The 60,258-nt window shown below is 35.8% G+C and overlaps 6 protein-coding genes across 11 annotated transcripts in view; all 6 read left to right on the top strand.

Moving 5' to 3' along the window:
- LOC18614376 (zinc finger protein ZAT1) overlaps nt 1–768 on the top strand; it is a 1,978-nt gene extending 1,210 nt beyond the window's left edge. Inside the window, exon 1 of the mRNA XM_007052112.2 lies at nt 1–768. This exon is cut by the window's left edge and continues 1,210 nt beyond it. Within this exon, the coding sequence (XP_007052174.1) occupies nt 1–608 (608 nt within the window). The 3' untranslated portion in view covers nt 609–768.
- LOC18614375 (zinc finger protein ZAT9) lies at nt 6,764–8,405 on the top strand. Its single transcript, XM_018119209.1, has one exon. The coding sequence runs from the start codon at nt 6,961–6,963 to the stop codon at nt 8,056–8,058; it is 1,098 nt and encodes a 365-aa protein (XP_017974698.1). The 5' UTR covers nt 6,764–6,960; the 3' UTR covers nt 8,059–8,405.
- LOC18614374 (protein transport protein SEC16B homolog) lies at nt 17,431–24,780 on the top strand. Of its 2 annotated transcripts, XM_018129947.1 has the most exons (14): nt 17,436–17,560; nt 17,763–19,598; nt 19,707–20,024; nt 20,436–20,564; nt 20,676–20,798; nt 20,953–21,120; nt 21,244–21,366; nt 21,479–21,613; nt 21,910–22,037; nt 22,127–22,235; nt 22,305–22,847; nt 23,031–23,174; nt 23,274–23,566; nt 23,787–24,780. In XM_018129947.1, exons 2-14 carry the CDS (start codon nt 17,910–17,912, stop codon nt 24,298–24,300), a joined length of 4,416 nt encoding a protein of 1,471 aa, XP_017985436.1. In that variant the 5' UTR covers nt 17,436–17,560; nt 17,763–17,909; the 3' UTR covers nt 24,301–24,780. The 2 variants fall into 2 exon arrangements, with proteins under 2 accessions (XP_017985437.1, XP_017985436.1); XM_018129948.1 differs by lacking the exon at nt 23,787–24,780 and having other exon boundaries at nt 17,431–17,560; nt 23,062–23,174; nt 23,274–23,370.
- On the top strand, nt 25,184–30,283 carry LOC18614373. The gene is made up of 2 exons (XM_007052109.2): nt 25,184–25,813; nt 28,604–30,283. The coding sequence occupies exons 1-2, from the start codon at nt 25,184–25,186 to the stop codon at nt 30,173–30,175; spliced, it is 2,202 nt and encodes a 733-aa protein (XP_007052171.2). The 3' UTR covers nt 30,176–30,283.
- Nucleotides 30,563–32,270, top strand: LOC18614372 (putative pre-16S rRNA nuclease). The gene is made up of 6 exons (XM_007052108.2): nt 30,563–30,986; nt 31,090–31,149; nt 31,237–31,349; nt 31,505–31,573; nt 31,700–31,751; nt 31,881–32,270. The coding sequence occupies exons 1-6, from the start codon at nt 30,699–30,701 to the stop codon at nt 31,998–32,000; spliced, it is 702 nt and encodes a 233-aa protein (XP_007052170.2). The 5' UTR covers nt 30,563–30,698; the 3' UTR covers nt 32,001–32,270.
- Nucleotides 33,188–43,578, top strand: LOC18614370. 5 transcript variants are annotated; one of them, XM_007052096.2, is made up of 18 exons: nt 33,188–34,265; nt 34,811–35,350; nt 35,450–35,566; nt 35,651–37,633; nt 37,716–37,832; nt 38,033–38,215; nt 38,296–38,358; nt 38,910–38,981; nt 39,075–39,338; nt 39,847–39,966; nt 40,812–40,871; nt 41,463–41,503; nt 41,630–41,707; nt 41,791–41,875; nt 42,441–42,604; nt 42,701–42,814; nt 42,891–43,052; nt 43,175–43,578. In XM_007052096.2, the coding sequence occupies exons 1-15, from the start codon at nt 33,381–33,383 to the stop codon at nt 42,564–42,566; spliced, it is 4,734 nt and encodes a 1,577-aa protein (XP_007052158.2). In that variant the 5' UTR covers nt 33,188–33,380; the 3' UTR covers nt 42,567–42,604; nt 42,701–42,814; nt 42,891–43,052; nt 43,175–43,578. The 5 variants fall into 5 exon arrangements, with proteins under 5 accessions (XP_007052158.2, XP_017984651.1, XP_017984648.1 ...); XM_018129162.1 differs by having other exon boundaries at nt 43,152–43,578; XM_018129159.1 differs by having other exon boundaries at nt 43,133–43,578.

The following is a 60,258-nucleotide window of genomic DNA, read 5'->3' as shown; positions in this document are numbered from 1 at the left end:
CTTCAACTTTGCAATTTGATCAAGGAACTAGTGCTCCATTGGCCTCTACATCGAAAAGAAAATCAAAAGTACATGAATGTTCAATCTGTCACCGGGTTTTTTCATCAGGGCAAGCATTGGGAGGGCATAAAAGATGTCATTGGATCACTTCAAATTCACCTGACACTTCCTCTTTGGCTAAGTTTCATCAGTTTCAAGGTCACATGGAGCCGATTCAGCAAACACCAAAGTTCATCGACAATTCTGAGCCGCTCGATCTTAAGCTCGATCTCAATCTCCCTGCTCCAGCTGATGATCTTGTACGACGGAACCACGCTAATCCATCCAGCTTTGATGTTTCAACAGAAATCTATTTGCAGCCTTGGATAGGCGTTGATGCCAAAGAAAAGGAAGAGAATCATCAACACCAACTGCAAGTTGACAATGATAACAAAAATGACAAGAACAATAATTGTAATAGTTCTATGCAAAATGCAGATGACGAAGCAGACAGTAAGGTGAAGTTAGCAAAACTAAGCGAACTAAAGGACATCAATATGAGTGGAGGTTCATCGCCATGGCTGCAAGTTGGGATTGGTTCAACTACTCATGTTGGCTCTGACCCTTAAATTTTTTTTTATTGCATTATGAGATTTTTCCTCATTTTTATTTACTATCAATCGTTTGTAGACTTTTTGTATTTATATATAACTGTAATTACAAAATCAAACATGTTATTGCTGGCATGTTTCGGCATTAGGGGTGAAAATGAAATGCACAGAAACTGCTTTTTGATGCCTTGTCAGTATTTTATTACAAGTAATTTTTGTCAACTTTTTCATTATTCTCTTTTGGGTTCTGTCTCTGCATGGTATGTACAGAGAGTCTTCAAGCTTTCTTCGTTTGCAACTTTCAGGTTTTGGGCCTGATATGAACTTGTACCAGAACAAACCTCTGCTCTTCATCAATGGACTTTCAGACTAAAAATAAATTGCCATGTTCTAGATACAATTGATGAGTTCTGATTTTAAGTTGATGCACTATTTTACTACTTGTGTACTTAATTTCTGAAAACTTTTTGCTTTGCCACTCTTTGCTCAAAGTGGAGGGGGGGCAGGAGGAACCTCAACTCGCTCTAAGAGAGACACTTGTCGGGCAGAAAAGAGTTGGTCCTGGCAAGTTCGACGGTCCACCACGATTTTAATCTCAAATAAAACATGGCCAGTCGTTTACCTTGCTTTAATTGGCCTAGACTACATACGGGGTCAGCATAAATACCTGCCAAGTTTTCGAGCTTGGACTAGCGAGCTATAGAGCAGGAAGCATGACTGACATTATGGGCAGAGTTGTTGCGGTATTGTAATATCCATGATAAAACTCCATTTTCAAAAATATATTTCACCAAACGACCTCTGATAGGGTTTGAGTTCAATCAAATAGGAAAGAGTAGAAGCCCGCAGGCCTTAGCCCAATGGTCACCCACCATTGAGAGCCGAGACTTGAATATGTATTCCTAACTTTTCAAGTAGGTTAGGGGAGAAGTAAGTGAACTATCTACACCGAAACCACAAGTTCACTAAAATCGAATTTGACTCTGGAGTTCAATACACGATCGAACCAACAAAAGAAACTAGTGGCCGTTAAAGTTTAATGGCAAATTTGTATGTTTTCAACTTGCTAGAGCCTGAGATTATTTTAAATTGATTAAGTGGTTTGAGTAGAACACTACTCAAGTGAACTATGAAGTTTGATTATACATATATCAGGAATTATTGGAGTTCTGAATTTAATTTAGTTTAGATAGAATTAATCGAGGGGGAAAAAATAATTCAGCTACATGTGAAGGTAAAGTAGAATACTTGAAAAAATAAAACATCATGAAGGGGGGAAATGGTGAATATATAACACGTTATTACATCCTATATATATACTGTAAGGGGGAAAGGGTGATCTTTTTTTTTTTTTGAAGGGCAGAAAGGGTGATCTTTAACCCCCATGAAAATATGAAAATGGTCCAAAGGAAATTGTTGGTCCATACTCCCAGTGCATATATATACATATATATAAAATAGAGATTAATTAGTTCAATTATCTCCCATTGCTTACTCTTTTATATATTATAAGATCAATGTATGTATCACTGTATAAGAAGAATTTGGACAGAAAATCAAATGTATATTATATATATTGGTAGCTATAAATGTGACCTAGTGATAAAGATGGTTATGGATATCCTTTAACCGGGTTTTGACTCGATCATATAAGATATAGGCATCTCATATTTGACTTATATTTGGGTTTGGGATGAAATTCGAGTAGCAAATTTACTTAGTGATTAGGTAAATCACCTTTTAGAAGGGAGAGAAGACTGGTGGTTGGAATTCTAATACCCATATTCTCATCTTTTAATTAAATTTTTTGAAAATATCTTTGCATTAATCTAAGGGTCTATTTCCTCTCCAACACCAAAGATATAAAAAAAACTAATGTATGAGAGAATAATACTAGACTAGATTAGCAACAATAGGCTTGACTTTGCTCAAAATTTTTGGTTCTAGCACCTTTTATTATTAACCTAACAACTTCTTTACTAGTTCTACGCAGCTGAACGAGGGCAAGTTGAACTTAGAACCACTTGGTGAAAAATATCCAAAAATGCTACAGCAACGGACCCTGCAGTCATGAGAATCACCATTAAAAGTTGGAGAATATAATTTATGGTCTATATGTATAATTAAGTTTGAAATCGTTCTTTCTTGGGCTACATCATTAACCTTGAATCATGAGAGGGGAAGGAGTAGTCAATGATTCTTGTTTGGTGCTTTTCCATCTTTAGAGACAAATGCAAAAGGAAAGCTTTGTTGTAGCCTTCTTATCTTCAAGTGGAATCTTCCTACAAAGTGCCTGCCATTACTTGTTTGACTTTGGAAGTTGCCCACTTCATCAACTAGCAAGCAAATGCAATTAGAAAAATCTTAAATTGGGTGGTTTGCTTCCAATGTGGCTACTCCTTTTGGACTACAGATTATATACATGTGACTCATGAAAGGCAATACAAACAGTAAAATTAATTGATTACATTATGGAGATAATGAAACATGTGTAACATAATTAACTTCAAGCCTTTTTTCTTCCTTTTCGTTTACGGGTAGTTATTTTCATATATAATCGTAAATACAATAAATTATTACAATCGGAATAGATCAAATCTTTATAAGAAAATCAATTCATACATGTTAAATTAAAGATATTTTTGATACATAACTATAATAAAGATCTCGTTATTTACTATTAATTGATTTTAAATTAAATGATCATTTTAAAAATGTAATGTGGTATTAGAACAGCTATTATTTTTATCCATTGATCTCACGATATTCATATTACGTGATAGATTCGTTGTCTTTATCTTGAAGAAGAAATATAGAGTCTTTATTGGTACATTAATTCTCTACGGGGTCTAATAGGGAGGATGAGATTGGAGCCAAAGGAAGAGAATTAACGCGGTTGGGGTTGCGCTGTGGCCCCTGGATTGAGACTTAACCGACGACAAATGCGCCAAGAGTGATAATTACGGAACCTTATTTTGTTTAAGTTGTTATGAAATCCGTGGCCTGTGACTACAATATTCCCCGCCGACAAGTAAAACATAAACTCACGAGTTACAGCAAAACAGCGTCATTTTGATAATCAGTATTCCGAAAATTCTTAATTGTTTAATGTGATCATGGAGAACAAACTTTTACTTGCTTATAATCAACGAGGGATTTCCAGTGTTTCCAACTCAGAATTTCACGTGACAAAGTCTAGTACTAGCTTAAACAAAAGACTAGGGTCGCCTTGTTTCCCTGCAAAAACTTTCCTTCAGAAATCTGATTCACTCTTCGGACGAAACTTCCCCCGTATGATACCAGCAATGGAATGCGTCCAAAGTTGCAGCCATTTATTTTTCTTTTTCTTTTTTTTTTTTAATTGATTTCCATGATTATTATTCAGTGGGTCTGGAATTCAACTGGGTCACAGGCTTCACAACAAACCGCGTAGCGCACCCAAACTCCAACTAGCTAGGATTTTGTTCACACCTGAAACAAACAATGGCAGAAACTTCCCTTCATGGGACCCTTTCGAATACTTCCTTCGCCGCTAAAGACCTTGCTTTTGTCTGAAACAAATTTTGGGGGAGGGATTCAGACCCGGCATAACGTTTTTCCCAAAACTTGTTCGAAACCTCTGGAGAACTGAGGGAAAAATTAAGAAGGCAAACCAGAAAATGAAAGAATGTATGTATTTTTAATTGAACAGAGGAGTTGTTACATCACCATTTATATACGAGCCGGCAACCAAAGGAAACGCAACTTTGCCAACTAATTACCTCTAGGAGAAGTAAAAGAGTAATTACAGTACATGAGATAACTACTTAATAGTAAAAGTAAGAGATCTAAAACTAATATAAATAAAACACTTGTACTATTCGACATTCAACCTCAACTGTCCTCGCTCTTAAACATTCAAGCTTCACCCTTTCATCCTTCCCTATTGCTTAATAGAACTAGTTCTTGAAACAGTGTATTAGACCAGAACAAGTATGATGATTAAGCAATTTTCCATTCATCAATCGGTCAAGGGGTTTGACATACTAGAGGAAACGAGAATTCATAGAGATTGCAAAACAAAAGAGAATTGAAGATGAAGTTCAGTAGCTAAAACCAATGAAAACAGAGATGTAAGAGGTTGTCTTGGACATGCAAGCTTTTGGGTCATTGTAGTAAAAGTTCATCCTGAAGAAACAAAAGAACACACGCCATCCCTTTTACGATTTTGTCCGAACCAAGCATGGAAGTTGCTCACCATCTGCAAAAAAGAACACTCGAACTGCCTTAGCTAGAAAAAGCATGACCGACCAAATTACAACAAAGTGTCTTGTTCTTGTCATTTTAAATCTAACCAAGAAAGACATCGACACATACCAGAGCAGCCTGGCAATTGCATTATCTTCATACTAAAAGTAATTCCCCAGTAATTTCAACAGGCATTTAGAAATATTAAAGAAAATATCTCTGTAACATGTTTGTTTACAGCTTGAACTCGAGCGCTTTTACCATAGCTTGTTTTAAGTTACAGTTTTGCAATTCAACTATAACAGTACCAAATTAAGGCTGAATCATCTGTCAAAGTTACTTTCATGCTCTGCAGTAACTTGTTTCACATCATTCCCCAATGTCCAATGGAAATCATTTCGATTGTCAATGATTATAAGATCCGAAATTGATCCTCGTGATATCATGACATGAGAGATAGCAGTTATGGTTGATGACTGTGATGTGTCATATTGATGCATCCAAGCTATGAATTGAAGCAAGGTTGCTATACTGCTAGTGGAAAAAAAGAAAAGAAAAAAGCAGGCTCTGCCCTGTTCGATCATTTCACCCCCGTCTTCCCTGTTGGGCCAAAAACCCTTGATGAGGATGTACGGGGAGGGCATATCAAAGAGTACTTTAAAAGCTCACTGTGCTGCCAGTATTGTCATCCTCACCGCTGGGCATGCGATACAATGTGGTCTTCTTTACGCCAGCTTCAGTTCCTGTCCATGTTGAATTGGTCTGAAGAGACACGATCTTAATGTGCCCCAAAGTGCTTTTTTCCATGTGAAAAGAAATACGACCATTTCCTTCTTGCCTAAGCTATAGCTTTAATCCAAATTTATTCCAAAAATTGTCGTACATTCACTAATTTGAACTTGTTCAAGTATTTAAATTGAACTTCCATTGTTTAAATTTCATTGGCTTTAGCTTTTTAGACGACCCAATGGCAAATTCTTTCTCGTGATACCCCACAAAGACCAAAACAGATTTGATCAAAAGGCGTAGATGCTTCCAGCCCAACTCTCTTTCAAAGTAAAGAAACGAAAATTTCCACCAAATAATGTGTAAAAATTTGGTATTTTGTCCACATGAATGAATGGGTTGGGGCGGGGGGGGTGGCACTAGGACTAGGACTGGGTCTACCAAACCCTAACAAAACGGCATTTGCTACCCCCCCATAGAAAACTCCTTCCTCAATGGGAGGTTAGTTTCCTGCCCATTTCCCCACCCTTCATTCCCATCAGACGTTTCAACAAAAAGATCCAAAATTAAAGGAAAGTAAACCCCAACAAAAGTTGACATTATACTGGATTTTTATTTTACTTTACTTCATGATCTACATCATGGCAAAAAAAAAGGGGCAGTAGCCGGTCCAGCCGGCATGCTAAAGCTACCAACACTCTGACAGTTGGCCCAAATCTCACCGGCAAAAAGGTGTAACTGATACTTAAGGGTTTTAATTGCAGTAAAAAAAATAAAAACTACAATTACGGTAATATGACACGTGGACAAGACTTCATTTGTTTTCCTGTGCTTGTCATTTTGTTCTGTGTCACAGCTAAGGGGATTTCTTCGTACAGGACATCCTTGGGGGGTTTTTTCTATAGTCTGCTTCGTCGTTACAACAAACCCCAGCAGTTTTCTTGACTTGTACAAGCAAAAGACACCGGTTTATCCTGGTAACCTCCTGTTAATTCCTGAAATGCCCTTGAAGAAGGGGCAAGTTGGGAAAGTTCGGATTAAGGAAAGGAGAGGGAATAAATACAGAAACGGGCAAGTCTCGCATGTTACATGTCGCTCTTTGTTCCTTCATGCATACGCCTTTTATTAAATTTTAATTTATTGAAATTTGCCGTTTTAAGGGGAAAATAAATTACCCTTTTAATCAGAAAATCCATTTGTTAGTTTTATTCTAATTTTTCTTTTTTGTATCTTTGTATATATCTCTTGGTGGAGGAATGCTTGTCACCTACTCCTTTTTTAGTTTTTCACTCTCTTTCTATGTTTCTTTAAAACTCTATCCCCACAAGGCAAAGACAGAGTGCAGAGCTCACAGCCTTTGAGGTAAAGATTCAGCTGTGTCTTTGGAGGGGTGTTGGGTCGTCTTGGATTTTTGGCAATGGAGAAATATAAGTGTAAATTGTGCTTGAAAAGCTTTGTAAATGGAAAAGCTTTGGGTGGTCATATGAGGTCTCACATGTTGCATTTTCCGGTTCCTCCCAAAGTTGAAGAACAGGAACGACTGGAAGTAGCCCAGAATCAACCAAGCGAAGAGTCTGAGGCAGCTTCGGCTTCATTTTCGTCATCCGAGGAAGAAGGAGAAGAAAAAGGGCAGTTTTATGGGCTTAGGGAGAATCCAAAGAGAAGTGTCCGCTTGGTGGATCCTGAGTTTGTTGACGCTGGTTCTGTTGTTCTTCAAGACAGAGAAAGCGAGACGGAGTCGCATAAGAACCCAACTCGGAGACGATCTAAACGGACTCGGAAGATACTGGAGCATCATCAATATCATCACCAGCAACAAGAAAGTCAAGAGCTGCAAGAAGAAACAATAAAGAAGCTTAAAGATAACAATAACCAACTGAGCAAGACCGAGTCTTGGGCTGAGCCTGAACCGGTGAGTTCGATCTCTGATACAACGACTGAAGAAGATGTCGCTTTCTGTCTTATGATGCTTTCAAGGGACCAATGGAAAAGCAAAGTACATCAAGATGATGATGAGGAAGAAGCAACAGAAATAGAAAAGTCTATGGAAGAAACAGATGAATCAGAAGAGTACTTCAAAATAAGCAAGGTAAACAGAACAACTCGAGGTAAGTACAGGTGTGAAACGTGCAACAAAGTTTTTAAATCGTACCAAGCACTGGGTGGACACAGAGCGAGTCACAAGAAGATCAAAGCTTACTCGCCAGCAACTCATGAAACAGAGTTAGAAGCAGAAAATGTGGGTGCTTGCTCTGTGACAGAAAAGAAAATTCATGAATGCCCTGTTTGTTTTAGAGTGTTCTCATCTGGACAAGCTCTTGGAGGCCATAAAAGATCTCATGTAACTGGTCAAGTAGTAGCAACTACCGAAAGTACTCCTGTTAAAAGCTCCAAAAAGTTGGTAGATAATCTGATAGATCTTAATCTTCCTGCTCCAATGGATGACGATGATGTTAGCCAAATTGAACTCTCTGCGGTTTCGGATGCTGAATTTGTGGTTTGCAACAATGTTTGATCCAAAGGTAAAAAAATTTTGGTAGCTTTTGCCTACATCTGGGATCTAAAGATTTTTGCTAGTTTACTATTTTTCCAAATTTAAGCTATAAGGTTTTCTGGTTAGTCATAGACCATTCTACTCTGTTCTAACTGTAATTCCTTTTTTTTTTTTTTTTTGAATTGTCTTTAAGTTTTGTTTGTAACAACTGATCAATTAGAACCTCCAAGAAAGCCCAGTTAAACATGCTTTTTTGTTCATTTCACTGTTGGATTAGGATTTCTGGGTTCCTCGATATTTTGTTGATGAAGAAACAGGCATTGTTGTTAATGGGTTCTGTTCAATCAAAGTTTCCTACTTTTCTAGCTGATTGTTCTTACTTCAAACCACTGGTCTTGTTCTTTTCCTCAATGCAAGGAAAGTCCTTCTCAAAAGAAGGTTCTCGTAAAAAACCAACACACTGTTTATTTTGTCCGCTACTGGCATTTGTACAGATTCATCAAGAATTCTCTGTTAGCAGTTATCTGCTTCTGTTCCATGTCCTCTTTCCTTTCCTTTCACAGCATTTTGATGCTGCTTCTTTTGCTCTGTTTTCTGTCTGAAACTGTTTCATGCTTTACCTACAAATCTGCTAAACCAGTAGATTAGGACCAGAGGTCACATTTAATGACTTTAATAGCCTTGAAGCTGAACCTGATTTACAATAAATACATTTCCATATGTCGGAAAGGGGAACCCTGAAAAAGATGAAAAAAAAAATCCAAAAAGCAAAATCCCCTGTTTTAATCAGAGAATAACGTGTCTGGCATAGCTTGGCCAAAACCAAAGTATCCCTCTGACTCAGGATCAGTGAAAAAGTATCTAGAAACTTCAGTCCACCTCCAATAAATTTTGCAATAAATGAATATTAATAACTATTACACTTTTTTTGGGCAGTCTCTTCCTTTTCCTTGTTGCTATTTTCAGGATGCCCTTTTCCATTTAATTGATTCTTATTTTTGCACTAGTTCTAGGGTGAGGGCAAGTGGGGTGCTCATGCCTCCCAAGTAATTCCCAGGTAGTTAGAACTGCTTTATCAAATGCAAAATAAACAATCCCAAGCCGCTTAAATGGCTGAGCAAGCTGCCTCTTGATTTAATTTTGAACAGTGGGACATGGTTGAAAACGTGCTGTCTTCCAGGGCAGCTCTACTCCAACAGATTGTGGTGAATCTGGCAGATGACAGCAGGAATCATAGCCATAGGAAAAATGTCAGATTAGCGTGCAATCGGTTCTGATGACTTGACACATAGGAAGAGCATGACTCTGCTTGTTTTTTTGCATTTATATGAGATCAAAATTTTCCAAGTACTTCTAACCCTTTTCTCCTTCAAGAAAGCTTTAGTTTAGGTTAAGTGAATGTGATGAACTTAGGTTAAATTAATAATGTTGGCGTATTAAATAATTGCAGATTTATGGTGAAAGACTTTTTTAATTTAATTGCTAAGTGATATCACTATCAAATATTGAATGCAAAATTAATGTATAAACAATATAAAATTCCGGGTTCCAAATGAAACTTTTATCTTAATCTATATAAAAATTAAAAAGGAACAAATATTTAAAGAGAGAAACACTATAAAGAGTGTAATTACGTAAACTTTTAGTCGAAATGAAAACTTTATTATTATTTTCAAATGAAGGAAAAGGATTGACTTTCAACTCCCAATATAGGGGTATGCCTTCCACCACAAATTGCATGAAGCTTAAGCATGGAAAGAATCGTATTTTGTGGCTGGTGGAGCTACCCAAAGAGCCAAAAAAACCTTCTTATTTGGCGCTGGGTATTTCTACCTGGTATGTTGTTTGATTGTATTAATTAAGGATTCCAAGCTTTCATACTTTTCCAAGTTGTGGCTTTTTTATTATATAATCTCGATTACATTAGCCGCCTTAATTCTACTAATCTCGATTACATTAGCCGCCTTAATTCTACTAATCTCGAGAATATATAGTAAGCTAAAGTAAACGACTCCTTGGTCAGAAAGTTTAATCAATTTTTCTTTTCAGTTGAAATAGTAAGATTAATATTTGGTCATTCAATCAATATTATCATTGGTCAAGTCCCACATTGTCATATTGAAGAAATAATAGAAGACTTCGGCCTTATCAGGGTCAATTCATAAAATGCAACATGTTGAAAATTTCAATCTATATTATCATCTTTTACTCCGATGCTTTTATTGTAAAATCTGCGATTACAATTTTTTAGAAGAAAAACTTTGCTTTAGAGATTATGATTATTAAATTATAAAAATACTCTCATAAAGCTAATTAAGAGGATGCTTAGGGTTATTTTACAAGTGGGAAATAGAATCAAAGGAAATGAAGGGCTGTTCAATGGATCAGATTGATTCTTTCAGACTACATAGCATCTTCCCAAACACTTAACATATCCTACTTTTTATTTAATTATATCCGAAAATTCCATCAACGCAAAGTCAAAATAAAATCCAGAAAAGGGTAATTCTAGATCAAGTCAATATTTTCATACCAAGTGTTCTTTTAGAGCAGGCCACGTATGATTCCCATGTACTTGATTCATCTTTATAGGCACTGCCTAATTACCCTTGAGAAAAGAAAAATTATACACCAACAAAGAAAAGGTAAAGGGCGGAAGGGGGAGAAACTAAATGACTTGCAAAATCAATAAGGGAATATGCTCATGCCTTGTTTGATGTCTTCCATTATTTTCCTCTCTCTCTTCTTTCTTTTTTTTTTTTTTTTTACCTTTCTCTTTTGACCAAATGGACATTTAGGGATCAAATTAGTTAATATAAGGCAAGTGGGTTTTATTTTTTTTTAAATTAGGGGATTGCCACCCTTTTCCTTGGAGTTTTCACAACCATCCATGCACCCAAGAAAAAACGAAAAGAAAACCCTTTGTTTCAATGATGTACTACTACTTATTCTTCAACTATTTTAAGATACTTATCTCTAAGGCTGACCTAATCAGGCAGACACATCACAAAGCTGTAGGAATAGCAATGGCATGACAGCTTGAGTTGGTTGGCTAGCCTGGCCTTTATAGTTGAGATTTTAGATGGCCATAATCAGTCGGTGGGTCGGTCTTTTGTTACCATTCAAAGGATTAAAACTAAAAAAGAAATCAAAATAAAAAAACAATAATGATGATGAAAAGGTGGAGAGAAAAGGAGCTAACGGGAGGCAAGCTCAAAGAGTGGGGGGTAAGGTTTGTGAGAGTGAGTGCCACTTCATGGTCTAATTAACGCTCCCAGTACTGGTGGTGGTGAGGAGGGGGGGGTGCCGTGGCTGTGAAAGTTTGAATTAAAAAGAGAGTAGAAAACAAACAAAATGCAAACAAACCAACCCACAATTTGCCGGCTTATGACTAGAAATTAACTTTCTCATCAAATCAAAAGGGAAATCGAGGTCAACAATGCTGATCCTTTTCCACTATAGCACTCTTTTTCTTCTTCAAAGTTCTACCAAAGGCTACCTTCACATCATTGAGAAAAGCACTTTGTCGCTTTTTGCTTCTTGGTCTAAGACCTAGTAGCCAGTAAGCATAGTGATTTACAAATTAATACTAAGGGCCTTACATTCCCTTCGGAGAGATGAAGTTTTGTTTACTCTAAAGGTAAAAAAACGAAAGCCTCGGTCAGTTTCGAGCTCTAGCAGTCTTGCACTGAACTTGGCGTGATTGCCGCAGCGTGCTTGTTGGTGTTGTTGGTCTTTGGTTATAGATACTTCTACAACCTGCAGAGAGCCAAAACTACATATTCAATGCAACTAACATTATTCTAAGGCTTGCTCGAGCTTGATTTTAACGCGCAGTCTGGCCCATTTTCTGTCTTAATTTGAACTTCAACATGAGAGAGAAACCTCTTTTTTTTTTCCCATGAAGCCTTTCTTATGGTGTTTGATTTGGATTCAAAAACACCAGGTGCATGAACTTGGTGAGTAATTTCATTCTGACAAATAGGAATTCAGCTCAATGGTCAGTCAATCTTTGAAACTACTAAGTTTTTAAACGGGTCTCTATCTATCTTTGATGTGTGGAGCTCAATATCATTTCAAGCCATGGTACCAGGGCAAGATGAGGCAGCTGGCTGAAAATTTTCATGTCACATCTTTGATGACTGATGAGTTTACACTTTTTAACGCTCACGACAAAATTAACATGCAGTAATTCCTCAGTAACATGCAGCAATAATTGTTCCCATTTGGTTGATAAAACTAGTGCAAAATCTAAGAGTTATCATGTTGTCTTAATATTTGGCCACCAACATTGCCACGATAAAGCAAGCAAACAAAGTCAAACAGATTCACTTACGTTTGTCTGTGATGGTGTACATATCATTACAGCTTAAACAAAATTAACCTTAATTACCATTTTGTGTAACCCAACAACCAAATTAAATGAAACCCACATTTCCACCACCCCAAAGATTCCACCTGCCAATGTTCCATTGGGAATCGCAGGAAAAGCTCTAGAATTTTCTTCATCTTTGTTCTTCTTTTAACTGGCAGAGGCAGTGTATTAACATTTCAACGTTAGGCTTGTGATGTAACCAGACAGTGGCTTCTCACTCAAATGTGATCCAACAACGACAGCTTATCCTCCAAACTCTTTTTGTGGGATTCAATCTTCCACACATTTCTGTTTCCTGTCCTTCCTTTTGAGTTATCTTTAATTGTTTGTAAACAATTTACTGCTACATATTTTATTGGTTGCACAGGAGAATTCATCTTTCAATGGACAATTTTTTTCTTTGGGTCACGCTACAAACACCATGATTTCATGCCTCTTTCCTTAAGTCATACACACTCGAAGACCTCACACTACCAAAGCAGTGGTTGTGTGTCTCACATGTGATCTCTCCAACCTGGTCACGGCAAACAGGAAAAACAAACCCATCAACCCAAATTGCCTTCTTTTCTTTTGTTTTTTGAATTCACTTCTATATTCCCATATATATATATATATATGGTCCCATGAAATCCATTAACCCTGGATCAAGCAAAGGCACGTGTTGGGTTTGCACCCACGAGAAATGGGAAACCTGTGACCGGTACATAGTAACTTATGTTGCTGCCTAGCTAGCTAAGCCCCTTGGGATCTGCTTTTTTGGCTGCTGGTTTCCAGCTTCACTGTTCTTTTGATTTATGTAAAATTCTACTCAAAAGAATAGAATTCGAATTCCTCTTTCTCTTTCTACTTGTTTTCCCAAACTATTTAAGATGCCAAAGAAACTTAACAACCCCATAGAAGAAAAGGAAAAAGAATTTTCGGACCACAAAATGAAACTAAAAGATGCTTTGAGGTTTAAGTGTGCAAATTAAAGAGTGTTTAGTTTGCTTCGTTTATTCCCCATTCCTTTTGAAAACAACTCAAATGCACTCTTCTTCCTCATCAAATTATGGAGCTAAAGAAGGCAAAAAGCACATATCTATCTTTTCCTGCACGTTAGGTTACATTACATAGAAAAAAGTCTTGACTCAACTTTTTGATTTTTCTTTACGTCTGATTAATACGTCGGCTGCAGATAAACCAGATATCACTGCCCTTGAAATTTGACTTTGCTTTACAAATGATACAAGGAAGAAATTCCATTGACAGCTGACTTTCCCATAAGCTTGATCTTGTCCTTTTCCTCTTGTTCAGGAAAGGGCTCAAAGCTTAGTGATAGTCTAGCAAATTCCTGGCAGTGTCTCACGGACTCGATAACTATAGAAAATGTAATTTCCAAGTGAAGGAAAAAGTGTGTGATCAATTGTTTTCTTTCCAACAATAGTTGCTGTAAGCCAGAAATTACATACTTTTCAACCTGACAAATTCCTTGTTAAAAGGTTGCAATGCACTAAAGTAGTCGGTCGAAATGGTCGGTTTAGTGGGGTTCTTTACTCCCTTTGAAAAACTTTGAAAAAAATGCTCGGGATAATCAGCTCCCAGTTTTTCCTTACTAATTCCACCAGGAGAAGCTATGGTGGAGAAAAGCAAAGATGGAGGAAATTTCTGAACATTCACCGGCACTGGTAAATCACGCCTACTCATTACTCTATGGACTTGGAAGTTAGGCTACCGACTTGCTCTTGTCCCCCTTCTTTAACAATTAAAAACTCCCCCCCCTGACCCTGGATTTTGTTTCCCAACTTGCTCTACCTACTTTGCCATGGATCTATTTCTTAATTAAGAATTGATCGAGACAAGATTATTATACTGACAATCTTTTATCAAGATTGTTATTAAAGTGATCGTGTCTGTTACTCTTCCGCTGATTTATGTCTTTGCTGAGCTTTTATGCTCATGTGGTAGAGATTGCAAATACCAGTATATGATGAACAGGATCCCAACATTATTCTAAGTATTAGATATCAGAATACGGAAAATGAAACTGTCATTGGTTTTTAAGGAGAGGGAGGGAGAGGAGAGAGCAATGGGTGGTGAAAACCAAGGTTTGTTCAACAATCATTTTACTAGTATACACACCTCCATGTTTGTAACAGCTCTTTTACCAACTTTCCAACAACAGCTTACTCCATTTCACAACATGTGAATATATTAATTTCAAAATAAATAAAAAATGCCTACATTCAATGGATGGTAAAATTACAGTTGTATATTGTTATAATTAGAGTTGTTCATTAAGGAAATCTTGCCGACGAGATACTCATGATGTGGAAAAGTTTAGATTTCAAATCTTGTTTCGTGAATTATTTTATTATAATTATAACTTGAATGAAATTTTTTAATAAATTATTATACCTACATTATTATATAAATTTAATTAATAAATTACTATACAAAATTCTCCTATGTTCTGTCTATTTCTCAATAATATCACTTAATATTTTGCTGAGAACCTAACGGAAGTTGGCTTCATGTCCTTTCCCTGTCTTCAGTTCTGACTGACCTTCTGGGATGAACTTGCAAAATTGGCATTGACTTTCGTAAAGAGCCCCAAGCATCAGCCACCTCTTCCTTCTATTTTTCTTTTTCTATTTCAAGAGTCCATTTTTTCGCTTATACCTATACTTTACTTACATTTATATTTATGTAATTTTTTGTGTGTATTATTTTATATTTTTTAATTAATTTCTCGTAAATAAATTTTACTCTCAAAAGATATTATACCATTAATTTTATTTAATAGAATTACCAAATTATCCGAACATCTTTCATATGGTAGATATATATGTAATAAACATTGAGGAAAAAAGGTATATATTGTGGTACGAGTTTGGCATAATGTTTTTAAATTTTTTTGAATTATTAAAAAAAATTATTTTTTATTATGATTAATTAAATTTTTATATTTTTATTTTTAATTAAATAAATTTTTATAACTAACGGTTGATTAACTACTATTAATCAAAACAACATTTGACATCTTTTATGTCACGTGGTGTTAACGCGAAAGGTGAAAATGTCACGTAAATGTATCATCATACCACATTAACATTTACTATCATCGTATCACATGTCAACATATCACATGACAAATGATATTTTAATTAATAATAATTAATTAACTGTTAATGATAATGATTTATTTGATTAAAAATAAAAGTTTAAAAACTTGATTGAATATAATAAAAGAATAATAATTTATTTAATTTGTTTTAAGTATTATGCCTGTAAATTTCTATTTAAAATTTTAATTATCATTTAAACATTTTTAAGCAAAATCCCAAAGTTTTCATTAAAATAAATTGGGCCTGGGCGCTTTCTTTGGACACCTTTGCACATTTGATAGATGAACTCCCTTAAAAATAGAGCCCCACGCCCCTAAGATAGCCCATGGGTCCAATATTGACAGCTAGGAGCCCATATAGGTTGGGTCTCAGCTCCGTGGGCCACTATTTTGAGAAAACAAAAAAAATATAGTCATGTAACAAGCATTTACATTAATTAATTTTATAAAATGTTTTTTAATTAATATTATCTTTAAACCACTTGTTAATTTAATTAGATTTAATATATTTTTCTATGTTGAGGTGATCACTTGGCTTTAAACTAGCCAATAACGTTTGACCATTAACATATCATATCTTTTAAAAGATACTTTTGTAAAAGATTTGTGTCCTAGTGGAACACAATAACTAATTAGATTAGAAAATTCCATATCTATATCTATAATCTATAATATAGGAAAAAAATGGTCATATTTGTCATCATATATCCAAATTATTATATTAAAAAAATTATTATTAATATCAATAAAATTTATCTAATTGCAAATGTGCAAGAATTTTAATTGTATTAAATGATTTTCATTAAAAATATTATTAAAATTTATACAATTTTTAAATAAGAATTCTAAAGCATTAATATTATAAAATTTTGATAACATGTAGTTGAAACATTAATTGTCTTTTATATATAATTAACTTTTACTAATAAACAATTAAATTAATAAAATAATATGGTTGAGACCACTTGGAAATTCACTACTTAACTCAAAATGTCAACTCTCTCATAGGGCAACAGTGTGATCATTAGTGGTTAATAACAAAATCAAGGAAATAATGAATAATATAATTGTTAGATTTCCACCATTAACACAAAGGTCAATCAATTTCTTTCCAATAAATCAACATTTTTTACACATTAATTTATCATTTTTTTAGGGTTTTAGGTATGCATAAATCTCCCATTGCAACCAAAATAAGCAACTTCATAATAATTTATCTAAAAAATTAAGGGTAAAATATATTCATTTATAAAATTTAATCAAAATTATATAAAAATCGATTAATTTTTAAAATAAATACTTCGTTCAAATGTGACATTAATATTAAATATAAAATATCTAAAATATTTTTTTTAGCGCTTTTTTTCTTAGATTTACCACCGACATCCTTGCACACACCAACTACCCATGAAGAGCACCAGATCAATGTTCTCTTGAGAGCCTTGATCAGGCTCCTTAAAGGAGCTCCAATGTTCCATCGGGAGCCTCGATTGGGCCGTTGGACGGACCTTGATCAGGACTTTTATTTGTTTAAATTAATAAAATTATATAATAATAAATTTTAAATTTAATAAAAGATAAAATTATATAATAATAATATTTTTATTTTATTAAATTAACGAAAACAGATTTATATACCTAATGAAGACTTTTTTTAAAACGGAGTGTTTATTTAAAAAATTAATAAGTTTTCGTATAATTTTGATTAAAATTTTAAAATAAAAATATTTTATTTAAAAATTAATAATTAAAATTTTAAAAAATAAAATTAAATTTATGGGTCTCACTTAAAATGAAACTGTCAGCTACAACCTAGATTTTTGCTTATTATACAAAAGAAAAATTTTGGTCAATGCAGGGCCGTCACGTGCTGCCAAAAAGTCTTGTACACGGAAGTAAAGGAGTATAATTATTTGGCAAAATTAATTTAGTGTTTTTGAGGGGCGAGGCAATCTCTCTGCGCCAAAATCCACTTTTTGTCTGCAATCTCTCTTTTAATCTTCTGCCGCTCTCTCTTCTGCCAAATTCTATTTCTATCTTCCAAGGTAACTCGATCTCTCTCTTTCACTTCTGTTTCCTTTCGAGTTTTTCCCTCATTGGGTTTTATTTATTGAGTGTTTTTCTTTTTTTAACTGGGAATTCAACTAGTTCTTTTGTTTTTTACTGGGATTTGTTTAAGCAGAAAAGAAGTCTTTCAAAAACCCAAATCACTAATTCAGGTCATGTGTTTTGGGTTTTTTTTGGCAGGTATTAAATGGGATTTGGTTGTTTTGGATTTCTGTAAGCGGTATTTTATATTTATACAGTGAATAGAATGCTGGTGAGTTTATAGGAGGGGAGTGGAATTGTGAAAGGGGAGCATTAATAGGAAGAGTTTAGGTTTTTGATTATTAGATGGCATCTCCTCCATTTGAAGTGGAGGATCAGTTGGATGAGGATTTTTTTGACAAGTTGGTCAATGATGACGACGACTTTGATTTTACTGGATCCAGCCAAAATTTTGTAGTCGAAGCTATTGATTCGCAGGAAGTAAAAGCTTTTTCTAATTTGACTATTAGTGAAACCAGCCCTGCTGGAGTTGATTCTGATGGGAAGGATGTTGATTTTAGTTTAGAAGCAGAAAAGGGTGGAGAAGATGGTGGTGATTCGGCATTATTGGATGCTAATGAGGATACTGTGGCTGCTAATGAGAGCAGTTCAGTGGCACCTAGTAATGTGAAGGAGTGTAGTGAAATTGGGTTGGGAGAGGAGGGTGTATTGGATAGAGAAACCAGTAAGAGTGGTGTAGCTTCGGGTACTGGTGTGAAAGAGGTTCAGTGGAGCTCTTTTAACTCTGATACAAATATTCACAGTAGTGGTGGATTTAGGACATACTCTGAAATTTTTAATGATTTGGGGGATAATTCTGAAGACCCTTTTGCTGAAGTGGGGATTAAGGATGATTCGGCAATGGAATTTAACACTACTGCTGGTGTATCAGGGGATTCAGTTTCTGATTTGACTGCTTCTAGCTATCTGCAAAATAATGATGTTCAATACTATGGTGTGGGATCAGAACAAAATGTTGATGGGCAAGATTTGAGCAACAGTCAGTACTGGGAAAATCTTTACCCTGGATGGAGATATGACTCAAATACTGGGCAATGGTATCAGGTAGAGGGATATGATGTGAATGCAACCATGAATTCACAAGAAAGTTTGGGTGTGTCACATTCAGCTAGTCCCGATGCTATTTCAAATAAAAAAATGGACACCTATTCTTTGCAGCAAACAGCTCAGTCTGTTATGGGAACTTTAGCTGAGGATTTTGGGAATTCCAATGCCTCTTACTGGAATCAGATTTCACAAGGAAATGCAGAGTACCCTGCACATATGGTGTTTGATCCCCAGTACCCTGGTTGGTACTATGATACGATTGCCCAAGAATGGAAGATGTTGGAGTCTTACACTCCAGCTGTAGATCAGTCAGCAACCATAGATCATAATCAGCGATATCAAAATAGTAATATTGAAAGCTATGAGTCTCAAGCCTTTGGTAGTCAAGACCATGTTATGAATCAGGGTGAATCTGCAAGCAACTACCATCAGCAAAATTCGAATAGTTTCCAAGCTTACTCAGTTTCCAAGAGAGGAACAGAAGTTTCTTCTGAAACCAAGCAATTAGGAAACCTTTATAGTCCTGTGGCTCTTGTAGATAATCATGCAGAGCAACAAAATGGATTTGAACCTTCTAGATCAGTTGCTCCTTATGAACAGCTAAGTCAGACTATTTCTCACAGTGCTGAGGTCTCTAGGTTTCAAAGCTTTATTCCAGCTCAGAGTTATACTCAGTTTAATAATCAGACAACTGTTCTGTCAGACCAACAGATGCAGTTCAGACCTGCTTTCATTGATGCTCAGAAATCAGGAAATCATCCTCAACAGCCACTTCAAACTAGCACTTCATTTTATTCTTCACCCAATGAGGGAAGGTCTTCTGCTGGACGCCCTCCCCATGCTCTAGTTACGTTCGGATTTGGTGGAAAACTTGTTGTCATGAAAAACAACAGTTTGTCTCACACAACCTCAGTGTATGGATACCAGGTAGGTCATGTTCTTTTCTTGCTTGATTTAGGTAGTTCAAGTTTCCGCTTTGTTACAATCTTTGTGCTGCTACTGTAGACATCAAGCTAGTGTTTGTTTTCTGTGAAGGGCTCTGTAGCAGGTGTGATCAATGTTCTAAATTTGATGGAAGTTGTCAACGACAACAGTGATGCTTCTAGCTTTGGATTTGGTGCTAATGATTACTTTCAGACATTGTGCCAGCAATTCTTCCCTGGTCCTTTGGTTGGTGGGAATATTGGAAATAAAGAGTTGTATAAGTGGATTGATGAAAGGATTGCGAACTGTGAATCTTCAAGCATGGGCTACAGAGGAGAAGTTTTGAGGTTGCTTTTTTCTTTACTGAAAATTTCATGTCAGTACTATGGAAAACTTCGGTCTCCTTTTGGCACTGACCAAACTTTGAAGGTGAATTACTGCTAAATAAATTCCCTTTTCAATGTTACTGTGATTGTTTTTTCTGCTTTTCTGTTTATATCAGGTTGACTGGAATGACATTATAAATTAACTTGGTTTCTTAATTTACTTTCTTGAATTTTTGTACACCTTTTTTTTAATTCAATTTACTGCTCCCTGCAGTTATATAATTGTGATGGTTTTTCACTAGTAATATGGCTTGTCGTGCTTCATTAATTTGAGGTTTTGGTTCCTTTTTAAGACAGAAATATAAGCTTAACTCAATCATTCGATTTCCTTCCATTTTCCACCGCAAGACCTCAAATTTAGCAACTATCTCATGGACATAATACAGAGCTCTGACCCTCTGTTGTTCTTTTCTTTCTTCTTTTCTGCTTTTCTATCCTTTTTGTTTAACATTAGGAAAGCGATTACCCAGAGTTAGCCATTGCTAAGCTTTTAGGGTCTGTGAAAGGGAAGGGAGTGCAATCAAGTGCATATGGTGCTTTCATGCACTGCTTGCAGAACTTGCCCTCAGAAGCACAGATGCAGGTATGGATAGCCTACCCTTTCGGCTTTCTTCTAATAATTTTATTTGTCCTGCTTTTTTTCTCAAAAAATTTTCATTGATATTTCCTTAATAGGCATCTATTATTGGTTTAGGCTACTGCTCTTGAGGTACAGAAGCTTCTTGTCTCTGGTAGAAAGAAAGAAGCGTTAGAATTAGCACAGGAAGGTCAACTGTGGGGACCAGCTCTTGTTATTGCATCTCAGCTTGGTGATCAGGTTCTTGCAATCGCATTTCACTTATGTTTATTGTTCTATTGTATGTGTTCAGAATGGACCTTGGTTGATCTACTTTTATCAGTATTGAATTGACCTACTAGGATTTGAGGCTTGATTTCTTCTTTCTGATAATTGAAATTACGAATGCATGCAGTTTTATGGTGATACTGTGAAGCTAATGGCACTCAAGCAATTAAAAGCTGGATCACCATTGCGGACATTATGCCTACTAATTGCAGGCCAACCTGCAGATGTGTTTTCCACAGTTTCCCCTAGTAGCAATCTCCCTGGTTATGTACATACTGCCAACCAGCCTGGACAGGTGTATATGATTTGAGCTCTTGCATTGAAAAGATCGTTCTCCTTTTTGGATTTTTGCCTGTTGCTTTCTTAGAGCTTTTCAACCATCTTTTCTCAGTTGTTCAGATGTATATGTGTACTACAGATTGGAGCTAATATGTTGGATGGATGGGAAGAGAACTTAGCCATCATAACAGCTAACAGAACAAAAGATGATGAGCTTGTTATTATTCATCTTGGAGATTGCTTGTGGAAGGAGAGGGCTGAGGTAGGCTGCATACAGGCCTTACTGGTTTAAGTCATTCTATCTCCTTTCTTTTTGCTCCTTTCTCTGCATTCATTAGAATAATTTCTCTTTGTCCTCAAAACCAATTGCACAGGTTGCTGCTGCGCACATTTGCTATTTAGTTGCAGAAACCAACTTTGAGCCATATTCAGATGGTGCAAGACTTTGTCTTATTGGCGCTGATCATTGGAACTGTCCACGAACGTATGCTAGTCCCGAGGCTATTCAGGTATCTAAGCGTTACCCTTTCATCTGATATTGATAGAACCATTCAAACAGTGATGCAGCAGTTGACCTTTATTTATTGTAGGCTTTTAATACTTACTGACAGTGAATCTTGATTTCAGTCTTTCTCTTGTTGTCTCTGGCATGCAAACGTTTTGTATTTTAGAACTAGTAACCTTCTTTTTGGTTCTTGTGAAGTAGTTACTAATTTGAATTTTGACCAACTATAATGTTTTGCTTTCATTTTATCTCCACCTTCCGTAGTAGCACCACATAACTAGCCTTTTAATATCTGGGCAGAGGACAGAACTGTATGAATACTCGAAGGTGCTAGGAAATTCTCAGTATCTCCTCCTACCGTTTCAGCCATATAAGCTTATTTATGCTTACATGCTGGCTGAAGTTGGAAAAGTGGCTGATTCTTTGAAGTAAGTCTGAGGTACTTATAGCATATAGCCTGATGGTTGTCACTAATTTAGGTTGACCCTTATTTCTTTTACATGATATGTTGGTTCAGATACTGTCAAGCCATTTTGAAGTCTTCGAAAACTGGCCGAGCACCTGAAGTGGAGACTTGGAGACAATTAGTATCATCTCTTGAGGAACGATTAAGAATCCACCAGCAGGTATCTCTTTGTCATTAGATCATATAATCTTTCTTCTTTATAGAATAAAAAGGACAATTTAATGTGCAGGGTGGTTACAATACAAATTTGACTCCAAACAAACTGGTTGGTAAATTGCTCACATTCTTTGATAATACTGCTCAACGTGTTGTTGGAGGCCAACCTCCACCTCCACCCTCAACATTGCATAGCAGTGTTCATGGAAATGAGTTTCCCCAGCACCCAGGGGGCTCAAAGGCATCTGACAGTCAACCAACAATAGCGGTGCAATCGCTAATGTCTTCTCCATCAGTGGCATCAACAATGGCCATGCCATCACTAATGCCTTCTGCATCAGTGGAATCAAAAATGGCCATGCCATCACTAATGCCTTCTGCATCAGTGGAATCAAAAATGGCCATGCCATCACTAAGGCCTTCTGCATCAGTGGAATCAAAAATGGCCATGCCATCACTAATGCCTTCTGCATCAGTGGAATCAACAATGACCATGCCATCACTATTGCCTTCTGCATCAATGGAACCCATTAGTGAATGGACTGGTCAGACCGACCTATCGACAATGACTGGTAGAAGTATCTCGGAGCCAGACTTTGGTCATAGCAACAGAAAGGTAACTGCTTAAATAGCTGTGGATTGAAGTTCTTTACACACACACACACACGAGTTCTCTTTTAATTGGCATGTAAAGAAGAGTTTCTCACTCTTCCCCACATCTGTATTTTTTTCTATTCCTTGGGACAAATGGTGCAACAAAAGGCTGTGATCTTATGGGTGGTTTTTTCTTTTTGATAAGGTTAATTCATCCAATGAAACTAACTCATCAGGGACACAAGAAAAAGCAGCAGTGTCAAGTGGGTCATCTCGTTTTGGTCGATTTGGCTCACAGCTGTTCCAAAAGACCTTTGGTTTGGTCCTAAGATCTCAGCCACATCGTCAGGTAGTTTGGAGTGAGCTAAATTTTTAAAGATGATTTTTTATACAAAATATTTTCTTAATTAAAATTGAGCTTCTTCTGCATGCCATGTTGAACATGCAGGCTAAACTGGGTGAGACAAACAAATTCTATTATGATGAAAAGCTCAAGAGATGGGTTGAGGAAGGAGCTGAACCTCCAGCTGAGGAAGCAGCCTTGCCACCTCCACCCACGAGTGCAGCTTTCCAGAATGGCATGAATGATCTCAGTATAAAAGATTCGCCCAAAATCGAAAGCGTTCACACTAGTAGTGATAATAAAAGCCCCATCTCTTCTGATCAGAGCTCAGGAATTCCACCAATTCCACCCAGTTCAAACCAGTATTCTGCTCGTGCACGTATGGGTGTTCGCTCAAGGTATTAGCATTAATTAACTTATTAGGTTGTTATGAGCACTCTCTCCCTGTGGGGTGTGGAAGGTGGGGGCATTCAACTATCAGTACTTGAATGCTTATTCTCCTTAGCTTGTGGCTGTCTCAGTGTTCTCTTTCTTGTACTAATTTAATTATCATTAGTTGTTAGTCTATGTTTTAACTTAAATTTTCTCCTTTAATCGAACTTTTTAAAATTATTTCAGGTACGTTGACACATTCAACAAGAGTCGGGGAAGCCCTGTAAATTTATTCCAGTCACCTTCTATTCCATCTGCCAAACCTGTTTCCGGTTCTAGTCCTAAGTTTTTCATCCCTTCTCCTGTTACACCTACTGAAGAGATGGTTAAAAAGACTGGGGAAAACATTCAGGAAGCAGTCCTGACCAATGAAAGTTCACCATCATCTTTTAATCAAGATTCATCATCTCCAGTACCATCATTCTCAACACCAGCATCTGCATCAGTATCACTATCATCATCATCATCATCAGTGACTATGCAGCGGTTTCCTAGTGTGGATAATATAGTGCACAAAAGGGTAGCAGCAGTAGAAGACAGCAACTCTCGACGTACAGCATCCTGGAGCGGAAGCCTCAATGATGCTTCCAATCTTTCTAAGACAAGGGAAATAAAACCTCTAGGAGAAGCCCTAGTTATGCCTTCATCGTCATATGCTGACACTAATTCCGGTGAAGACCTTCACGAAATCAAGCTTTGAGGTGTGCTCCGGTTATTGTTGTGTATACTATAATCACCCCATTTTGCCGCGGGAAAGGGAGATGGGGGAATGACGGATGGCACTGATCGGGAGTTTCTGTTTTTGGTGAAACCCCTTCATGATCCTGTTATATATGTACTTTTTAGGCCAAGAATTGGTCTGAATGCCCCTGGTGTTGCGGCCATTCCTTCGTTTGAGAAACCAATGACATGGGCATGTAACTGCGTTCTTGTACAGGAAACGGTTCGTTCATCATGCAAGGGCCATGCGATGGACCAAAGAGGCGCCAAAAGAGGGCTCATCCCTCATATAAATTTGAAGAAGTTGCTAACTGAAGACTGAAAATACATATTCTTTTGGTTCCATTTCTAAAGTCTAAACCAGTAGTAGTACTAGTAATTTTTTTTCCCGTTAAATCTGAATAATAATTATATTATATAGCATAATAAAATATGGGATATCTGGATGCTTTGTTGCCTCCATCTTCATTCATTTGTCGTCCTCCATGCAGATAATGATACCAATACATTTGTCATCAATCTCACATCAAAGTGATACTTATCAGGCAAGTTGAAAATATTTCACCCATTGGAGAATTGGAATTCCTCTTTTTCTCAGTCCAACCATTCGGATTCGATAAACACGGAACGAAATAACTATTTCATGAATCGAATAGTGAAATAAAATTATGTTAAATAAAAATGATAAAACGAAATTGTATAAACGGAATAAAATAATTATTTCATAAAGTAATTATTTAATTTTTTTATTTTGGGTCAAGAATGATTAATTCGGGATTTAGATGATAATTATTTTAAATTAAAATAAAATAAGGTGGCATGAGAAATGAATAATAAATAAATAATATTGTAATTTTCGAAGTATGTGGCCGTCAATAAACAAGATCCGGGGACACCAAATGCAATTTTCCCAAACAATGCACAAACAAAAAAGAATAAGCAATCTAGGAGAATATATTCACGACCTTTGCCAATTTAGGAGGATATATCCATTTCAATTTCTCTTGCGGGGACATTATTTTGTTTATGCAATTCTTTGTTTTGGTTCAAAGAAAAGTTGCGGAAGAGTGATGGAGTACACGGCGAAGCAGCAACCCTCCCAACAGCAATACCAATATCAGCAGGCATATGATCCTTCCCAGTACGATCAATCAGCCGCCTACTATTCCTACACCAATCAACACCAGTATCAATATGATCAAGGACGACAACAACAGCAATACCAGTATTACCCTCCTCCTCAAGATTCTTCTTCCCAACAATACTCGCTGTTTTGTCAAGACGCTGCTCCCATTCACCCTCCCGGCGTCCCCTTGGACGCTGCCCACCGCAATCAGCCAACCGTTTACTATCAACCGCAGCCTGCAGTGGAGCCTCAGCAGCAGCAGCAGCAGCAGCAGGTAATTCCGGTGACGGGATCGGATTCCGGCTTTGCGACGGCGAATTTTGTGGGGAATATGGATTTGGCCCAGAGGGATAATTGGCCCCCTCAGGTTAGGGTTCTTTTGTATATACATTTTCTTCTATGAGCCATAAGGTTGAATCCTGAAGAACAATATATTCGAATTATCTTATTTTATTTTTCTAAAAGTTTGGTGATTGCCAATTTGTTTAAATTGCTTGAAAAGTTTTAAAATTTGATGTTCATGGAAGAACGAGACTTGTCATTGGTGTCCAAAATGGCCAATGTTGTGATTGGAAATTGTATTGTAATTGGATTAGCTAAGACATGGTAAGAATCATGGTTTGGAAAATGCTTTGCTTCTGAAACTTGTTAATGGATGAATTAACAATGTTTGTTGGTTGATGTGATGTGTGGATATGGTATTTGGACTGTCAATAACAATCAGTTGCCTGGACTTGGCTCAGTTTAGCACTTTGCCCAGTTTCTAAGTTAAAATGAGCCTAGCTTAAGCAACTATATATGATCTTGTTAAAGTCTTTGCTGTATTAATTCGTGTTTGTCTATCTTTAGAGTACCAATGCTACATATGACTGGGCATAGATTGCTTCTTGTTTTAAAGCCTTGGTATCTTGTAGCAAATTAAGAGAATTGTACAGCAAAGATTTCTTATCAAAGGACTGGGCTGAGTCCATTTGAGTTTTAGCTCAAATAAGATTTTGTTGGATCGGCTCAAGGTGGAGTCACCCCTTTTTATTTTGTTTCTGAGGAGCTCAAGGATCCCATGCTTGGCTTTCCTCAAATATTTTACATACTGATTGAATATGTTGTCTATTTTATTATTTGCAGTCTTTATGCTAGGTTGAAGGATATGTAATAGCTTGGCTTCCATAATATTGATATCATATATGTTGGAGTAAATGTCTTGTCGTGCTCCATCAGGCTTATATGGGAATGTCCATTGGTCAACAGAGCTTATAGGTACTGAATTCTTGGCACTCATCCCCTTTACTTGCAAGATATTAGAAGACAAACAGTTTAATTGGTCACAAATCCCTAGAGCAACCAAATAAAGACAGTGATATGTAACATAAAAGTTTGCAATAACTTGTGGCTGTAGCTTTGGGTGTCATGTTATGGATGAATAGTGATAGGTCTTTACTGGTTGCTTTAGGGCTCATGTGGCCTGAGAGCACCCTTTGCTGATGTGCTCCGTTGAATCAAGTGATATTTTTCATTCCCAAACTTTTCTGTGTGCTAGAACTTCAGTATTTTGTTAACCAGCACTGTTGGGTTTGATTGCTATCATTTGGTTTAGTCCATGGCTCATAATTATAATCATGATGAGTCAGCTCTTATGCTTTTTCCACTGCTTTACTGTGTGGCAATTTTCAATTGAGTCATTTGGCACCCACATAGTTAAAGGATGTGGCACTTATCTTGTTTTTCCTTTTCCTCTGATTACCATCTGCTATATTCTGTGGCAATTGTTTACTGATGCACTGTTTCAATTTCTTTAGTTTTCATGTTGGACTTAGGTGAGCATCAAATCCATGGCCAGTGTTTTAAATTCGGAGTTCTCAAGGATTGCTAGATCTCCTTCTGTCTTGATACTGACCAAACTTTAGATGGGGAGTACTTTGAGAATCTTTTGGCATAGAATTTCTGGTGGGTCTTTCCTTTGTATTATTTCCCCCTTCCCCCCAAGATTCCCTGACCATTGAACCACAGCAACTGCCATTTTCTTATTTATATGACTTTATCTCCATGGTAAGGTCCTCTCAGTTAAAAGTAATTATAGCATTTATGGGTGATGCCATCTCAACGCTTTACAGAAGGGAAGTTACATAACAATATTAAACAAAAAGGCTTTTCCAAACACTTTTGAGTGTTAGTTTTAAATTTCTTAATTCTAGTTGTCCCTGAGAAAGCAGCTGAATTTTTTCATTTTGAGAAATTATATTTCCCAGATCATTGGAGGACTTAAATTCTTGAGCCATCTTGATGTTTTACTTTGGATAACCCTGTCCCTTCTAAACAGAAGTGTCACTGCTTTTATATATTAAATATGGTTCAATTTCTTCTCACTGATAGTCGGAATATCACATATGTTTAGTCAGTCTTAGGTGCTCTAGAAATGGATAGAGATAACAAATCTAGGTTTTCTGTATAGAAATTTCAAGTTTTTTGTTGTTTGATATAGATCTAGAGAGAATAGGATCGGTTGTTTAATAACTAGTGTGCAATGTGCCAAAATTACTTGTGGAAGTCTCAAGCTAGCCTATGACTTTGAACAGCTTATTCTTCCTTCTTCTTCTTCTTCTTTCTGGCCTCCTTGAAATATTTGCTTTTGTGTACATTATAGCATTTTTGTTTAATTAAAGTGCGTAGACCTTTTTATGCCTGCGTTATACATGATTTCTCAGAGTTTTCTCTTGGGTGAACATTCTTACAAGTATTGTTGTAGTCCCAATTCAAATTCTCTGATAAAAATTCTTTAGTAGCTTTAATTTTTCGGCTTATTCACAGGCTCGTGTTCTATAAGCTTAATATGATTGCTGTGTGCGTTAACTATTGGATATTTCTCTTGTTGTGCTGTTTGTTTTTTATATTGTCCAAAACCCGTCACAATTTACTGCATCTGAGTCTTAAGCTTGTCATCTGTCTGATTTATTATAAGGTCAATTCATCAGCATGTTGCCAAAACTCGTAAGTCCATTGTCTATTTTCTGTTATGTTGCTACAGCTGTGTGATCGGTTTTAATTTATGTTACTCTGTTGAGAATGTATTTAACCTTATTATTCTGATGTTAATTTCATCCTGTCAATTTAGTACCTATGTGATTTCATGTTGCACCTCATCTTCGAATCTATTCTACAGATGCAACCTGCATCTAGGGGTGGAAGGAGGGGTGGTAGGTCTTCTAGAGGGGGCGGCCGGGGTCATGTTGGTAACCGTGGCCTCAGACCAGATGGCTCTGCACCTCCATATAATAGGGGTCGTGGCCGAAGTGGCAGCAGGCACTTTCCTCCAAATGGTGTGACATCAGCAATTCCTAATTCTGTAGATCCAAGTGGTGCAGCTGCTGTAATGCCACCTACAGCTGCATTACCAACTGAAGTGCCTGCTGCTCCACTCTGGCCACCTCCACGTATGGCTTGGTGTGAACTGTGCAGGGTTGATTGCAACAGACCAGAAATCCTGGAGCAGCATAAGAATGGAAAGCGACATAAGAAAAACTTGCAGGTACATGAAGAGCTGCAGAAGCTGAACAAAGTCATAACTGGACAGCAAAGTGTGCAAGTGCCCAATTCAGGATCAGAAGTTGTTCAATTGGAGAAAGTTGAGGGATCTGAGGGACAACATCAACAGGAAACTTCACCCTCCTTGGCTGTTACTAATGACAGTAAGAAAGAAACTGAGCAGCAGAAAGACATAGTGAATAACTCTGAGGCATCAACTAATGATTCTGCAAAAGCTAAAAGGAAACTATGGGATGCCTCTGAAGCTCGGGGACGTGGTTTCAAGCGTAAGATGAGAGGGGGACGAGGTGGTAAATACATGAAAGGTAATGAACGACCTAGAAGACCTGTTGAGCCTCCCAAACCCAAGGGGGGTATTCCTTTTATGTGTGAGTTGTGCAATGTCAAGTGTGAATCACATGTGGTTTTTAACAGCCATTTGGCTGGTAAAAAGCACATTGCAAATCTGAAGAGGTTTCACGGGCACCGGGCTTTATATGGAGAAGCAGGACTTCAAGCACTTTATCCACCTAATTTTAATGCTCCATCACCTTCCTTCATCCCTCAAATTCAACAAGGCGTTACTGACCCACAAGTTGTTTTAGCTCAGCTGTTGACTTATGTCCTTAGTCAAGCCCAAGTCCCAGGGTTAGCAGCCCCTCAGTTACCTCTACTGGCAGCAACATCAGCAGCACCATGTGCACGATTATCAAGTTCTGAAAACCATTATCCTCATAAGTTTACTGAAGGTTCATTAGCCACATCAGAAGTGAGAGGGGGAGAAGCCGTTAAGGTAGAAGCTGAAACTTGGCAGCAATCTAGTGTGGAAAAGTCTGAAGCTTCGCTACTTGCAGGAATTAACAAAACAGAGAATCAAAAGACAGAACCTGAAAAGAATGAAGTGAGTCAGCAACAATGTTTCACTGCTAAGTTTGAGGTTCCACCTCCCGTAGGAATTGATTTTAAGGCCGAGAATGGAGCTTTAGATTTGGAAAATAAGGCAGTCAGTCCTCCCATGGATAACCCCATCTTGGCAACAGCAGAATATCAAGCCACCGGAGACAAGCCATTGCTGTCATCAACATCAGAAAAAGATACCGGAACAGAATGTAAAACAGTCTCCTCGGAGCCAGTTGAAGAGGAAGTGGAGGAACCAGAGGAGGATCCAGAAGAGGAAGTGGAGGAGGAGCCGGAGGAGCAAAATAAATAGCCTACTAGGTTGAGCAAAATGCTATTTGTCCCTCTTAATGTGGCAATGATATATTGGTTCAACTTGAAAATTCTCATTCATAATTGAATTGGTCGTTTTCATCTTGAATTTATACAATAAATTAGTGCCTTATCAAGAGGGATAGAAGTGGAGGATGAGTAGCATTACTCTTGTAGAATAACTTGGTTATATAGGTTTTTTCTACCATGTCAATCATAGGTCCGACAAATCAACCTAGAATATGTAAACTATAGATTATCTAGGGAGCATGTACGAGTTCATACTTTTCACACGCTCGTACGATAATTTTTAATTACGTACTGTGTCTTGATTTGTTGAACTTACATTTACACGGGTAGATCAACTTCTGTAACAATTTTTCTTGTAATTCAGTTTGATTTTACCTCTAATAAAGAACTATTTGTACTTGTAATCTGAACATACGAGATGACTTATCCAACCTCGTACTGATCAGCTTTGATGTTGGAAAACTCGAAGCTCTACCTGTTTAGTCTTATCTCTAATGTGTTCACTGCAACTGCAATCACAGCCGGTCCTCAATCTATCCAGAACCAACTCTTACCCAACCCTCTCTAAATCCCCATCTTCTCTTCCCTTTTTCTCAACGTCAACCTGTATTTTCAAGCTGAAATTCAGGGCCTCGTCGTCTCCTGTCCAAGAATTTCCCCCGAATGCCCTTCGCCGGAAGAGCAATCCCCAATGGAGAGGAGGGTTCAGTCTAGGGGTAGACTTGGGATTGTCCCGCACCGGCCTTGCCCTTAGCAAAGGTTTCTCTGTTCGTCCTCTCACGGTATATTTATTGCCAGCAAACAAACCTCTTTCAAATTGTTACGTTTTAGCTTTTCTGGGTTTTTATGTTTTACGCTGTTGTTAGTTCTGACTTATCTTTCCAGGTTTTGAAATTGAGAGGACAAAAGCTTGAGCTACAGCTGCTCGAGATAGCAGAAAATGAGGTATTCTTTGTATTAATGAATTGCTTTTTTGCTTTACTTGAAAGCTTTCCATGCAAAATTTGCTCTAATGGGAGAGGAAATTTGTAGGAGGCTGATGAATTCATAATTGGGCTTCCTAAATCTTGGGATGGAAAGGAGACTCCTCAATCCAACAAAGTTCGCAGCCTTGCAGGAAGGCTAGCTGTTCGAGCTGCGGAGAGGTAGTATCTTACATATATCCTCTTACTGTTTGTGGATTTGCTTAGTTTTGCCTAAAATTTCTCAAGGAACGATTTGCTACGGACATAATCTGCATCAAAAAGCACTTGTTTTCAGCTTTTGATATGTCAATTTGTTGGTATAATAATGTGTGCAGGCGTTGGAGAGTGTATCTGCAAGATGAACATGGAACATCCACAGACGCTGCATACCGAATGATTAACTTGTACTTTACTTCTGTTCTCTTGAGCAGTTTTTGCAATTGGATATTACCCTGTGTTGAAAAATTGTTGTTGATTGTTACAAGTCTGATACATGTCAGTTGAACATAATTCTTTCACTTCTCTTCCAGGGGTCTTAGCAAGTCTGTTCGCCAGAAAAGCTCTGATGCTTATGCTGCTGTGGTATGTGATGAGCTTTCTCACATTTTCCAAATGTTGGTTATAATTTTTGTTTGTTTCATCAAGAAGATTATCGAATTTGAATCAAGGTCGTTTCTGTTTTGTTATCCCTCTTTATTTCACCCTCTGCAGATATTACTAGAGAGATACTTTGCCATGTCTGGTGAGGACATCGAAATTGTTTTGCCAAAGCAGATGGATTTGCAAGAAAAACTTAGAAGGGGTGCACCACTAGACATGGATTTTTCCTGAGATGAATTTGTGGGTTGACAGGTTAACAAAATCCTTGTTTTCTGCTTCTTGGCAAGTGACGCCGGTAACAGTTTTGTACAGACAAAGAGATTGGAAGTCTTATTCACTTGAACTGATTCTTGTTTTTAGATGTAGAGTTGAAGAACTATAGGATAGGAGTCCTTCACAATTTCTAATGTCTGTGCCTGATATCTGTATATCCTGGCATGTAATTCCAGCTGCTTTTTATAACCATATTGGCAAAGAAAATCCCGAGTGGTCTCTTCTTCTTGTCCCTGTTTTGCTCATTTTTTTCTTCTTTTTCATATTGATTTGATGGCGGTAGAGTAGAAACCAGGAACTACACAGTGTTCCATTGAACCAAACAGGAAATATGGATGACAGAAACTCTAACTTTTGCACTTGGGGTGAGACAGTGAACGATTGAGATCCCAGATTTCCTTCTGTTTTTCTGTGGGAGTCGGTGATTGGCTTGGATTTGGACGTTGGTGTTGGCAGGGAAATGGTTTTAGTGCCCGACTCATATGAAACAGACTTCAAGCCCAACATGAAAGAGCTGGCCTTCCATTAGTAGAGATCATGTGCAAAATTAGAGCAGATGAAGAAGTTGTCTTTTTTTTTTTTGTAATTAAAATTTGGATTAAGGCAACAAAATTATGCACACTTCAAAGTACCGACAAGGTATAGACACAAACAATTTAATCGTCAAATATTAAATATTTATTTGATTTAAATCTAAAGAAAATCTTTGTATTATGACAATTTATTTATTTAATTTTTTTATCTTTTATTACGTTTAAATGAGTTTTGAACTTTATTTAATTCCAACTAAATTCTTAATCCTAATAAAAATTTATTGGTTGTTAAATGTCATACCAACCATTTATTTCTTTTTATGTAAAATATGATTTGATAAATTGATGTAATTACGTAATAATTGATAATTTAATTAAAAGTGAAGTTTTTAATTACATAAGCTCGGGCATTAAGTCTAAAAATAGTTAAATTTTTATTACAATTAAAAGATTATTTAAATTTTTATTTGTCATTATCTTTGTCTTGAGATTCCAACCATTTGATGTCTTTCCTCTTAAGTATGTCTCAAAATGCGGCGGAAAGGCGCTGACGTGGAACTTTTTTACTAGTCAGCAGGCAGCAGTCAGTTAAAGTAAAGACACCGCAGCATATTCGCAGGTGAGAATCCGGATCCGGATACCTGGTTTTAACATTACCCGCAAATCTCTCTCAAGCGTCTCCTGTCTTCGCCATTTTCCTCTCTCCTACATTCTTGTCTAAAGCTCCCTAGTCCTTCTGCTACAGAAGAAAAACCGACGAGAGAGACGGACCAAGAAAATAAAATTAAAAACAAAGTGAAAAGAAATGTCCCAATCAAACCCTAATTTCCCTCGCAAACAGTTATCCAATTCGCTGACCAACTCGCTCATGGCTCAGAACCAAGTCATCGACTCACTCACTTCTCACATCTCCCTCTACCATTCCCATTCCCTCTCCCAAAATCCCAACCCTAACCCTAACAACAATCCGAGGTCTTTAATCCTCAAATGGTTCTCATCTCTCACCGTCCATCAACGTCAAGCGCACCTCACCACCGTCGATTTCAAGTTCACCCAGCTCCTTATCCAAATGCTGGGGAAGCTCCGTACGCGTGGCCACGGCTTCTTCATTATTCTCCCCGACCTTCCCTCACGTGATCCTCCCTTCCTCCCCGGCCTCTGTTACAAGCAATCACGCTGCCTCCTCTCTAGGGTTGCCGAGTCCAACGTGTCGGAACGTCGGGTTTTCGAGTCGGTTCGGTTTTTCGGATCCAGAGAAGGTGAAAAAATCGACGAGTGTTCGTGTTCGGTGAGTAGTCTCGATTCGATGACGGTGACTGAAGAGTTCGTTGAAAATGTGGAACTGTTTGTTGAAACCATGGATAAAGTATCGAACGGTGCGTTTCTGAGAGGGGAACAGAGCGAATTGGGATCGGATTGGATTGAATTAGAGTGGTTAAAATCAAAAGGGTATTATAGTATAGAGGCTTTTTTGGTAAATAGATTAGAGGTGGCGTTGAGGTTGGCGTGGTTGAATTTTAATAATGGGAAGAGAAGAGGGGTGAAATTGAAAGAGAAGGTGAATGCCGCAGGGGTAGCAGCAAATGTGTATTGGAGGAAGAAAGGATGCGTGGATTGGTGGGTAAATTTGGGTGATGCAACAAGGAGGAAGGTATTGACTGCAATTATTGGAAAAGCTGCTAAATCCCTGGTATTGTTTAAAACTTTGTTATCTCAATGCTCATTTTATTGATGTATTTTATTGTATGACATTGCCATTATTAAGTGTGGTTAACAAAAGGAGAAATTTTTGTGAATTATGAACCCTGTTTTAATTTGGTTATTAATGACTAAAATTACTGTTTTGGTTGAGTTCTGGAGTAATTTCTGTTGTTAAGAGAGAGGAGGTTCAAACATGGTGGGCTGGTTAAGGGTAAATTAATTATATAAACTCGTTGTAAGAGCTGAGAAGAACTATAAATTGTAGTTCTACCTTCCTTTTATAGTTTCCCGTTTTATCTTGTTGGGGCTTCGCTTGTAATCTTTTATACAAAGATAAATTTGTATGTGTTGCTCCAATGTGTTATGCTTGGATCTTTCTTTAGTTTGATTTACTAATGCAATGTATATAGAATATTTTTAAAGATTTCTCGCACATGGATCATTTGTAATTTTTGACAATTATTATCTATTTTACATACTCTTGAAAATTTTGTGAACAATGAGGCTTACTTTTTATTTAATTTGGGCTTTCAGACTCTTGAGGTTCTGAATGCAGCAGGTAGTGCCTCAGAGGATGAAATGTGGCTTTTTAGTGGAGGAGCAGAACAACCAATGAGGTACAATTATAGTGAACCACTGCTGGGTACCATCCCAAAACGCCTGGAGGATGCAGAATTTGGCATAATTATTACAGCTGGTTCTCGTTTTGGAAAACCTAATTCCCTAACCAATGTCTTCAGTAGTTTATTTGTGCTTCAGGATATTGTTACTTTGGTGCTATCATATCATAATAAGTGTGATATGGGAAAGGTGTTTTTTAGTGCATTAGGTTCTATAAGTACCTTTACTGATAGTATATTAAGAAAGCTGCGAGACATTCTCATGGTTATTTCACTTGATTGCACAAAACTTGAACTTCTCGGAGAAGGAAATTTTAACTCTTCATCCGATAAATCCAAGGATAAGTTCAGTGCATGTAGCCGTAAGAAAAAGGGAAGGTCCCGAAACATAAAAAAGCAAATTCCTGTGGCGAAGGCAGAGGTGAATGACCTTCTGCCAGAAAAACCTCTCAAGGTACTTTTTTCTTTATATTGAAACCCTTCTAGATGTGTTTTTGTGTTCATTTATATGTGTTGAGCAATTTTATTTTAATTGTTTCTAGTAATATGTCAGGATCTTGAATCTGTATCAACTAATAATAAGAAAGCAGATTTGAAGGAGTCCAGCAAGATGCCTGTTATAACTCATGGGAAAGATGTTAACAGAAAAACTCCATCACAAATGGAAATGGTCACACAGCTTTTCTTTTGGATGGTATTCTCTTGTTAATTATTTAAATTTTAAATACTTGCATAACTGGTACTCTGTCATCAGGAACATACCCAATCATTGATTGGTGGAAAAGGACGAGCTGCAGCAAGGAAGAGTCGGAAGGAAAAGAATAAAAACAAACACACTTGCGTCAATGGTACGACTGAACTTAAAACTTCCAAGAAGGCAGTCATAGAGGCTTCCACTTCGTCTTTTATTTTTCAAGATGAGGCAACAAATTCCAGTGGTGTATTGGATAATTTAAACATACAGGGTGTGCCAACTGATACAATGAGCCAGAGCAACGTCCTTGAATCAAATTCAAGTCCTAATAGACCACATAATCAGCCTTTCAGGGAGGAAATTGCCATGCACGTGCAAGATCCTGAGGTTGGTTCCACCGGACAAGAGGATTACTCAAAAGATGTAACTGAGAATGAATTTATTGCTACTGGACAAGAGGATTCAAATTGTAGGGTAGAATGTAATCGTTTGCCTCCGATTATCCCTGTGCCAGAATCTGATAGTGTTTTCACTGGTGAAGGCATCAACTTACAAAATTCTCATAGTGCAAGTAAAATTCAGGAAAATTCAACTTCTCCTGATGCATCAGGGAATACACTTGATGTTAAAGAGGAAGTTTCTGTGATTCAGGTGCAAGATAAAAAACTTTATGATACTGCACCCACAAGCTCTCCTCAATGCCTTTCATATGAGTGGCCTAGTGTAGCTCCCTTTTATTTTCCTTCTATAAATTCACATGTTCCAGCTGCCACTGATAGATTGCACCTAGATGTTGGTCACAATTGGCACAATCACATCCGCCAACCTTTTGTGCCCACCATGCATCAGGCAAGAAATCCTCAGATTGAAAGTGGGTGCAATCGAATCTTATCTCGCCCAATGCCAATGAGTTTAGATTGGCCCCCTATGGTTCGCAGTGCTTCTGGATTGACACCACCAATTACTTGCAATTATGGCTCTGGATTTATCTCAAGGCGACAGACAGCTTTTCAGCAGGGTTTTGCGTCTCAAAATTTTCAGTTTAATACAAAGAACCTTGATGATGAGAGAAAGTATTCTGGGGATTTCTTTGACTTGCCAGATCTGGCAAATACAGTAGAACTTGCTGATGAATGTGATAGCCACTGGATATCAGAGGAAGAATTTGAGGTGCATGCAGTTTCTGGTATAGATTATAATCAATACTTTGGTGGGGGTGTGATGTATTGGAATCCTTCTGATCATCCAGGGACTGGTTTTTCTAGACCTCCATCCCTTAGCTCTGATGACAGCTCATGGGCCTGGCATGAAGCAGACATGAGTAGGGCTGTTGATGACATGGTTGCTTTCTCTTCATCTTATAGTACAAACGGTTTGACTTCTCCAACTGCTGCTCCATTTTGTTCCCCTTTTGAACCTTTGGGTCCTGGACACCAGGCAGTTAGTTATGTTGTGCCAGGAAATGATGTGCCTGGCAAAGTGCTGCATTCTCCATCACCTACACCTGATGCGGCAACAGAGGAGGAAGCCTCTGGATCTTTGGCCAATTTATCTAGTGATGTTGAAGGGAAAACAGGGGATTCACTTCCTTACCCCATTTTGCGTCCTATAATCATTCCAAACATATCAAGGGAGAGGTCAAGATCTGACTTTAAGCGTGGTCATGATCATAAGAGCCCTTGTGTTCCTCCTACTAGGCGGGAGCAACCTCGGATCAAACGGCCTCCGTCACCGGTTGTGCTGTGTGTTCCACGAGCTCCACGTCCACCACCACCGTCTCCTGTAAACGACTCAAGGAAACAGAGGGGTTTTCCAACGGTTAGATCTGGTAGCTCTAGCCCAAGACATTGGGGTATGAGAGGTCTGTACCATGATGGAACTAACTCGGAGGAAGCTTGTGTTCGCATGGATGGTACTGAAGTTGTTTGGCCTTCTTGGAGAAGTAAGAGTCTTTCAGCCCATCCAATGATCCATCCTCTACCTGGTGCTTTGCTGCAAGACCATTTGATTGCAATGTCTCAGCTGGCTCGTGATCAGGAACATGTAAGTATAGCACCAGCATTATATCAAATCTGAAGTTATGGTTTATGTGTTAAATTTGTAGATTTATGTGATTATTCTGCAGCCAGATGTGTCATTTCCTCTGCAACCACCTGAGTTACAGAGCTGCCCAGCACGAAAGGCATCTCTCTCTTCAATACACAGCCTCCTTAATGATGAAATTGAATCTTTCTGCAAGCAGGTAAGCAGTTTATTGGTCCCTAGAAAATAAAGAAGAAAAGGAAAAAGCGAATGATTGATCCTGTTTTTCCTCCAAATTTATTGTTTCCATGATCTTGAACATTATTTTGCACAAGGATTTTTTCCCTGTCTGTTGTTTATGCATTATTTGCTGGGCCTTGTTACATTGCTGACTATTTGTATGATGTGTTCATGTTTAAGGTTGCAGCAGAGAATATGGCTCGTAAGCCATACATTAATTGGGCTGTCAAGCGGGTTACAAGGTCTCTCCAAGTCCTATGGCCTAGGTCAAGGACAAATGTCTTTGGTTCAAGTGCAACCGGCTTATCTCTTCCAACAAGTGATGTAGACCTTGTGGTTTGTCTTCCTCCAGTAAGGAATCTGGTGAGTGCTTCATGTGTTATTATGTTGATCGTATGCTTATACTTTATGGCAAGAAACTCATCTGCAAACATTGTTTTTAGGAACCTATCAAAGAAGCTGGGATTTTAGAAGGACGTAATGGTATTAAAGAAACTTGTCTTCAGGTATTAGTATTATTGTAATTGGTTGTGCTGTAGTTTGAACTTATTGTCTCATTTTCTTGATATTTCAAATTAGTCATTTTATGAGTTAATAGAAATTGAAATATCATAGTGTTCTTCTAAAAATGTTGAGCACATGTTATTCTCTTTCTCCCTTTTTCTTTAGAAAAGGCATATTCATACATTCCTTGAAGTGTTTCAAAGGCTACGATAAATCTGGTGTACGTACCAAGTGGTAGACATTGAATTAGGAATACTTGATTTTGTTATACAGTATTAGGTTCCTGTTATTTACATTGACGTTTTGGTCTTCCTGATTAATGTGCCAGCAACATTTGCATTTTCCCTTGTTCCTTTCTATATGCAATATAACTTATGATACCCCTCCAGCCATTGTAATTAGTTGTTGGTGCACTATTGTATGGCTTGCGTGAACCTTGTGTGTGTGTGGACTTGTTTTTCCCCTGCAAAATACTTCTGGGAAATTGCTGTCATTATCTGATATTTTGGCATAGCCTTTTTAGAAGATTGAAACTGTTACATTTGTTTTCCAGCATGCTGCCAGGTATCTTGCCAATCAGGAGTGGGTAAAGAATGATTCTCTGAAGACTGTGGAAAATACAGCTGTAATGCCTTTTCTTGTTAGATTCTTTCTTCATTCTAGCTTTACTTCTTTCTTTCCATCTCTTTTCTCACAATGTTATCTCTCTGGCATTCAGATTCCTATTATTATGCTTGTGGTAGAAGTTCCTGATGACCTAATCACTTCTGCGGCCTCTAATCTACAATCACCAACAGATGAGCAAATAGAGAAGAGTGCTGAACGTGGCAACCATGCTCATTCTGATACTGTTGGCTTAGAAGACTCTGCTTCACCTAAGTGTTCAAAAATAAGTTATGGTAATATGAAGGATGTCAAATCAGTTCGTCTAGACATCAGTTTCAAGTCTCCATCACATACAGGACTCCAAACTACAGAACTGGTAATCTTTTACATGAATTTGACTTCACATAATCTTTTGAATTGCGTCTGACGTTGGAGCCTGTGACATGATTCTATTGCTAAATAATAGCCTCTTTCCTGGAAAATTGAGGAGAATATTTGTTTAACTATTGCCTAATGAAGGATGTTATCAGGAAGGGGCTTATTTTGTCCATGTTGGATTTCAGAATAAGCTTATTGAGTAACCATCAGTGGCGTTACAAGCTTTTTTCACGTTTCTTATACAAATGTTTTCTAACTTTATGGTCCTTAAAGTTTTAGAGTGCAGTTTATGTAGGAATGAGACAAATGTCTGTACATTTAGGACATAGTTGGTACATGAACTTTAGGGTGTTCAATCCTTTTTTCTTCTTCTTAATTTGTTTTTTGGGGCATTTCCTATTTCAGAGTCTCATCAATCAATTATAAATTTCTACATATTAGATTCAGGTGTTTTGCTCTATTTCTGATTTAAAATTATTTTATAAATTTCAATTTGTTCTTTGCAGGTGAGGGAGCTGACTGAGCAATTTCCAGCTGCTATGCCTCTTGCTTTGGTACTAAAACAGTTCTTAGCAGATCGTAGCCTGGATCAGTCCTACTCTGGTGGCTTAAGTTCATATTGCCTGGTGAGTGATGTTTGGGCATAGAAATGAACTGAGATGTTGATTCTAACCAATTACAGTTGAAAATTATGATTCAACTGTCCTGCTTATGTGTCTGCAAGTCTATTTACATACTACACGTGAGATGAAGATCTTCCTACAGACTAGCTAAATAGTCTAAGGTTTAAGAGAACTCTCTCCTAGCTGTGTTTGTTGGTTTACTTTGAGTTTCTTAACAATTATAAGCTGGAGGAGCATTGGCTGTGCAGCTATGTACACTATACACTAATTCTGAATTTAATCACATGAAACTTGCTATAAGCTTAATAGCAGCTCAGTTGATAAAGCTCAATGTAACTTTAGATCCAGCTACTTGAGCCATTACCCGAATACTTTCTGCCATTCAATTTTGAGCTGCAAGATTTAAGGAATCTGTGTAAGACAGAATGTTTATAGGCATTGGAAACGATACAAGTAATCCGGAATCAGATATACCATATTGTTTGTTCCTAGCTCAGTACAAGATTTTATAGTCCTAAATGTGCTGTCAGTTACCATAAGCTTCTTGATCACTTATAACCTAGTAAGTTATAATTTGGTTAACATGCCATATGTTCTGAAGGCAAATTTCCTTTTGTAAATGAATGTGGACTTCCATTTTTTGATTGTTCAAGCAACATATTTCATTGGAAAATAAATATTAAAGAGGACACTGGAATTCTTCATAGCATTCTGCTAATTTTTGTATAGATATTCATGTGTTTACTGAAGTTCCACTTTAATCTGCTACTGGTCAGGACAGTTTATTTATCAGTGAATAAATTCATTGGGTTTGTATTTACTCCCTTGCTGTTTCGTGCTTCTTGTAGGTGTTACTTATTACACGTTTTCTACAGCATGAGCATCATCTTGGACGGCCTATCAACCAAGTAACTTAGCACTTAAACTGTTTTCATAACTTTCAATTATCTTTGACATTTTTCCCTTTATTGGAGGAGGCTGCTATAAATTTTCTGTTTCTATTACTATTGGGATTGAAGTATCTGTTTCAAATGGTTTTCAGTAGTGAGGGTGAAAATTATTCTTTGATTCAACATTGATATATTGAATTATAATCTTCAGATTAAACCTGTAGTGCTGTTTTAAGGTGGTTTAATGTGGACGTGGGAGGTGAAAATGTAACTATACTCGATGAATGTTTAATTCAGAGCTTACTCGATGCCCAATGCTACACCAATGCTATTACAGAATTTGTATTTTTTGTACTTACGATTGCCATCCATTTGAGGGAAAAAACTTTGGTGGGATGAACAGAAAGGCCCTCTACTGGCAAGTTTAGATGATTGATTAGACAATTGAAGTATGGTTTATGATGTTGTAGAAAGAATATTGACCTTTGGTTTCGTTCAGTGACTTGAAATTTTTTATTCTCTCTTTCAGTTTGTGTTATCTGTTTCTCTTTTGTGCTGCTTGCAATAAACAAGTGCTTTTGCCTAATTTGAACTCAATGTTTCTTGCAGAATTTTGGAAGCCTTCTGATGGATTTTCTTTACTTTTTTGGGTGAGTTGAAAGCCTTGAATGTTTTTTTCATTTCTATGGTAGTTGAAAATATTTACCCAACTGGTGTCTTACTGTAAAATATTTATGAACATTAATGATTTATTATTTCAATATCTGGTGGTACAGGAATGTGTTTGATCCCCGACAAATGCAAATTTCTGTGCAGGGAAGTGGAGTATATATAAACAGAGAGAGAGGCTATAGGTAATAGTAATATTTTCTTTTGCTGGGAACTGCTTATAACTTGGATGCTACTGAATGCTGATGATTTGATGCTTCTTTTGTAGCATTGATCCTATACACATTGATGATCCTCTTTTTCCAACAAATAATGTGGGGAGAAATTGCTTTCGGATACATCAGTGTATCAAGGTCAGGATGATATTTCATTTCGATTTATTAGCTTTTACGGAACTGGCCCTGGCATGATTATTGTCTTTACATTTATTATTGACCCACTGTATGATAAAACTTAAATTTGCTTCTAAATGTTGACTCATGGTTGATATACAGCTTCTGAATGTCGAAAAAGTTTTTTTTTATTGTAATAAATAAAATGTTTCATTTAAGTTTTACCATAGCTTTAAGGAGGAGGAAGGGAGAACAATACTTATTTTACCTGCTTCTGAGAAAAGAATTAGTAGATTGAAGCATGAATATCTTTGCAATTAAGGTGCATATTGGCCTTCTAGAAACTAGTAGCAAGAGAAAAGTTTTGGGAAGTCATTGACACGTTTAGCAAGTAAAGCCTTAGCTAGCTTACTACTCTATGGAATTGTTGACCTAGATCTGTGAGCATAATCTTTCTGGTAGCATTAATCTCTAACTGTTTACAGCATGGGATAACAACTATTAAAAGAAGATGCTTTCCCAGAAAATTTGTGTGGTCATTACATTTCTTTTTTATGTCTTATATATAAAATATTTTGTAATGCAGGCATTTTCAGAGGCCTATTCTACACTGGAGAACGAGCTTACCTGCCTATCAAGTAACATCAATTCATGTTTTAACCCACCATGCAGAATGCTTCAAAAAATCATCCCAAGTATGAATTTATCATAGGGGCTTTAGTTGTTTGGGAAATCTTATCTGTCCGGAAGGTATTCTTTTGCCCCTTGATAATAATGTTGCTTAGTTGGAAATATATAATTTTGGCTTATCAGAAACATTCTTATGCTAACATTACTGATGTAAAGTTGAAGTCTTCACACAATGGGAGCTTTGGGACTTGATTGTTCACTGAAAGTCCTTGGGAATGGGCTCTAAGGTGATCAATTTTCTGTTAGGCCAATCCAGGGATTGGCTCAAAGGTAGGAAAAATTTCATAGAGATTTTGATTTTAATTTGCTGTTTCTTTGAGATTCAATGAATTCTTTTTCTTTTCAGGACAAATTTTTAAAAGCAGATTTGTCCTTTGCATCAATTTTTTTGCAACTTCTGAAGGGAAAGTCTGCCGAGCTCATAGTTTTGAGCTGAGGTGATTGTCAAGTTCAAAGCGTGCAAAGAGTTGCAAGTTCGTTTGTATGAGATGCTGTTATTGTTATGAAGGTATTCAATTATGTTTTGCTATGTAGACATTTATTCCCCATGCTCTTGCATTGCTCTTTGTTTGTCTTTTAAGCTTACAGGTTATTGCTGTCATTAAAGATGGATGCTTGATTGTATGGTAGAGAATTAACAAGGCTGGAGTGTGTTCTCTTGCCTCCTACATGAAAGAGCAGCCCTGTACCTTGGTAGCGGGTTTGCAACAAAAAGGGAGAAAGGGCAAGACAAATATGCATCAAAATTGGTCATTTCTACTGATCAATTGCGTCAATTTTGCAGCTGATCTGAAGGGTGGTCTGAGTTATCATCTAATAATATGTTGTGACCATAGCAATACCTTATTACAATGGTCGTGCTCCCCAAGGCGTAAATACAGAATTTATCTTGAAGAAAAAGATAATATAAAGTTTGTACAGCCATTTGATATGGGAGAAATAAGACTCCAAACAATGATATCTTGTTTTACATTAAGTATTATCATTTAACAACAGTATACTAAACTAGAACTTCATATTTATTTTGACCCAAATTCAAGTGTTTGCTTTATTAATTTTACTTTCCGTACTAGCAAGATAAGATAAATCTTATGGGATTTCTTCGCAGCCGATAATACATGAATATAATATTAAGGACCTAGAGAAGTAAGATTTCAGATGGGGAGCCTCTTTTCCTCCTTCATCAAGCGGCGTCCTAGTAATAATTTCCATATATTAAATATACGAGATACAGTTTGGTAAAACCATCTTAAGAATTGTGGATGGCATTCTTTAGCAGTCCAGACAACGCAAACAACCCAGAGGGCAAAACTAAGCCATCCAATAAGTGGGACGAGGATTAAAAGAAGTATAACTAACGCAAGAGCTCCAGATAATTGATTGATGGCATTGAATATGAGATGGGAACTTGTGCTGGTAGCTGAGAGATTCATTTTAGTGACCAATGCCACAACATATATGCAGAGATTAACGAAGAAGGTCGACATATGGCAATAGTGGGTGTCGAAAGGAGACTCGTCTCTTCCTTGATATTTTGTCTGGAGGAGTGTGCATGATGTATTAATGGTAAACACAACTACAGCATGGAACTTGATGGAGCAATTTAGTCCTCCCCCGTTTTCTCTGTCAGACAGTGAAAGAATTAGCTGCATTTTGTGAAGAAAAAAACATGCTTTGAGATAGAGGTTTATGATTAAAACACCTGATGGCTTGTTGTTATTATTGGAAAAAAAGTTTTAGAAATGGGTAAGGCCGGAACTCTAAAATAGCAGTAATTAATAAGGATTCTGAAATTGCTAATCTGCAACTGACCTTTGGGAGTGATGGTTGGTTGAGTCGTTGTTGCACATCGTCACTTCAGACTTTCCTTCCCTGAATTCTATGTCTTGCTCTGCCACTGCTTTACTTTACATGGGTTCTGAGAGGAAACTGTCTAATCTTTCTGCAAACCGTCATTTGCCGCATCTTTTGTACCATTTCTTTGGGAATAAAATAATAAGTAAATAACTATTTTTAAGTCTTAGTCAAGGTGGATCCACTGTCAAATCAAAGTGAAATAAGAATGATTGGGAGGAGGAGGCGCAGTATTCCGCGTACGTAGACAGAAAAGGAGAGAGAGAGACACTTGACAAAACGGAGTCGTAGCGACTTTTTCCTATTTTGACTTGGATGCGTACATCATTTCAATTATCTAAACAGAAAGACACAAGCTCAATCGATAAGAGTCGACAAAATAGTTCTAACAAAATAACAAAAAAAGAACTAGCAATATATATATATATATATATATATATATATACATTTATCATTTATACAAATAAAGATTTTGGTCCCTTATTTGCATTTCACTTCAGAGAATAAAGAAAATTTGAATACCAAGAGAGAATCTTCCCTTTTGACAGCCATCCCCTTCTGCTTCTTAGCACCAAGGATTCATTTTTACTTTGTCCTTGAACACTTGAGCAATCGAACAGGGTGTTGATGTCATTGAAGATGGCTGCTTAACAGTCAGGTATAATAAATAAAAGTAGTAGGAAAAATCTTGACTCTGCTCGATCAAGTGCCTGTTATCTGTTAAGTAGTAGAATAAGCCCTCTAGGCCCATTTTCAGAAATTGATATTTGTTTTTCTTTTGGGATTGGGGGTGATAGGGAATGCTTATTACAAAAGTTGCCAATATGGGTCCAGTCTAACCTAAACCCTTGTGAGTTAAAAAAATATAAATTAGGCTATAAGTCATCAAAATCTCAACCCAGTTCACTCATTGCTAACTCATGAGTTGGGTTGGGTCAGTTTTTTTTTTTTAATTATTTTTATAATTTTACTTAATAAATTTTTTATTAGTAAAATTATTTTATAATTTAATTTATAAATTAAAATTATGAATTTGATAAGTAAATATTAAACTCATTGAAATATATAAAATAAGTAATATTATTAATAATTAAATTAATAATTTTATATAATTAAATATATAAAATTATTAAATTTATTAAAATTATTAATTTTTTTAATCTACAGAGCTGGCTCGCTCTAGCCCACCTCAACTCACTGATTTGATGAGCTAACTCATTTAAGTTCAATTTTAATATAAATTTAAATTTTCAAACTCAACTCATCTCATATTTAATAAAAAATGAACCGATAAAATAGGTAAGACCATTTTTACAAATATACCTATTATTGGCAGCAAAGTCCACTTCCCAAAAGAGATGTCCAAACCATAAGGGCCAACTGCCAATCCCCATGTTCTACGTCTTTGTTTTTCCAACCCCCATGTTCTAGAGTCTTCATGAAATTTATGGTGTTTGTGGAAAAGGGAAAGACAAAAAAGCATCAAAATTGATTATTTCTACTGATAAATATACAGCAGTTCGGTCAATTTTGCAGCTGATCTGAAAAGGGTGGTATGAGTATTGTCAAATAATATGTTGTGACCAAAGGCGTAAATATAGAGTTTATCTTGAATATATATGTATATTCATTAATTTTAGTTGTGATACTAGTAAGATGAGATAAATTTCATGAGATTTTTTAACAGCCAATAAATATGATACATGAGTATGATATTAAAGGCCTAAAGAAATAAGATTTTAGATTGGTAGTCTCCTTTCTTCCTCCATCAAGTGGTAACTTAGTAGCAATGTTCGACTCAATAGGGATTTCCATATTTGGAACATATGCAAAATAGTATGGTAAAATCACATTAAGAATTCTGGATAGCAATCTTGAACAGCCCGGAAAAAAGCAAAACAAAGCCACCCAATAAACGGGACAAGGATTAAAAGAAGCAAAATTGATGCAATAGCTCCAGAGAATTGACTAATTTCGTTGAAAATGAGGTGGGAACTTGTGCTTGTAGCAGGGCGATTCATTTTAGTGACCAGTGCCACAATATATATGCAAAGATTAACAAGGAAGGCCAACATATGGCAATAGTGCGTGTTGAAGAGAGACTCGACTCTTCCTTATGCTCTCTGTTTGTCTTATAAGCTACAGGTTATTGCTGTCATTAAGGATGCATGCTTGATTGTATGGTAGAGAATTAAGAGGGCTGGAGTGTGTTCGCTTGCCTCCTACGTGGATAAACAACCCTGTACCTTGGTAGCAGGTTTGCCACCAAAAGGGAGAAGGGAAAGACAAAAATGCATCAAAATTGCTTATTTCTACTGATAAGTATGCAGCTGTTACGTCTATTTGGCAGCTGATCTGAAAGGGTGGGCCGAGTATCATCGAATAATATGTTGTGACCATAGCACTTCCTTAGTATAATGGTCGTGCTCCTAAGGAGTAAATACAGAGTTTATCTTGAAATATAATATTATAATGATCGTGCTCCCTAAGTTTGTGCAGTCATTTGATATGGGGAGAAGTAAGACTCCAATCAATAGTATCTTCATTTACATTAAGTATTATAATTTAACAACAATATAGTAAACTAAAACTTCAGATACATATAGATTTTGATCCAAATCCAAGTGTAAGATGGATTTGCTTTATTAATTTCACTTGTGGTATTAGTAAGATAAGATAAATCTTATGAGATTTTTTAACAAGCGATGATACATGAAAATGAGATTGAAGACCTGAAGAAGTAAGATTTTAGATCGGCAGTCTCCTTTCTTCCTCCATCAAGCGGCGGTTGAGTAGCAATTTTCGACTCAATAGTGATTTCCATATTTGGAACATAAGAAAAATAGTATGGTAAAACCACATCAAGAATTCTGAATAGCAATTTTTAGCAGCCCTGAAAAGGCAAATAATCCAGAGGGCCAAACAAAGCCACCCAAGAAGCGGGACGAGGATTAAAAGAAGCGTAACTGATGCGAGAGCTCCAGAGAATTGACTAATGGCGTTGGCAATGAGATGGGAACTTGTGCTTGTAGTTGGGAGATTCATTTTAGTGACCAATGCCACAGCATAAACGCAGAGATTAACAAAAAAGGTTAATATGTGGTAATAGTGAGTGTCGAAAGGAGACTCGTCTCTTCCTTGATATTTTGTTTGGAGGAGGGTGCACGATATATTAATGGTAAACACAATTACGCCATGGAACTTGATTGAGCAATTTTGTCCTTCCTCGTTTTCTCTGTGGACAGGGGAAAAAAATGAGATGGACTTAGTGAGGCAAAAGTCATACTTTGAGACAGAGGATTATGATTAAAACACCTGAAAGATTGTCGTTTTTTTTTTTTCTCAATAAAAGGAGACACTTTAAGTAAAAAGTAACACGTTTTGGCCATAATTTGTCCACAAAGAATTTGTTTATATAATGCTTAAGCAGTCAGGGGTTTGGTCACAGAGTGGGGGCTTCCCTCAAAATCTTCAACTAGAAACCGCACATCTGTTCACCGTTTGGCAGCCGAGAAAACTAAGAAAGCAAAATCTTGATTCGGACTCTAACCTCCCACGGTTAAAAAGAATCATTTTTTCTTACATTTGCGGCAAAACCAAACAGAGCCTTCATTGCTTAAAGAAGAAAAAAAAACAGATTCTTTCAAGACCAAAGTGGAATCCAAAGTAAGCTTTTTTAACTTCACTAAACAGGACACAAAGAAGCTAAAAACAAAGGGTATGACACAAATACAACCTTAATTTGAAACTAAGAAGCTAAAAAAAAGGGCAGAAGTGTTCAAATTTAAACTCTGCCTTCATTGCATCTTCTAGCTTTAATCTCTCCCCGGACAACACAAATGGAAAAGAAAACAAAACCAAAATTGAAAGTCGAAACTCCCCAAACAAAAAAAACCATACACACACACACACACACAGAGACACTCACCTCCTAGAGAGAGAAAAATCTTAGCCCATGAAAGATTGTTGTTATTATTGGGAAAAAACAAAAAGTTATAGAAAAGGGCAAAGGTCTGAACTCCAAAGTAGTACTAACTATATATATAATGAGGGTGCCGAAATTTCTGAATAGGAACTCACCTCTGCGAGTGATGGTTGCTCGAGTAGTTGATGCCCATTTTCAGTCGTGATTTTCCTCCAACATCCGCCGGGCCTTTTATAAACTCCAAAGTATGGCCCACAAAAAAAAAAAAAGAGAGCGTCCCACAATTCCGAGAAAATGGTGTTGCCCACAAGTCGTAGGCAACTTGTTTGACGTTCTTCTAACTTGTTCTCACACCCTCGTTCTGCTTTGACGTCACTGGATGCGAGTCAATGGTGTTGCCCAAGTCGCAGGCAACTTGTTTGACGTTCTTCTAACTTGTTCTTACACCCTCGTTCTGCTTTGACGTCACTGGATGCGAGTCCAGAAACATACACCAAAAATGGCAGACAAGAAAAAAAATAGTTGACTAATTGTAGACAATGCTTGATTTTACCCTTTAATTATGCCCTTTTCATGAGAAACTCTTTTTTCATGAGAAACCCTTGTTTCATGGGCCTTTATCCAGTCTCTATGTAAAATCACCTATAATTATTTTTTCCACAGTTAATTCAGGTTGGTATAACATCAGCGGTAGGATATTGTTCCACGGAGTTAAGGTCCAAAATATGAAAAAAAATAAAACAGGTGTTTCCACAACTCTACCACCGAGTCAATTTTGTTCCACTTAATCTCTATTTCATTGCCATTAAATTACATATACCTAATTCTACCCCCCTTCTTTTTCCTAAACAACTTAATTTTTTTAATATCGTTTTTTGTAAATTCATCCCTTCCTTTTCTTTATCATCTTCAAAAGCAAAGAAAATTGTGAGTGGGGCACATTTTAATGTCATCTTACTTGCAATTGTTGATAATAATATGCATGATAATATTTTTAAATTAAAATTGATGCCTAGCTAAAAATTGAAGACATTGTTCAGTTTCCAATTCTAAAGAATTTGAGAGTGACAGGAAGCGCTAACCTTGACCAGATTTGAGTTGGGTTGGCTTTAGAAAGGGCGCTTAACCGACTTAGAAAGAGTTGTAAAATTGTGACATTCTTTGGATGCCACGTGGTTAATATTATTTTAAGTATTATGATTTTCACATACAAAAGATTTTTAGAGAATGGCATGTGACATTGTAATTTGTCTTTGTATGGAGGGCATTTCGGGGTTTTAATTAAGAGATTGGTATTGTTAGGAAATTTGTGTATAAATTAGGGGTAATTTTAATTTTATATGTATAAAGCGTTGTAAACTTATTTAATGTGTAGCCAAAGTCTCTTTCTCTCTAGTCAAACAAAATAATAATAATAGTTAAAATTTAACATGACTTTACATCATCATTAATTTCCGTGCAAAAGAAAAGACAAGATGATGTAAATTTTATTTTTTATAAATATAAATTTTTTATTATTTTTAAAATAATATTAAATTTATTATAATTTTTTTTGACTAAAAATTAAATGTTAAAACAGTTCGCGTTGTATTTTTTTTTTTACATTGATTGTTTAAAAATATTTATAGACCCGTGGTAAAGCACGAAATTCTTTCTAATAATAATAATAACAATAATAAAATAGAAGAGTGTCCGCATAGACAAAGAAGAACGAGAAAAAAGACTTGTCGTACGTAAAGAAAACAGTTAGACCAAGGGATAGTGGTAAGCAAAAGCAAAGGAAATTTAGTTTTTATCCTCGTCTATTTCTAGACTTCATTTTTTATCTTCTTTGGTTCAAATTTGTTTTGGTTTAACAATTTTTTAAATTATATATATATATTAATTTATCATTTATACAAATAAAGATTTTGGTGTCTCATTTACTTTTCGCTACTGGGAATAAAGAAAATTTGAATACCAAGAGTGAAACTTCCCTTCTGATAGCCATTGCCTTCTGCTTCTTAGCATCAAGGATTCATTTTTACTTTGTCCTTTAAACACTTGAGCAATCGTTGATATCATTAAACTTGGTTGCTTAACCATCTGTCTGGTGTAATAAATAAAGTACTTGGAAAAATCTTGACTCTGCTCGATCGAGTGCGTGTTAACTGTTAAGGATTAGGATTTCCTCTCTAGACCCATTTTCAGAAATTAGTACCGTATTTGCTTTAGAGTCTAGACCCAAACCAAGAGTTTTGTTTAACGTACTTCGTTTGTATTCCTTCGAATTTTGATCGTGTCTAAGAAACCAGCCCAGCCCAAATAATTTCAAGCTCACGGCCTGGCGCCTGTTGCCAGAGTGCAGACAGCTTTTCATTCTTTATTCTTTTGGAATTGGGGGTGATACGGAATGCCTATTATTGGCACTGGCGGCAAAGTGCACTTCTTAAAGGAGATGTCCAATCCATAACAGCCAACTGTCAAGCCCCATGTTCTACGTCTTTGATTTTGCTGCTTCTAAAAACAAAATCTATATCCTTCGTGAAATTGATGGTGTTTGTGCAAGATATTACAGCCTTACTCAACTTTTGGCTATTGTATGGTTCGACCTTGGTCCATGTAAGACTGAAATGGTGAACATGTACGCAGTTACTACTTTTTTGGACATCTTTTACAATCGAAATGTTAAGATCCGATGCCACATCTTGCAACCATTTTTGAAATTTATGGTTATGTTATATAGACTTTTATTCCCCATGCACTTGCCTTGCTCTCTATTTGTCTTTAAGCTAAAGGTTATTACCGTCATTAAAAATGGATACTTGAATATATATATATATGGTAGAGAATCTGAAGCTGGAGTGTGTGTGTAAAGGGAGTTTTGTGATAAGGAGAGTAAGCGTTGTAAACAAGTAAAAAAGAAGATTGGAGCAGTTCTTGAAGTACTGAATGTCGTGATAGGTGAAAGAGAACACTAAGAGAATTATATAAATAATTTAGAGAGAGAAGCTCTCAAGCTGAGAATGTGTTAGTTCAGAAGAAGAGAGAAGGGTCCCTCCAAATGAATTGTGAAGCTCTATATATAGTGTTAAAAATAACAGTTACTCAAGAATAGGTTTTAATGCGCCTAATAAATAACATTATTATGTAGAACATTAATGTGAGTAACCGTTACTGTAATTGGATGTAATAAGACTTGTTTTTCACGTAAAAGGTACTAGAAAAGAGATATACGTGAAAAGTTACAAAAGAAGAAGCTGTACGAGAACAGGTATAAGAGAAGAAGCTGTACATAAATAGGTATACGAGAATAAGGTAGAAGGGTGAAACACTTGTACTTCAGGAAAGGGTTAAGAGGAAGACCTCTTAACTACCTCCATATCTGAGCCATCAAGCCAAACTGTCTAGAACATCATAAGATGAAAGTAACTCATGAACCCTATCACTTATTCCAAGTTGCTTTCACTGTCATCCAAGTGAAGTGGTTATTCTATTCGAAGTAGCTGTTCTACTTGTATTAATTGTTTCATATGGTGTAATGCTTTACTTATTTTAATTCTTCTGCTTTAAGTAGTACTTCACTTGTTCTAGTTGTTCTGCGTGAAGTAGCGCTTTACTTGTTCTAGTTATTCTGTATGAAGTAGCACTACACTTGTTCTAGTTGTTTTCTGTACAACATTATGTTGTAACATAATTTTTTAGAGAATAAGTATTAACCAAAATCAAGTATCTACAGTGTGCATCTGCTTCCATCCAGTAACAACAACCCTGTACCAAGGTAGCTGGTTAGCAACTAAAAAGGGAAAAGGAAAAGGCAAAAATGCATCAAAATTGGTTATTTCTACAAGTATACACAAGTTACATCAATTTTGCAGCTGATCAGAAGGGTGGTCTGAGTACCATGGAATAACATGTTGTAACCATTGCAATACCCTATCAGAACCACATTGTTTTGCTGGCTTTTTCTTTGTTTTTTCTTTTAATAGGCATCTTTTGGTTTGTCCATATAGAATTGTTACATGGTATACTCTTAACCATGAACAAACAATCAGGGATATGATTTTCTAATTAGAAGAAGAGAACACTTTTTTTTCTGTTCTATGGTTCATTAGTTATGGTAGGAAAATCCTAATGTATGCAGCTCCTTTGGTTTTCTTTTTTTAAAAAAGTGAATTTTGTTGATCACGACTTCAATGCCATTTCGAGGCTTAAGAGCTTCAAAAGACTCGTTGCGGTATTAAAACTGTAAGTTTAACATCAATAGTCTGCTACTCAAGAGAATGGTAGCATTATCAAAAAGCAGAACCTAAAGAACTCTAAACTATACAACATAGAGCATGATATTCATAATCAGGGACGGAGCTAGTTAATTTTTATTAGGAGTGTCAAAGATGAAGAGGAATAATGTATAAAATATAAACAATTAAATACAACATACAAGATTAATAATTTCATCTTACATAATCAATATTGTCTAAAGACTAAATACTCAAAGATAATTTCCTTTCAACTAAATTTAAAACATAAAACACATAAAAAAATATCTTATATAATCAAAATTAATAAAAAATGATATATTGATGAAATCTTAAGTAACAATCAATAATGCAACACTAATTTTAAGCAACAAACAATCATACAACTCTACAATGGATATTTAAGAATTATATAATAATCTTTTAATTTTTAAAGACTAAAATCATTGAGAACATATAACAAAAAAAATTAACAAGTAGAAAATAGAACTACATAACAAAAAAAAAAAAAGAATATAGTAGATGATTCATAAAACTTTGAAGAAGAAAATTATAGAAACTTAAAACATATGATTAAATAGAATAGACTTGAAAAAAATAAATAACGAATAATAATAATATAAATAAAAAAAGAAAGATAAAAAGAACTTTTCCTCTTTGTAATTTTACAATGAAAAGACAAAAGAGAAGAGAAAGAAATGGAAAGAAATGTGAAGAAACTTAAAAGGAAAAATTTAAGAGTTAAGATAAAGTTAAATGGATTTATAAAATCATTTATTATTTTTTATTTGTATTAATAATTTTAAAAAAATTATTTTAGAGATTTATTGAAAAATATATATAACTTATTGTATTAATAATTTAATAAAAAATTATTTTGAGGTTCATTAAAAAATATATTTAATATATAAAAATTTTTAAAATTTTTGGAGACAGTGTGTAAAGGGACGCTCCGCCCCTGTTCATAGTCATTGCAAAAGATTCACTGCGTATAGCAACTTTGCTACGTTAAACAGAAACAGAAGACTTCAAGGGGAGCAGCCAAACCTAACTGGCATTAGGAATAGATAAGCCTAACAAAACGGAGAGAGCGTTGAAATCTCAAGCAGCCCTCTTGTGATGGAGGAAGAGAAGCAGCATCTCAGTCCTTCAGGGGGTAAGACTCGCTACAACAGCTTCCAAGTCTTCCACGAAACAGCATCAAGAGAAGCCCACAGAGAAGCGATCGTGAAGAGCAGACTTTGCAGTGAAGGACCTAGAAATCATACGAAGAATTCCTCTCAAGGAGTGAACCAGACCACCCCAGACTAGGACCATCAAGAAGCACCAAAAGGGTCATCAGCCAAGCCACATGCAAGGAAGACACCAAGGCTCAGGAAGAAAAGTCATTGCCACCGCAGTCCAAGGAATCGTGATCAAGCAGACAAGGAAACATACCACGCACCCTCGAAACAGTGAAGATCCGAACCTTCACTGAAGCATCCACACCTCACCTCAAAATGCATAAACCAACAAAACATCAAACCCCAAAAAACCTCTACCCACTCTCAATCCCAGGAGTTGATCAGACATAAAGGGCACAAACCGCAAGACCCCAGACCACAAGAATCAAAACAGACCCAACAACCACAAAAAAAAAACAGCACTCCAATGGCCCCCTTCCCCGCCCCACTCCTCCTTCAAGCACTCAACGTACCATCCCAAACCAAAAATGTGACAGTGGCGTCCTGAAACTAACCCGCCTAAGCTAAATCAGCCCACAACTGGTGAGACAAACAAGGAAGAACTTCACCAGAAATGGAGCTCAGACTAACAGTGAAAAAAACCAAGGCAAGAGTGTCAGTCAACAATAACTCAAAATAACAGCTCCTCTTTAGTTTTCATAGGAACATAAACTTATGTAAAACCCAGAACCTTTAATGATTCATGCTCTGTTTATTCAGCAATGGTCGTGCTCCCAAAGCGTTAATATAGAGTTTATCTTGATAAATGATAATTCATAAGTTTTATACAACCAATTGATATTGGAAAAAAAGGGCTCCACACTCTAAATTAAATATTAACATTTAACAACAATTTATTATCTTTCATGTAAAGAAAAAAAAAACAAACAATATATGAAAACTAAAAATTGGTACTTATCTAGACTCAAATCTAATTGTTGAGATGAATTTGTTTTGTTAACAATTGATGATTCACGAATCTGAATACCAATAAAGGGTTTTCTTCCTCTGTCATATGGTGACTCAGTACCGATTCAAAGTTATTTCTGGACTAAGTTTTCCTGCTAACATCTTATAAACATCAGCCAGTCCCCTGTTTGCTGCACAAAAGTGGGAGCCTTCGCCAGTCACATATCATCAGACTGAGAAAGCTGCTGATAAGTTCTTGGAGAAATCATCTGAAAATTTTGAAACTTTATGTTCTGACAGCAGAGGCTTCGGCATCTTACAGATGCAACGAATCAGTTGCCAGTCGATGATCTATTGATCTGAATCTGATATAAGAACTTAAATAAGATTGATTTTAGACTGACAGACTCCTTCGTTCACCAGTTAAGTGGCCACTCAATAGGAATTTCTGATTTATCAAGGATTTCCATATTCTAAACATAGGGAATTTAGCAGGGTTAAACCATCTTAAGAGTTGTGTAGAGTGCTTTTTAACAGTGTTCACAAAACAAACTACCCAAAGGGTGAAACTAAGCCACCCGATAAGTGGGACGACGATTAAAAGAATCGGGATTGGTACAAAAGATAGGGAGAATTGACCAATGGCATTGAGAATGAGATGGTAACTTGCTGGGGGATTCATTTTGATGACCTTTACCAAAACCCATATGAAAAGAGTAGTAGAGAAGGCCAACATATGTTGATGGTGCGTGTCGAAGGGAGACTCTTCTCTTCCTCGGTATTTTATCTGCAGAAGTAAACATGATGTACTTATGATAAACATTACAACGTAGGAAAAATTTCTTACTTGCTTGTTTTCTCTGTCGACAAGTAAAAAAATGAGTTACATTTAACGAGAAACAGGCTTTATGATTAAAACACCCGAAGGATTATAATAGCAATTACTAAGAATGCTGTATTGCTAGCATATAAGAAGCGGTTACAATTATCAAACATGATATCTAATACTAACTCTAATGATAATATGTGAGGAATCTTCTCAACTGAATTAAGTAATAATAAGACACTGATACACTCAAAACTTAAACTTGGCCTACTTCTAGGTTCTACTGAATTACTCCTCACATAAGAATATGACTCAAACATTGAAATTAATTTTCATATAGACGGAAACTGACCTTGCAGGGTGCTGGTTGGTTGAATTGATGCACATATTCCCTGAGTTCTCTGTCTTGCTTGGTACTTGGGGATAGAGAAGAGGGTATATATAGAGAATTATTGGGAATAGGATTACTGGAACAAAGACTAGTAAAGTTCATAGTTTTTCAACCAGAATTAGAAATTCAACCCCAGAACTGACTAATTATCGTCAGTGCCGCTTTTTCTGAAAAATGACACTTAGTGGTCCCAATAATCTAGAAAGTTAAAACAGGTAGCTTCCTTTCAATCAAGGTAAAGCTGCTTGTTATTTAAAGAAAAAGAACTCATGAAGAATAATTAAAGCTCAATTTAGCTAATACTTTTGTTACTTACTTCTTGTTATTTATTTTTTATCATTCTGAAAATTTGTTATAAAACTAAAATAAAGTAAAATTGACAAATAATTAAAAGAATAGCACCAACTATAATAGTTTATATGAAATTAGAATCAGGCATTTATCATCTAAAAAATTATATATGTTGTACTATATATTTTAACAAATAACTAAATAAAAACTTTAAATTTAAAAAGTTTAACCAAATGGAACTTAAATTTTTAAATTAAAATTGATGCCTAGCTGAAATTTGAACTAGGGTTTGTTCACCATGCTTCATTATTCTATTTCTTAAGAATTTGAGAGAGACAGAGCGCGTTGAATGGTTTCACTGGGAACTGTTTACGGCATTGTACTGTTCGTGGTCATGAGATATAAGGAAGGCCGGCCCTTGGGTGAAGCCACCCAAGCAAGGGCATTGGGCCCTCAATATAGAGAGACCTTAAATTTGGGAAAATTCTATAATTTTATAATATAATTAATTATATTAAAAATATATAAAAATTAAAAATATATAAAAATAATTAATAATTAATAAAATTATTTTTTTAATTATGTGTTTAATAAATGTTAATTTTTTTTGTCATTTTTTAATTTTTAAAATACTATTAATTTTTAATTATATTTTTTATTTTCAATCAACTAACGATTATATGTATTTAATCATTTCCAACAGCTATTTTTTATTTACTTATTTTTTCTATTTTCAATTAACATATTTAATAATTATCAACAACTAATTTTTTCTTATATATAAAATCAATTATTTTTTTTCAATGTATAATATTTACTTTTAATTTTTTTTTCATTTACTTTTTTTTCCTTTTTCTTTTTTAATTTCAATTTTTTTTAAATAATAAATAAGAAATCTGTTATGTTATTTTTATCATGAAACTGTGGGTCTTATTTATAGTTTGTAATAAATATTCAACAGTTAAGTACTATTATTATAATATTTATAGATTTTTTTACTTTAAATTAGAGTTTATATTATATTATTATATTTTTTTATTTTATATAATAATTGATTTATTTAAATTAAAAATTTTGATTGTTGATTTATATTAATCATTTAAGAAATATATAATAATCACTTCAGCCTTTTAAGCTTATTGAGTCACCCATGAGGAAACGCGTTCGTTTCTTTAGCAAAAAGACAAACCCAAATTCCCCCTGCTCATGTCTTTGTAGCATTGACTATTTAGCAAAAATTTGTGTTTCCTTAACAAATTCTTTGAGTGAACCAATGTCAACCAGACGGCGATGTGTTTCTTTCGAAAAAAAAATTTATTTTTTAGCAAACACTTCGCCATTTGGACAACATTAATTTGTTAAGGAAGATTATTTGATTTAAAACATTTAATTATTTTTCAAATGTAATTAAATTATATGTAATAACTATAGCAATACGCTGCTAGAACCACATAATTGTTCTCCAGCTTTTTCTTTGTTTTTTCTTTAAATAGGCAACGTGATACACTCTTTTAAGTCTTAACCATGCACAAACAATCATGAATATAATTTTCTAATTAGAAAAAGGAACACTTTTGTTCTGTTCTATTGTTCATTAGTTGTGATAAGAAAATCCTTATGCATGCAGCTCTTGTTTAGTTGTGATGGGAAAATACTTAGGTAAACCCGGAACGTTCTTTCTTTTTTTTAAAAAAATTGAACTTGAGTCGAAAATTTTCATATGGCACCATGGGGAAACAGTGACGCTGTGACCTGCCCATGACATCTACAGACATACGCTTTGGTTGTTTCTATGGATAGTGACTCTGGACATCACACATCACACTTCACACTTCACACTAATACAAAAAGATTACACTATGAAGATGCCGCCATATTTCAATTATCACAGCAACACAAACCATATACCAACTGCGGGGTTGGCTATCTGTTATGTTCAGAAATTACAACCTCCACTACATGTAAATACGGTCCAAAAATTTCTGATATTGACTTGTTGATGATTTGGAACAGTTCTTCTCGATCAGGTTTGAGCAAGAACGATGAAAACAGTATTCCAATAACTTCTAGCACATTTGGAATAAGCGGCAATTTGTCGACAGCCGACGCCAAATTTGTTGATGGCCACAGGGCCTATATAGCTGCAAAGCCCGGTCCAATGAGACCTACCCTATCTTCATTAGATTTATCCCAAACATTTTGAACGGACTTAACAATATTAACTGTGGTGGAAGCATGGGCGGACCCATGTATATGTGAGTGGTATCACAAGACACCACTCAATTAAAAAAAATTTATTTATTATATTATTTTTTTAGAATTTTATATATTTAATCATACTATGAACTCATTATTTTTTACAATTTGGTAAGAAATGGGGTGAAAAGGAAGATTTTATCAAAAATTTTATAGATTAATAATATTTAAATTTTTTTAAAAAAATTTAAAGTTTATCAAAAAGTAAATTTATCAAAAAATAATTTATATATTAATATTTAAATTCTACATGAAAAGATTAAAAAATTTTCTTTTATAATTTAAGATTTTATTAAAAAAATTAAAATCTAAACTACTCTCCCCTTCAAAAATTCTAATCTTACTTTTGAGATTTATAGTGATTTTTCTCTTCTCGATTTTTGGCTGTGTTTTTCATTCTCTCAAAACAACCCAACTAAACTTCGTTTGTAAGTAATTTTCAATCCAAGTTAAGTTTTTAAATATTTTATGTCTAAACATTTTTTGATTAATTTGATAGTTGAAATTATTTGTCTTTTTTATTTTGATTTATTTTGTAGATATTAATTATTTGATTTTTGTATTTAACTTTATGTGGTTTGTAGATTGTTATATTTAGTTTTGATCAATGAATAGAAAATTGTCATATCATTAGTTGTTGAACTTGATAATTTGTTATGTAAGATCATATTTTATTTAATTTTAATATTTTAATTTATGCTAATGAGTAGTAATTTTTAACAAGTTTTTATATTTTAGATAAATAAGCCATGGAAAGATATTTTGAAAGAAAAAAAATTATCCCACAAGAATCAGATTCCAAGCAACAACAACAACAAAATTCTACTAATGATTGTAGTCAACAATTATCTAAGTAAAGTTGTATTGAATTTGATTTAAGTACCATTCCAGCAGATCCTGGATTTAAGAAAAAAATTTCTAAGTCTGATCTTAATGATCAAGATAAAATTAGAAGAGCATATTTGCAAAAAGGGCCACTGATATTATCATACAACGTTTTCAAAATATAAAAAATCATCGTGAATAATTATGATTTTTTAAAATATTTTTACTTTGCAGTATTAAATGAATGTATTGAATTTATATTTTCTTTAATTTAATGTTAAAACTTCTACTTTATGAATTTTAAAATATTTATTTTTTTAATAATTGTTTTAATTATAGCACCATTGAAAAAAATTCCTGAATCCACCCATGGGTGGAAGAGTCAGAGCTTTCTCCTGTAGCCTTTATAACTAAAGCACAATTTTGTCTCTCTGCTAAAAAGGGAGACCATGAAACAAGGGAAAAGGGTAAACCACCCAAAACATGGAATATTGCAACTAACAGAACCTGATTACCAGAACATTTTTAGTTTTGAATCCAAAAGGTTTCTGTCAACATGAAACAGAACCAAAAACAAACTATATTCTGCCCGAAGGATAAGTCTTAAAGACATTTTTACTGATTAGAAGCAATTGTTCTCTACCTACAACCGCAACTGTCCTGAGATTAACACAGATGAATCCCATTAATAATAATATTTAATATCGGATAAATTAGAAGCAAGCCCGGAACCTTTAAAATCGGATAAATTAATAAGGCTCCAAATAATAATATTTTATTTTTCTGTTGAGTACTACTATTTCACAATAATATATTATTTATCACAAAGAATAACAAAATACATTAAAACTAAAATTTGATGTTTATCTTGACTCAAATATAAGTGTCAAGATGAATTTGCCTCATTGATTTTGCCAATGGTTCTGGTAATAAGAAGAGATTGGGAATCTGATATTAAAAAGAGTCTTTTTCCAAT

The sequence above is a fragment of the Theobroma cacao genome, chromosome 1 (genome assembly GCF_000208745.1).
Source record: "Theobroma cacao cultivar B97-61/B2 chromosome 1, Criollo_cocoa_genome_V2, whole genome shotgun sequence".
Lineage (NCBI taxonomy): Eukaryota > Viridiplantae > Streptophyta > Magnoliopsida > Malvales > Malvaceae > Theobroma > Theobroma cacao.
Note: the sequence above shows the minus strand (reverse complement) of the source record. Positions and strands in the feature narration are given on the sequence as shown.

Bases quoted from the DNA above. Each gene is read 5' to 3' on its own strand.
- LOC18614372 (XM_007052108.2), top strand. From the start codon at position 30,699: ATGTGTTCACTGCAACTGCAATCACAGCCGGTCCTCAATCTATCCAGA. The intron at 31,150-31,236 runs GTATTCTTTGTA...GGAAATTTGTAG, and splicing joins TCGAGATAGCAGAAAATGAG to GAGGCTGATGAATTCATAAT. The intron at 31,350-31,504 runs GTAGTATCTTAC...TAATGTGTGCAG, and splicing joins GCTGTTCGAGCTGCGGAGAG to GCGTTGGAGAGTGTATCTGC.
- LOC18614370 (XM_007052096.2), top strand. From the start codon at position 33,381: ATGTCCCAATCAAACCCTAATTTCCCTCGCAAACAGTTATCCAATTCG. The intron at 37,833-38,032 runs GTAAGCAGTTTA...TTCATGTTTAAG, and splicing joins TTGAATCTTTCTGCAAGCAG to GTTGCAGCAGAGAATATGGC. The intron at 40,872-41,462 runs GTAACTTAGCAC...TGTTTCTTGCAG, and splicing joins TTGGACGGCCTATCAACCAA to AATTTTGGAAGCCTTCTGAT.
- LOC18614373 (XM_007052109.2), top strand. From the start codon at position 25,184: ATGTGGCCGTCAATAAACAAGATCCGGGGACACCAAATGCAATTTTCC. The intron at 25,814-28,603 runs GTTAGGGTTCTT...TCTATTCTACAG, and splicing joins GGGATAATTGGCCCCCTCAG to ATGCAACCTGCATCTAGGGG.
- LOC18614375 (XM_018119209.1), top strand. From the start codon at position 6,961: ATGGAGAAATATAAGTGTAAATTGTGCTTGAAAAGCTTTGTAAATGGA.
- LOC18614374 (XM_018129947.1), top strand. From the start codon at position 17,910: ATGGCATCTCCTCCATTTGAAGTGGAGGATCAGTTGGATGAGGATTTT. The intron at 20,565-20,675 runs GTATGGATAGCC...TTATTGGTTTAG, and splicing joins CCTCAGAAGCACAGATGCAG to GCTACTGCTCTTGAGGTACA. The intron at 22,848-23,030 runs GTAACTGCTTAA...CTTTTTGATAAG, and splicing joins TTGGTCATAGCAACAGAAAG to GTTAATTCATCCAATGAAAC.